The sequence below is a fragment of the Macaca nemestrina genome, chromosome 15, assembly GCF_043159975.1.
Source record: "Macaca nemestrina isolate mMacNem1 chromosome 15, mMacNem.hap1, whole genome shotgun sequence".
In the NCBI taxonomy this organism is placed as follows: Eukaryota; Metazoa; Chordata; class Mammalia; order Primates; family Cercopithecidae; genus Macaca; species Macaca nemestrina.
In genome coordinates this window covers 60535067-60607155 of record NC_092139.1, presented here as the reverse complement: position 1 = coordinate 60607155, position 72089 = coordinate 60535067, and the positions used below count along the sequence as shown (strand labels likewise).

The window sequence follows — 72089 nt, the reverse complement described above, 5'->3', positions numbered from 1 at the left end:
AAGTCCATATAGTTTTTTGGGGGTAAGCTTTCAAGAATTTTTATTTGTCTTCTGTTTTCAGAAATTTTTATATGACATGTTTTAATATGAGTTCTTTTAGGTTTATCTTATTTAGTATTTACTCAGCTACTTCATTCTCTAGGTTTGTGTCTTTGTCAAAATTAAGATGTTTTCAGATATCAATTTATTGACTCTTTTTCCAGCGCCACTATTTCTTTCCACTCTCTTTCTAGGTCTCTGATGATACATAGACTCAATATTATGATGCTGCCTGACAGGTCCCCAAGGGTGTTCTCTGTTGTTTCATTTTGTATCTGTTTTTGCTCTCTTGTTCAGAATAGAATCAGTAAATCCTACTGATTTGTCCTCAAGTTTACTGATTCTATCTTCTCTTTTCTCTTCTTTACTACTAAGCTTATCCAGTAAAGTTTTATTTCAGTTATCTTTTTTTTAATTCTTTAATTTCCATTTGGTTAATTCTTATAACTTTCATTTTTTGGTGGAGATTTTCAAGATTTACATTTGCTTCAAAAGAACTCCTAATTGCCTGCTGGTGCCACCTCACTCAGTCTCATTGCAGCTGTGTCAGTGTGGAGGTTTGGTTCACCCCAGGGTCCTACCGACACCAGAAGTGGGGTTGGGGGAAATTGGAGATGATGCCACCTTGTCAGTGTGGTGGCACTGGGTGCAGCAGAGGCTCAGCTTCCTTCTTGACTTCAGTGACAAGGGTTAGGAAGGTGACACTAGTGTACCTCACCCTGCCTCAGTCTCAATGTTGCTGCATGAATTTGAGGCTAAGCTTACCTCTGGCACCTCCAGACACTACTTTGGCAAGGGATTTGTAGAACTGTCTGCTTTTGCCAGACAGAAAATGGAAGAACAGCTTCTTTCTTGGTCTGTTGACATGACCTTGATAGAAATACCAGAATGCCACCTTCTTTTGCAATGTGGGAGAGAGAAGATTTATCTCCGTTCCTGTCCCCACTGACACCATCAGGCAAGGGAATCAGAGCACTGCTGCTTTCTTCCACTCCATGGAAGTGAAGTGGATCATCAGCTCCACACTGGACTCCACTGAACTATGATGTTTGGGGGTTTTTCCACTGATGTTTGGCTACAGTCAGGTGGGTATTCCCTGCTACGCCATTATTGTCCAGGTTCTTTGACTGAGAAAGCTGGTGTTTTGTTAGGATTGGTTTTGTTGGGTGTGGTTTCTGGTTGGCGGCTTCTGCAGCACTCTCTCCAGGGCAGATGAGAAATATAGGAGACACACACCACTGTGTAACTCCCCAGGGAGTCTGACTTCCTTATTATACTTTTCCAACACTTCACATGCTCATTTGTTGCTGTATGTGCAGACTTTCATTTAGAACACAAAGGATGTGATAGTAATGAGGCTTCTCCAACTGGGCTGAAAACAGGTGTGTTTTTGTCTTAAAATCATAAGAGCAAGTATTTAAAAAAATACTTGAATAGGTTGGTGAGAATCCTGGGGAGAACTAACACATGACTGGGGGAAAAAAAACACATTTTCAACACTACAAGAAGAAGTCATTTCATAACAGTAAAAATTCCAGTTCATGTTATCTACAACTTACTTACTCATTTATTCTAGCCTGGTGTCAGAATTATCATTTGTCCCTGTGATAAACAAAATTACTAGACAAAGTGGAGTGTTTCTATGCAGCTTGTTTGGTCTTAACCTTAGAGTAGCCAATCAAAATACAATTTTCCAAAGTGTCTTTGATCAGTTTCTTTTTCTTCCTGGAAACCTCAGACTTCCTAGTGGATTTTTTTTTTAATTTGCAGAAAATAAGGATGAGATCTTGTAGTGTAGGATTTAGTAGGTTTTGAGAAGCCCACAGAGACATGTGTCCATCATCCAGCACTACAGAGAACAGCTGAATCACCCTAAAATTCTCTGTGTGATGCCTTTGTGATCAACCCTTCCCTTTCTTCCAATTGTGGGAAACCTCTGATCTGTTTTTTTGACCTATAATTTTGCTTTCTCCAGAATGCTATACAAATGAAATCATACAATATGTAGACATTTGGGGCTGACTTCTTTCACATACATAATACATGTAAGTTCATCTCTACTAGTGTGTAAGGCAATAGTCTGTTCCTTTTTATTGTTCATGGTATTGACGCAATAGTCTCTCTATTCACCTGTAGAAAGATGTCTTGGTTAGGCTGGGTGCAGTGGCTGACATCTGTGATCCCGGCACTTTGGAAACTGAGACGGACAGATCATGAAGTCAGGAGTTTGAGACCAGCCTGGCCAACATAGTGAAACCCCGTCTCTATTAAAAATACAAAACAATTAGCTGGGTGTGGTGGTGGGTACCTGTATTCCCAGCTACTTGGGAAGCTGAGGCAGAATAATTCCTTGAACCTGGGAGGCAGAGGTTGCAGTGAGCCGAGATCGCGACATTGCACTCCTACACTCCAGCCCCGGTGACAGTGTGAGACTCCATTTCAAAAAAGAAAAAAATAATAAAAAATAAAGACGTCCTGGTTGTTTCCAGGTTTTAGAGATTATGAGTAAAGCTGCTAAAACATTTGCCCAGCCTACAGGCTTTTATGTGAATTTGTTTTCATTATACATTGATAAATATATAGGAATGGAATGGTTGAACCTCACACTGGACATATGTTTTACTTAATATAAAGTTGCTAAATTATCTCCTAAAGTGACCATGTCATTTTACATTCCCAACAGTAATGAAAGAGAATCTTTGTTGCTACACATCTTCAGGAGCATTTGATATTTCCATTTTTTATTTCCATTCTAATGGCAGGTAGTAGTATCCCATTGTAGTTACGATTTGCATTCCCCTATTAATTAATAACAATAAACATGTTTTCATATGTTTATTTGCCACATGTCTGTCTTCTTTTGAGATGTATGTGCTCAAAATTTTTGCTCATTTTAAATTGGACTGTTTGTTTTGTATTGTTGAGTTTTAAGGGTTCTTTATTTATTCTGGATAAAAGCTTGTACAAGATATGTGACTGATATGGTTTGGCGGTGTCCCTGCCCAAATCTCATTTTGAATTGTAGTTCTCATAATCCCTACGTGTTGTGGGAGGGACCCAGCAGAAGGTAATAGAATCATGGAGGCAAGTTACCCCGCTGCTGCTGTTCTCATGATAGTGAGTGGGTTCTCATAAAATCTGATGGTTTTATATAGGGCTTTTCTTCCTTTGCTTGGCACTTCTCTCTCCTGCCACCATGTGAAGAACAACATGTTTGCTTGCCTTCTGCCCTGATTGTAAGTTTCCTGAGGCCTCCCCCAGCCATCTGGAACTGTGAGTCAATTAAACCTCTTTCCTTTGTAAATTACCCAGTCTCAGGCAGTTCTTCATAGCAGCAGCTGAACAGACTAACACAGTGACTTAAAAATATTTTTCCCTGATTGCTTTAGCTTTTTGCTCTTGTAATGGTTCTTTCACAGAATGAGCATTTTCAAATATGATAAAGTGTATTTTTTCATTTTCTCTTTTATGGATCATGTGTAGGGTATTTTATCTAGAAACTCATCAATGACCCCAAAGTCATATCTAATATCCCCTGTTTTATGATAGTATTTTATTGCTGTATACTTTACACTTTTATATAGTCCACTTCAGTCCACATTTGTAAAAGTTGTAAAATATGCATTAAGGTTCCCCCCTTTTTTTTTTTAACATGGGGAAATCCCATTATTACATTCCCATTTAGAGAATAGATTATACTTTCCCCTTTTCCTCTGTGCCTTTTTCAAAATGCAATGGAATATATTTGTGTGGGTCTATTTCTGGGGTCTCTATTCATTCCATTGGTCTATGTGTCTAGTGTTTTAACAATATTTAAACAAAACCACAATATTTTGAGAACTGTAGCATAATAGTAAACCTTGTAATCAGTAGTGTATATCCTTTAACTTTGTTTTTTTTTCAGAAGTGCTTTGACTATTCTAGTTCTTTTGCTTTCCAACTACCAATAAAAAGCATGCAGAAATGTTCACTGTTAATGCAGGAACTCTACAAATAGAAATGGAAAAGACTGGCAGCTTAACTATATTGAGACTATGAATTCATAAATATTTAATTCCCCTCTTTTACTTAAATTTTCTCTTATTTATTGCATTTATATTTTATAATTTTCAGCATATAGATCCTGCACTTACATTGTTACATTAATACCTAAGTACTTAATTTTTGCTTCTATTTTAAACAGTAATTTAGTTTTTTCAACTGTTAATGCCTAACACATAGGAAAATTATTGACATTCTATATTGACCTTTGATAATAAAACACTATTCATTTCACGTATTTTTATAGAAGCTTTTTGTAAATACTGTAGGATTGTGTATATAAACATTTGTTTTATGAGCAAATAGAGGCAGTTTTACTTCTTCCTTTTCAATATGTATGTTATTAATTTCTTATTCTTGTCTTGTTGCACTTTGCAAATCTTGTAATACAATATTGAATAGGACTTGTTCCCACTCTTAAGGAAAAATCATTTCATAATCATCATACAGTGTACAGATTTAAACATATATCCTAAGTTCTTTTATTCCTAATTTTATGAAAGTTTTGGTCAGAAATAGATGCTAGATTTCATCGAATGCTCTTTCTGCATCTCTTGAGAAGAAATGTTTTAAAAATAGTCTTTGTATAGCAGATTACTTGGATTGGATTTTAATAGTGAATCAGCTTTGTTTTTACTGGACATAATGAATCATCCTACATGGGTAGATGTTCAATTTGATATCACAATATTTTGTTGTCATTTTTCATATATGTCCATGACTGATACTTGTCTATAGTTTTCTTTTCTCTCAATATCATTTTTTGGTTTTGGTGTTATTGTAATGCTGGCCTTATAAAATGAGTTGGGAGTGCTCCCATCTCATCTATTTTCTCTAAAAGTTTGTGTACTGTCAAAATCATGTACTCTTCAAATATTTGATAGAAATCAGTGAAAGAACATGTGAATAGATTTTTTGGTAGATTTTATTTACAAATGCAATTTCTTAATTAATACAGGACTATTTGTTACTGTTTCTTCTTCAGTGAGGTTTGGCAGTATGTGTTGTGTCTCTAGAGGAATTTCTCTTTTTCATCTCATCTATTATATTTGTGTGTGTAAAATTATTTGTAGCATTACTTATTTATGCTATAATGTGTATTGATAGCTTGTCTTTCAGTCCTGCTGTTAGTAATCTGTACTCTCGCTTCTCTTTCCCTTTCTCTCTCTTTGGTTTTCAATTTCACTTATTTCTGCCCTAATTGTTATTAGTTCCTTTCTTTAGTTTCTTAGATTTAAGCTGTTCTTCTTTCTCTACGTTCCTAAAGAAGAATCTTAGGCTACTGAGGTGAAATTATTATTCTTTTCAAAGAACCAACTTTTAGCTATGTTTATTTCTTCTACTGCTTTTCAACCTTCTACTTCACTGATTTATACTCTCATCTTTATTATTTCTCTACTTCCGCTAGCTTCATATTTTGTTTTCTCTGGCTTTTAAACTGCCTTTAGGTATAGAGTGAAGTTACTGATTTGCGATTTTTTTAATGTAGTTGTTTATATCTATACATTTTCCTTCAAACTCTACTTTCACTGCATTCATAAGTTTTGGTATGTTTTGTTTTTATTTTGTCTCAAAATATTTTCTAATTTCACTTGTGATTTATTCTTTCACTGGTAGTTTAAGAGTATATTGTTTAATTTCTGCTTATTTGTGAATTTTTCAGTTTTCACTTATCTGTTGTTTCCTCCATTGTGGTTGTAAATTATATTTTGTAAGATTTAGAACTTTTAAAAATGATTAGGACATATTTTTGTGGACAAAGATATGGCCTATCCCAGAGAAAGTGCCACATCCACTCAAAAAGAATGTATATTCTGCTGTTGTTGGGTGGACTGTTCTGTACATGCTCTAAATGGTTTATACTGTTGTTCAAGTCTTCTATTTCTCATGAAGTTTCTGTCTCGTTTTTCTGCCCATTAATTAAAATGAGGTATTGAAGTGTCCAACTACTATTATAGAACTGTGTGTTTATCCTTTCAATCCTGTTAATTTTTTTCAGCTTTACTGAGGTATATTTGAGAAATAAATATTGTACATATTCAAGTTTACAATCTGATGTGTCTATATGTATGCACATTCTGAAATGATTACCAAAATGAAGTCAATTAATATACTAATTACCTCATATAATAGTTACCTTTTTTGTGTGCATGCATGAGATAAGAATACTTACCCCATCCCTAGAGACCGCAGAGCGGCCATTCCAGCTGCTCCAGGCTCCCGCAGAGGAGGAGCGGGGTGGGTGGCACCGCCAGGGGGGGCCCTCAGGCCTGGCGGGCACGCATTCCAGAGGCTGCCCAGGCCAAGGTGCAGTTGTCCTCTGCCCTGTGTGTGCAGGCAGCAGCCGCCTGTCCTCTCCCAAGCCCGCTCGCGCCGCGGGCATCGCAGAGCCTGGGCCAGACATCCTGGAGGCTGCACAGGAACAAGAACTGAGAACCTGCTGCTCAAACCCATCCCAGGTGACTGCGGACTGCCCATGCCAGCGGCTCCTGTCTCCCTGAGGTGGAGGAGTCGAGCGGGATGCACGACTTGGGGGCCCTCAGGCTGGGCGCGCTGGCCATCCCCAGGCCTCCCAGGCCATGCCCCTCCAGCCCGCCTGGGCTCCCTAGCTGCAGCCACCCTCTGTGTGCAGGTAGCAGCCTATGGGAAACCTCTAAGCCAGCCTGCACTCTTAACACCTCAGAACCGGGGGCAGATGTCCCGGTGGCTGCAGCCAAGCCAGATGGTCTGCCCCATAGTGGCTGCACAGGAGCGGGAACCTGCCGCTCAATCCTATCCCCGGTGGCTGCAGAGGGCCCCTGGCCAGCGGTCCCGAGCTCTGGCAGAGGAGGGGGCAGGGCCTGGCGGGCTCTCAGGCTCGGTGCACTGGTGATCCAGAGGCCGCTCAGGCCATGCTCCCCCGCCTGGACGCCCAGGCTGCTGCCGCCCTCCGCCTGCGGGCAGCAGCTGTCTGGGAACTCCTAAGCTCGCTCGCGCTCCCTGGATCGCAGAAACCGGGCCAAATGTCACCGTGGCTGTGGGCAAGCCAGGTGGTCTGCCTGGCGGCGGCTGCAAAGGGGCGAGAACTGACAACTTGCCGCTCAGCCCCATCTCTGTTGGCCGCGGAGTGGGGGCTGGGCTCCCTTGGACAGCCTGGCCAGCGGTCCCGAGCTCCGGCAGAGAAGCCGAAGGGGAGGCCCGGCGAAGGGGACGGACTCTCAGGCCGCGCGCGCGCTCGCAATCCCACGGCCTCCTAGGCCATGCCCCGCCAGCCCTCCTGGTTGCCCAAGCTGCAGCCGCTTTTATTGTTTGTGTGTGTGCAGGCAGCAGCCGCCAGGCAACCTCCAAGCTCGCCAGCGACCCCAACCTCGCAGAACCTGGGCCAGATGCCGCCCTGACTGCGGCCAAGCCAGGCGGTCTGCCTGGCGGCGGCCGCACTACAAGCAAAAACTGACTCAGCCCCATCCCCGGTGGCTGCGGAGGGCCCCGGCCAGCTACCCTCCCTCTCTCTCCAGAGGAGCAGGGCGGCCAGCGCTGCCAGGCGGGCTGTGCGCCTGCTATCCTGGGGCATCCTGGGGGGGCCCAGAGAACCCGCGAGCCAGCGGCGCCTGAGCCCAAGCTGTAGCCGCCCCCTGCTGGCGCGCGCTGCCTGGGAGCGGCTTCCGGAGTCCCGGCGGGCTCTGAGCTGCAGGCCGGTGCCTAAAGGCTCTGCTTTAGAAAGAACTTCCTTAATTTTTTGAAGAGACTATTCTGTATCCATTTTATAATTTTGTGGCCACCCAGAAAGATATGTCCAATCATAGACACAGTGAATACAGAAAGTGGTAGTTTAAAGTGTTGACTTTTGGTCGGGTGCAGTGGCTCACACATGTAATCCCAGCAGTTTGGGAGCCCAAGGCGGGTGGATCACCTGAGGTCCGGAGTGCGACACCAGCCTGACCAATACGGTGAAACCCCCTCTGTACTAAAAATACAAAAATCATACAGGCGTGGAGGTGCATGTCTGTAATCCCAGCTACTTGGGAGGCTGAGGGAGGAGAATCGCTTGAACCCTTGCAGTGAGCCAAGATTGTGCCACTGCACTCCAGCCTGGGTGACACAGCGAAACTCCCTCTCAAAAATAAATAATAAAAAGAAATGTTGAATTTTTACGAGTCATTGTTTCCATTCTAATTTTTGAATGCAACCACAGCCTCTTACCAAACAGCCTTGTTAAACTAATTCCCTGATAATAAATTCTTGACTAAAAGGGGAATCGATCGAGCAGTTTCTGCCATAATTTGAATATTAATTAAAATCTTCTCTAGAACGTAGGAAGAGAAGATAGAAACACCATTTCCCTTTTGTCCAATATTTTTAGAACGGACAACAAATTATCTTGAAATTCTTAAGAACTAGCATACCTCTCAGCTAAGAAAAAAATAGAAAGAACTAGATGGAGCAAAGGAGCACTTTGCTCCATTTGAAAAAAGAATTTTGAGGGAAGACTGCTTATTTCAGGGAGTTGGCGATCTCCATGATTTTGTTTCCCAGCAACCTGGAGATCTGTCAATTGGATGGAGGCTGCAAATAAACCATTCCATCAGCCTTCAACCATCCACCACCAACACCTGCCCCCTCCAAATGACTCAGCCTTCCCTTAACTCCTGCCCACAGTGCAACATGTTTCTTCACTAATTCAAGGAGGCGAGTTGTGGGGGAAATATTAGGTCGGTGCAAAAGTTACTGCAGTCTTTGCCATTGAAAGTAATCGCAAAAGCCACAATTACTTTTGCACCAACCTAATACTTCCAGCCCACAATACATGGGAGTCCTTGAATACCATATTTACTTTTGAGTAAAGAACCAACCCAATTGAAAAATTGAACTAGGAAAAAAATCATAACAGGTTCCAACTATTATTTGTTTGTTCATTCATTTTTCCATGCAGGATTTTAGCTAGTGGCATTAAATTAACTGTTTCCTAGAAAATAAAACCACTACAAAGAAACACCATTGAGAGCATACTTTAAGTTTAAAATTTTCATTAATACCTGAGGACTATTTGAAATGTGAAGTCATGAACCAAAGAGAAGTGAAAGGACTTTTTAAAAAAAAGCTGATCAGAGACACTGTTTGAATCTTTGCCTGGTGATTGGGATAGGAGGTTAAAGATTTTAAAGGTTCTCAAACCCCTCCTCTTCCTCAGCCTAGTTCTAAGGGGAAAACGGAATTCCTAGGCAGCTTGGCATGAAACAATCACATTTCTTTTTTCCCCTGCTATGAAGATTATAAAGCCCTAAGAGATTAACAAAACTCTCTACTCAGATTAAAGATCAAAACTTGATACCCTGAACACCAGGGTGCGTGGAGTGGGACGCAAGGAGCAGTGTATTTCCTAATTTGGTAACATATAAACTGAGAAGGTTAGGATGGAACACAAGGGTCTTAAAATTCAATTCTAGTGGGTCCCATTCAGAGACAATATTTAATATATGGTATTGCACAGGCAGCAGCCCATCAGAAATAGCACTGGCCAGGGCACTAGGTCAGGACCTAGAGGCTCCCTGCTAAGCCATGCATTGACCTTTGGTTTCCAGATTATAAGCAGGGTAGTAGAACACTGAAAAAGCTCCAGTCATCAGATATTTACCACCAAGCAGTATTTTAACAATTTATACAGCTCTCCTGGAGCATACAAGCTGCATGTCAGCCCCAGTCTGACCTTTCCAGGCACTAATGATTAGCCAGGCCCATGACCGTTATGCCCCCAGCCTTGCTTTCCGACATCATCCAATTTCAGACAGTCACTTAGCTCTTGCCACTTTATACCAAGGGCCATCCAATTCTAGAGAAAGCATTCAGGAAGACAGAAATCCTCTTCCTAGACTATTCACCATAGTCACACTAGACACATGAGATGGGGAACAGGAGTTTTGATTTAGCATTTGGCATTCCCACATTCACTCAGGAGTAAACAGAAATATGAAGCAATAGGATTTGAAAGGAAATTCACAAAATTTAAATGTTTAATACCACTTTCATCATGTCCTTCTCTGACTACACCTTGGTCTCCCCTGGACAGGTAAATTAGATTGGAATATGTTCTATATCTTCAAGCTGCACATTTAAATCAGTGTCATTTTAATTCTTGTGAATATGTGTGAATAAGACTATAAAATTATTAAGAGGGAAAAATACTTAACCAAAAAGAAAAGTTCACTGGTGACATCAACCATAATGACCAGGATATAGGGGCTTAATTATTACTAGAAAAAGCAGATTATCTTTAATAGTGTTTCATATTTCATGTTTTCCAATATACAGTAAGTCCTTCTCCTTCTTTTTTCCTTATGGGCTTTGAGTTTTAATACAAGTCTTATTTGAAGATCTTGGAAAAGCAGAGCAGCTGAAGAAATGTGTTTTACTTCCTGTTCTATTATTAATATTATTAATGGGTCCATTCCTTATGTTACCCCCTTTGCTTTGTCTTAAATATCCTTTTTTTTCTGAATGAGTTTCTGTTCACTCATCTTTCTAAATTAAGGTAAAATTCACACTCATATAAAAACTCACACACTTATGTGAAATTCACTAAAGTGTTTAGTGAATTTAGAAAATGTTTTTAAAAGTCACATACACAGAGATAGAGAATAAAACTCTAGCTAAGGGGGTAGGAGGAGGAGATGTGAAGATGCAGGTCAGAGCACACAAAGTCACAAATATGTAAGATGAACAAGTCTAGAGACCTAACGTACAACATGAGGACTATAGTTAATAAAACATACTGTATTCTGGAAGTTTGCTAAATGAGTAAATTTTAATTGTTCCTGCAACACAAAAAACAAAACGGGTAACTATGTGACATGGTAGCTACTTTAATTTGCTTCACTATAGTAAGCATTTTACTATCTACATGTATCCCTTACCATCGTGTTGTATACCTGAAATATACATAAAATTTATTTTTAAAATGTACAATTCAGTGACATTTAGCAAATTTACTATGTGATGCAAACATCATCACTATCTAATTCCAAAACGTTTTTGTAACCACACAAAAAAATTCTGTGCCCATTAAGCAACCATTCCCTGTTTCCTCTCTCCCTCTCAGGCCCTAAAAACAACTAATCTCCTTTTTGCCTCTATAGATTTGCCTATTCTGGGTATTTCATGGAAATGAGCTTGATCAAGATGTGGCTTTATGTGTCTAGCTTATTTCACTTAGCATGTTTCCAAGGTCCATCTGTATAGAAGTACCTTTTATGACTGATTTATATTCCGTTGTATGGGCATACCATTGTTTTTTATCTATCAGTTGCTGGACATTTGGGTTGCTTTTGAATAATATTAATAATGCTATTATGAACACTCATATAGATGTTTCTGTTTGGACACCTGTTTTCAGTTCTCTTGTACATATCTAGAAGTGGAATTGCTAGATCATATGACGATTCTATTTTTAATTTTTGAGGAATGGCCAATTTTGTGCAGTTGCTGCATCATTTCACATTCACACCAGCAACATACAAGGGTTTCAAATTCTCAATATCCTCACCAACATTTGTTTTCCATTTTCTGTATTACAGCCATCATTGTAGGTATGAAGGGGAATTCATTGTAGTTTGATTTGCATTTCTCTAATGACTAATGATGCTGATCGACTTTTCATGTACTTATTAGTATACCTTCTTTGGAGAAATGTTTATTCAAATCTACTGTCCATCTTTCTCATTTGGTCCTTTGCCTTTCTATTGTTGAGTTGTACATTTCAACTTTATTTTAAGTTCAAATGTTTGGCATTGGCTTTTCGAACAAATGACAAAGTTGCAAAATGGACAAAGTGATAAAAATAAAGCAAACCTAGATCACTTGCCACACCTACTAAACAAACACATGCAGTAAATTTAGTTTTAGATTTTTGAGTTTCAATATTCCCAGCAAGACAACAGATAGGTAAGGTATTACTAGATTAAATGATTTTTTTTTTCAAATTGACAGAGGGGAAAATAATTTATTCATGTACATGCCTACTCAACAAATATTTATTGATCACTCTGTTAGGCATTAGGATGATTGAAAACATTGGTGAAACAGTGTTGGTGTTTATATTGTCCATCCATCCAGGAAGATGCATTATAAATGAAGTTTGTTTATAGAAAACATGTGAGGACAAGTAATTGTGGAAAATCTGAGTTTTAATTTACTCAGAGTTTAGAAAAATAATGAACTTTCCAAACAGCCTAGAGATAGATAATCCATTTTATCTTCCCTCAGAAAAGATACTATGTTAAAGAGGAACCACGGTCTCTCACACCATACACAGGGATGTATCACCCAAACTCATCAATACAATGCCTTTGAATAGGTAATTATTAATGAGGAGGTAGCAAATGTGTATTGTTCCTTTGGATTGTTAAGGATAGCTCAAGGAGGAGCTTGTGGAAACCTTGAATATCAAGGAAATTTTGAACTCAGATGAAAAAAAGATGATTCCAAGTTGGCATTTTTGGATGAAAGATTAAATAAAAAATCTATCAAGCAAAGCATGAATTTTAAATAGGTGAAAACTGTATATTTTGATTCTCAATGCCTGCATCTGTGGAAAACTGAGACATTGAATTACTGAAGTATACCAATGTCTGGAACTTCATAAACAAGATGTAGAATATAAACATAAAAATAGTATGGGCTGGGCACTATGGCTCACATCTGTGATTCCAGTGCATTGGTAGGCAGTGGCAGGATTGCTTGAGACCAGGAGTTTAAGACCAGTGAGATCCTGTTTCTACAAAAACAAAAACAATTTGAATTACTCTGGTGTGGTGGCATTCACCTGTAGTACCAGCTACTAGGGAGGATGAGGTGGGCAGATCACTTGAATCCAGGAGTTCAAGATTGCTGGTGAGCTATAATTGCACCACTGCACTCCAGCCTTGGCAACAGAGCAAGACCTGGTCTCTAAAAGACAATAATAAAATTAAATTTTAATTTTAAAGTAAAATTTATTAGCATGGAATATACAGGCTTTGAAATCAGACAAACCTAAATTTTAGAATCAACTTTGCGTTTTAAAGTATGTCACTCAGTGAAAATTATTTATAGTTCCTAACTCTTGATTTCCTGAATTGTAAAATAATGACTAAAATATCTCATTCGTTAATGCTTAGCACAATAACTGTAATACATTGATAATTTTTATAATTGTGTTGGAATATGACATAAATGGTGAATGGAGACAGAAGAATGCATAAATAGAGAGGAAAGGAAATCTGAACAAATTATTTTTAAATGGATTTGTTACAGATACAAACTCCATTTTCCAGGAGAAAAGATAATTTTTATAATTGCTACTCTCCATCATTTTTATAACCATTTATTCAGAATAATAGGTGTACAATCTCAACATTGACTCAAATGCAAACTCATTTACCTTGTTCAAGAATTATTAACTCAGCCAACTTTGGCCCATGACATATCTAATTATGCATGTTTAGTTAAAATATTTGAAAAATATAAATCAGTTTTTATTTTATATTAATTCTGTGAGATATGATTTGTATCAAGGTACTAGTGGGAAACTGCAACTGGAGGTCCATAGGTTAAAGAATCAGCTCTATAGAACATTGTAATGGGCTGAATGGTGGATTTTAGGAGCTGCTGATAATCCTGAAGGACACAATTCCCAAACACCATAATCTCAAATGTCAAAAATCTGAAAGATCACAAGTCCAAAAATATAATTCTGGGAAAATAATTTTAAAATTATTTAAAAGATATTTGCATTTTAAAGGGGATTTGAGAAACATATAAAAACATGACAAAACACTTCATAGATCACTTTACACAATAAAGTAGTCAAAATAACATACATATTTTTGCAAGCATAAGCACTCAGGTATACCAATGACAGTCACATGGGTATGACTGTTATGAGCAGGTGAACTGTACTCACAAAGAAATGAGTCAAAAATTGAAATGTATAAACACGTATCACTATAGTTGGTAGTGTGTATACCCAGCTTTAGAGTTACAGTCATCTGAAATACCATGACTAAAAACCCAAGTCTTCTGATCAGATGGAGTAAAAGTTGTGATGAATCACCGCCACATATGCAGTTGTCTGAAGAGCCAAGATTTTGAGAAATTGTATCTTACACAAATGCAGATGTATGGACATATCTTTATTGAGAAAGTTCCAACATTTTTACATACATACACAAAGCTTGCAAACAAAGTCACATTGTGATAAAGCACTTTCATGAAGTCAAATTTGCAAAAAAAAAAAAAAAATGCATAAAACAAATTAGAACTCTCTAAAAGTCCTTACATAATTTATATTTCCAGTATTGAAAATAATGCAAGATAAAATATGTAGCATAGCAAATTGTAAGATATATTTTGAAAATTTAAAATAGTGAGAAAAAGAAAAGGAAAAACTAAAAAGGAAATCTGACATATGAAATAGTGTATTACAGGGAAAAATTATGGGCAATTGCAGGGAGATAGTTCACTAAGGGATGGCTGGATTTCATGATCATTAAATATACATTGAAGTCTTGTATCACAATGAACAACTGCTTTTTTTCTTTTAGGACTTGGCCTTCCTCAGAGAATATTCATTTTCTACATGGTGCTGCTCTTTTCAAAATTCTTCTATGATTCCATATACACCAAAACAGGCATTCCCTATTAAATCTTCCTACCTTCAGTGTCATGCTTCTATGTTGTTTTGGGTATGTAGAAATCCATTCTACATGTGTTTATACATAGACCAATTTGGCAGAAATAATACTAGTGATCAAATAGTAACACCACTGTATAAGTGTCTTCTTATCCTACCATGCATATAATTATTTTTGAACCAGCCAGTAGCTTTGCTGGCTTCCTCAACAAATGTGGCTTTAATTTATTAAAAGTTCCTGAAATGTCATGTGCTGAAAGGAATGTCAATGCGGGCAAATGATGCATTTTTTTAAACTGAAGTTTTTGTCATTGCTGTACATCATGGTCAATCAACTCGTCTGAATTTTCTGCCAAATGCTTTGGGCTCAATGGAAAAAACACACCTTACTGGTAATACTTTCACATTCTCTTTTAGCAGCCTTGGTCATTCCTAGTTCCAAATCTGTCATTATGGCTTGGGGATTCAATTGAAATCTATTTTCTTCTGTGTAAGGACGGTAACAAGGTAATAGCTCCGCCTAACATGATGCAACTGTCTTGTGACTGTGATTATCAGGATTTTAGACACCAGGAATTTTAAACTTTAGAGATTTTGATCTTTGGGATTTCAACATTTGGGAATATAGCCTGTAGGACTGTGTCTTTCAATATTATGATCAATCTCAGGCTCTGTGAACCACCTTTCTGCTTTGCCCTCTGCTCCCCGTTAAATTCTGCCAGAGGAAAAGAAAGATGTTCACTGAGGTCTGTTTCCTTTCGGTTTCCGTTACTATAAGCATCATCTTAACAATGACTTCAGAAGCAGTTGTTGTTCCAGTAGCAGAATTTGAATTCAGTTAAATCTAGCTTGCAGTTAACTGCTTCAGTTCAATCAGAAGCAGTTGTTGTTCCAATAGCAGAATTTGAATTCAGTTAAATCTAGCTTGCATTCACTAAGGGGCATCAGCGCCAATTGTCTGTTTCCATCCCCTCAAGTTCATGGGTCCCAACCCCAGAGATACCCTCCTCCAAACTTCTAAATTGTGATAATTCCTTTATTTGCCTTTGTTTCTCAACCCAGGAGCTGGTAGTTAATTCCTGCTGTTGTACCCTTCTATAATACTTTAATTCTCTCTGTTTATCTTTCAATTATTCGATACCCTTTGGCAACTGTTTATATTAAATTCTTTCTGTTAAAATGATTGCAGTGGTTTCTGTTTCCTGCCTGGACCCTGACTGATACAGGTCCCAGGCTAGTTGGTTTCTGGTACTATTTCTCATCAATAAGACTGGGAGCTCCCAGAGCAGCTGCAAAGAAGCTCATTTCCATCACCAGGAAGCCAACAGCAATTACTGTGTCAGTACTACCAACAAATCTGGTCTCATGCATTCTTCCAACCAATGTGAATCCAAGTGAATAAAGCCTCCAGAAAAATTAACCTCTGAAAAAGGTAAATCTAAAAAGACATAAAATAGATTAGTGTTATCCTGGGGCTGGATGTGAGAACAGGTACTGACTGCAAATAGGTACAAGGAAGATTTTGGGAGTGGTAGAAATGTTCTAACACTGATTTCAATGATAGTTTTATAAATATGCTAAAAATAATTGAATCATTTTTTAAAGTGGGTAACTTTTGTGAAATAAATGATGCCTCGATAGAGGTATTTTTTAAAAAATCCACCTTTGACATGTAACAAAGGACCCTGTGATCAGGGCCTATCATGGAGAGTGCAAGAGTGTCAGTTAAGTCAGGATTCTCATGCAAATCTGGACTTCTAATGTTTTCTCCAAATGTGATGTAACATACATACACCAACAGGACTGAAAGAACATGTTCATCACCACTAATTGTTAAAACACAAACACAGATTTTGTAACCTGAGGCCTCTTCACCTCTGAGATATTTATCTTCACTATCCAGTACATACATATTAATAAAATAGGACTTCTCTCTTTAGCATCTCAGCTAATCTCCAAGGCCAAAGACAGAGGAGGAAGAGGAGAGTTCACACTTAACTAAGCAACTACTATGGAAGAGGCATCATCCTCTTGGCTTTATACCATCATTCAATCTCACTTTTATAATAGCCCTTAGTGATGGGCATTTCAACCCAAAATTCTACAGAGAAAAAAGGTGAAGCATTTAAAAGTAAAGTAACTTGCCCAATATCTTGTACTTAGTAAGTAGGATAGTTAGATTTAAAATTCAATTTTCTTACGGGAAATGGCATTTCCATTAAAACCTTGAAGTCTCTTCAGCGCGGCATTTCTAAGGGCCAAAAGAGAATTCAACAGGGCATCTTTGAATGAAAAAGGATAGCAGTCAAATCAATTTACGTAGCACATCAGTGTTTAATATCATATAAATTATGAAGGTGGAATCTTTAAGAACTCTCAAAGGGTAGGCATTCTCCACATTGTATTTTACATAAGCAGATATTTTCCCCCTGATTACTTTAGGTTATTTTTTATTGAAATACTTGGCAACATTTTGCTTTATGTTGTTTTAAAGCATTCTGTGCTGACAAGTGGTGAGCTCAGAAAATTCTGTCCATTTTTCCCAAACCTATAGAAGTAATATTGTGCATGATTACTTTGGTAGTCCCTATGATTTTGACCACACATTTAAAGTTGATGTTCCACTACGATTACCCAAACCAAGACAATTAACTTAAAACACACATCTGAAGATCGAAATGTATCTTCTCAATTGAGAAAAACAACAAAAAGAAATAGTATGTAAATTTGTTAAATCAATTTTTAAGTTATTAAGGGAAATCATCGGAATTGTATTGTCTTTTGCATGGAAATAAACTTTGTCATTGTTTAGAATAGAAGGACAAAAGTAGCTAAAATAATTTATGTTGCAAGTCTAACCATGCTAACATTTCAAACAGAAATTTGAATATCTAGGTCCCCAATTCCAATATCTTACTCATAATGGGAATTGTTTAAACATTTGAACGAAATAAGTGTCATTTGCCTTGCTGAGATAGATATTTCTAATATGATCGAAAACTGATGTTAAAATTACATCCCTATCCTGAGGCAATAGTGTAGAGACCAAGTCTACTTGGTGCTTTGGTTCATATAAAGGTCATTGTGATAAAAATCTCAATGACATGCAATTAAAAAATTCACATTGTCTATGTTGGGTGAGGAAAGTAAAGGCACAACTGTAGTTGTGAAGCTTAACTGAGGTTGGCGAGGACTATTTCCACTGAAACAAACAGCTTTTTATATAAAAATACTGTTAATGGTTACCGTAGATAATTTGATTAAGAAATTGGGGAGGTAGATAAATTTTTTCTTTTTATATTATATTATTCTGTGCTTAAACTTTAATGAAAGTGCTGGAACTTTTATCATGGGTATGCATTTCTTTGTTAATGGAAGAAGTAATTACTTAAAAATTATTTTAAAATAAGAAGGAAAAATGACTTCTAAAAAGTCACATAATTTTTAAAAATAATTTTCATTACAGAGAGGTAATCCAATGCCAGGACACACGTGCTCCCTGGGATAAAACTGAAATATCTACAAAAACAAAATAAGAAGAAGCCATTTTAATGCCTAGAGGAAGAAAATACAGAATATGTGGACTCTGTGTGACCTTTGAGTAAGCCAGTGATGCTCCAAGTACCCATTCACAATGAGATCAGGAACCTGTGATGGAATAGAAACTAACACACTACTTTCTTCTATGAGCAAGTCTTGCTATCAAAATAAATAAACAAATACATAAATCAGATGAATTGAAAAGCATGCTTAATGGCTAAATTAATTTACACCCTGATGCAAACTGGTTTCAAACAGTTGGCCAACCAGAGACCACACTATGGGTAGCACTGAAATTGGCATACACCAAAAATAAATGGAAGGAGGAAGGTTTACAGAGTGAGTCAGTCAGGGTTCAATGTAGGAAACAGAACTCACTGTAGACATTTAAAGCAGAAAAAGATTTAAAACAGAGAATTTAGTGCAGACAGAAATGGTGGAAGGAAGAATAATGTGCAACAAGTCCAGAAGCCGCCACTTAGCCAATTTGAAGAACTTCCATCATAACTACAATCCAGAGATCAGAGAGTTAGAATTGCTGTCACGACCACCACTACCTTTTAACATTTATGGATCTAGTGACTAGACAGAGGAACACTGAGTCTGGTCAATTCAATGGCTTCTAAATCTTCATGAGCTTGCTTGCCAGCTGAAAATGACCTCCACCTCTGCCTTCCCTATATGCCCATATTTGTTTGGTACATCTCCTTAAAGGGTATTCATTGGGATCCACACCTTTGGGTTGAAATAAGTTCTGCTTTGTGTATGTTCATTCTGGAGTCCAGAATGAAAAGGTGGTGGCTGTTCATGGAATGTCCGAGTCGTGGTGATGAAGCCAAACACAAGCACATATAAGGCTCCTGCTCACATCATATCTTCTAGCATCTCAATGTCCAATGCAAGTCACATGGCAAAGCCCATTTTCAAAGATCTACATTCTATCCCCAATAGAAAAGCACGATAATACTACACAGCAAATGGTATCAATATACTGTCACAGGAAATGAAGAATTGGTACCAATATCCCAATCTTCAACAACTTTCAAAGTCTTTTTCAATGCTACAGTTTCATATTCTATAATTCTCTGATACATATTCATAACAATGTATGAACTCCCTCAATACCTAGTTATCCACTTTCTGTCCTCCATCAACTCCCCCAAAAGACCATAGATAACCAATCTCTACCAAACTTATCCATTTTTAGCCCCTTCAATCTCAAAGGAAGTGCTGTTACTCTCTCTAACCATGGCCCATTCCCAGGCTGTGTTCTAAAATTTCCCCCAAAGTCTCAGAGACTTTAATTCTACTCTATTACTTCTTTTCTCCTAAATCGTCACCCTGGCTTCTTTCCCAATCAAACATCTATAACAAATGCTACAATCAAACATGTGACCTTTGATCTTAAAAATAAATGGTCTCCTATGACATTACATCTCCCTTAGCAAGCCTCTTCTTCCACATATGCATCTTTCACTAAAATACAAAATTAAGGTAAAATAAAAAAAAATCTTTGAAATAAATGAAAACAGAGACACAATATCCCAAAATCTCTAGGATGAAGCAAAGGCAGTATAAAGAGGAAAGTGTATACCACTAAACACTTACATCAAGAAGTTAGAAAGATTTCAAATTAGTGATCTAACCTCACACCTAAGCAAAAAACTAGGAAAACAAGAACAAACCAACAACCAACAAAGTCCAAAGCTAGCACAAGAAAAGAAGGAAAATCAGAGCAGAGCTAAATGAAACTGTAACCCAAAAATCCATACAAAGGATCAATAGAAACAAAAGTTAGTTCCTTTGAAAAGATAAACAAGATCAATAGAATGCTAGCTAGATTAACAAAGAAAAACAAAGAGAAAAGATCCAAATAAACATAAACAAAAATGACAAAAGTGGCATTATAACCAAACCCAAGAAAAACAAAACATCCGCAGAGACTATTATGAACACCTCCATGCACAAAAACTAGAAAACCTAGAGGAAATCAATAAATTCTGGGAAACAAACAACCTCCCACGATTAAATCAGAATGAACTTGAAATCCTGAACAGACAAATAACAAGTTCTAAAACTGAATCAGTAGTAAAAAACCTACCAATGAATAAGCCCTGGACCAGATGGATTCACAATGAATTCTACCAGATGTACAAGGAGCTGTAACAATTCTACTGAAACTATTCCAAAAAAATTGAAGAGGAGGGATACCTCCCTAACTCATTCTATGGAGCCAGCATCATCCTAATGCCAAAATCTAGCAAAGATACAACAACAAAAAAAGACAACTACAGACCAATATCTCTGATGAATATAGATGCAAAAATTCTCAACAAAATAATAGCAAACTGAATTCAGCAGCACATCAAAAAGTTCATTTACCACAATCAAGAAGGCTTCATTCCTGGGATTCAAAGTTGGTTCAACATGCAAATCAATATATATAATTGAACACATAAACAGAATTAAAAATGAAAATTATATGATAATTTCAGTCAATGCAGAAAAGGCTTTCAATAAAATCCAATCTTCCTTTATGATAAATACCCTCAACAAACTAAGCATCAAAGAGAATGTACCTCAAAATAATAAGAACCATCTATGACAAAACCACAGTTAACACAATACCGAATGGGCAAAAACTGGAAGCACTTCCCTTAAGAACAGGAACAAGATGAGGATTCTCTCTATATATACTTCTATTCAAGAGAGTACTGAAAGTTCTAGCCAAAGCAATCAGGCAAGAGAAAGAAATAAAAGGCTTCCAAATATGAAAAGAAATCGTCAAATTTCTCTCTTTGCTGGTAATATGGTTTTATAACTGGAAAACCCCATAGTTTCTTCCCAAAGACTCCCAGAACTCATAAATGAATTCAGTAAAGTTTCAGGATACAAAGTCAATGTACAAAAATTAGTAGTATTTCTATATACCAATACCATTCAAGCTGCTCTAGAGCTCTGCATGAAAGAACCCTCTAATCTTCAGAACCATCCTGTGAGGCAGGTGCTACTGTTACTCTGTTTTCACAAGTAAAGAAACGAAGCACAGCAGATCCAAAGCCATGGTGTAGGATGTTGTGTAGAATGGCTCCGGGGACACTGGGAAAGTTCTTCTGCATCCCAGTATCTTCTTAACTGGTTCATTAATGTCTGATATCCCTGCATGAGAAAGCACAGCATAGACAGAAAGCTTAATATGTATATACACGCACTGAGAGATAAGGCATTGATCTAACATCTCATTATAGGTATTAGAAATGCCATCTCAAGAGCAGGTTCTCATGGGGTGATAGGCAGGGTATTCTAGGGGAAGGAATAGCCCAAGAAAGGAAGCATTACAAAGGAAGAGGAGAAAGACAGTTGTAAATGAGGAGACACTGGTTTTCTTCCATTGCATATTTTCCCAAGGCTGGCCCCTTTTCTATCACATTCTTACCCAGTAACTCATACTTTCCCTAGAGCTCTTGCAAGCAAGAACTATTGAGAAAGTAGCCCATCTGAAAGTATATTTTCTGCTGTTTTTCTGCTTCTAGAACTGGCTGAAGTTTACTTTTGGTACTCCAGAGACCTAGCTTCTTCTTGCCTTCTTCCAATGTGGCCTATTTAATCTCCTGTCATGTGGGAAGTTACGTTCAAAATCTCCATGATCCTCAGTCTATAGTAAGTTAGGCATGTAGTGACAAGCACATGCCACTGCAATATGTTGCTGCTGGTTGTTGATCAAGATAGGCTGGAAGAAAAACATTATTTTCAGGTGTGAAAAACCGTCACCTTTATCAGTAATTCTTCTTGCATTTTTCCCAAGACATTGTAGCCTATTTAAACTTGGGAGGTTAAGTTTTGTAGCACTCATTATGACTGAAAATTTAGTTCATACCATCATGACGCTCTCTTTATTAGGTGTTACCATTAAACAATATTAAAATAAACACAATGTGGCTGGTCTTTTGAAAGTTACATGGCATGTTTACTTCTTTGTCTGGTTTCTTAATTACACTTCTTCATCTTTCTGAATACCAGTGTCGCTGTCACCCACAATATTTGCTGTTTTGAGTACGTGGTTTACATTTTGTTTTGCCCAATAATAGAATATGATGGGGACATATGGTGGCTCACACCTCTAAACCCATGAGGCTGAGGTGGGTGGATAACTTGAGGTCAGGAGTTCAAGATCAGCCTGGCCAACATGGCGAAACCCTGTCTCTACTGAAAATACAAAAATTAGCCGGGTATGGCGATGGAATCCTATAATCCTATCTACTCCGATAGCCGAGATTACACCAGCCTGGGCGATGGCCTGGGCAACAGACATACACATACAAAAAAAAAAGAAACTCAGGTTGTACCCTTGTACCCACTAGTTGCAGAGTGATTTTATTTTTATTTATTTATTTTGAGACGGAGTCTCTCTCTGTCACCCAGGCTGGAGTAGAGCGGCAGGATCTCAGCTCACTGCAACCTCCACCTCCCAGGTTCAAGCGATTCTCCTGCTTCAGCCTCCTGAGTACCTGGGATTACAGGTACTCACCACCATGCCCAGCTAATTTTTTGTGTTTTTAGTAGAGATGGGGTTTCATCATGTTGGCCAGGCTCGTCTCAAATTCTTGACCTCAGGTGATCCACCCGCTTTGGCCTCCCAAAGTGCTGGGATTACTGGTGTGAGCCACCACACCTGGCAGTGATTTTATATTTAAATGTGTATTTTATAGGATGCCTCATTTTCTGGTCACAGGGTCGCAACGAAGGAAGTAGTTTGTTGCCATGTTTCAATGGGAAAGCAGACATACACGAGGGCAAATGACTTCCCTTTGGTCATTCAGTCTGTAAGTGGGAATTGAGAGCGGGATCTTAGGTCCTCTGACCATCAGCCCTGTGTTCTGTCTTTCACTTAGCTTTCCATTTTCTTTAAGCCAAGTAATGGAAGTGATTTGAAAGCTGCATTCTCAGCCTATTGGAAAGTGATTCACCAGAGGTGTTTTTTCACCACTCTCAGTCTTTAATGTCAACTGACACCAAAGATCTCATGATGGGAAATACTGAATGTGGATTTGGCCAGTCTGCTGACACCATCCTGTCACGCATCCCAAAATTACCCAAGCTCAACCCTCTGATCGGAAGCATTTGGGTGGTGGAAGGTAGGGCCTTAGTGGATATCCCTACTACCCCCCATGCACTGAGGTATGGCTGGCCAGTGATCCTCATTGACATCTGGGGATTGTGTGTAGGATTATGAGCATCCGCTGTGAGTGCTGAGACCTGAGAAAATGCACCAAGTCAGGCAGAAGTGTGTTGCATCAGTGCCTTGACAACACAGTCTATTCTCACATGTTCAAGGCCTGAGCCACCACTGATCACCATCACGCTTATCCTAAGTGGCTGCGATTTCAGCAAGAGGGGAATGGCAGTCACCTATATGCTTCTTGACTGTATTCTGCTGGGCTTCCTAATAAAAGATGTTAATTCAGAGAGAAAGAGACAAGAGAGTGAGGTGGCACACAAACTGCTATCCCCAGACTTTGCCCAGATTTCAGAGTTAAGATCTTCTTTGAAGGCTCTGAAATCTGGGACAGTCCTTACCATGACTGAAACCTGGAGAAGAGATGTGGACAGAGGGTCATTTTTGTGTTGAGTCCATAGGTGGCCCTCTTTTCTTCTGTGTAACAATGTGTGTTGTGCCTGGGCCCTTGTTAAGTCCTCTTTGTATTATCTCTGGCTGTCACTAGCATAGCATGTGCTCTCCTCCCACTTTCAGCCTGGAAGATCCAACTTCTGAGCCCTGAGTGACAAATCAGCTTTGTAATGGGAAGCTGACACCAGGCTGTCTTCAAGGGTTATGACTGGGCAGTTGCAGAGAGCCCTGGTCTCAGAGGGGTTGTGCACTTGGTTTACAATGCTCTGCTGTTGCATCTTGAAATTCTTAATTTTTGAACAAGGAGCCATGTATTTTCATGTTTCACTAGGCCCATAATCTATGAAGCTCATGCTGCCAACATCATTGGCATTGTTGAGTATCAAAGTTCAGAAGAAACTTAAAGGCTACTGTCTGATTCGATCATTGGAGCTTACAAAACGGAATGTGGGGAGCAGTCACTGTGCGACTAGCCTGAGGTTACTCAGGAAGTTAGAGGCAGAGCTGCAGTCAGGGTAACCTCTCTTTACTGCTACCTGTGTGCTCTTTCTACTGCACCCTGACCATAAAATATCTCGCAACCCAGGAACAAGGGCTATCTCACAGGTGGGCACAGCAGCGTGATCATTCTCTCAGTCATCTGTACTCCTCCTTTGCTTTGACCAAAGAGACAGGAAGGAGCCTTTTGCCCTACATAAAATACCGCTCAAAGGCTAGGCAACAACAACAGATAAAAGAGAGTGTTGGCCTAAGACCAATGTTTCAACCATGATGTCAAAACAATATTTTGTTTCAACAAAGAAAAGCTGTGTCACAAGTAGATTCTTATTATTAATAATCAGACTGGGGTTCTTGCCAATGATTTGGTTTCATACTACACTCGGACAACTGTGCACACTGAGTATCACTGACCTTGTGAGAACATCATTCTCACTGAGATTATGTGCTTTCTTGTGTGAGAACTGTACATAATATTGTGTGTACCATTGGAAGGGTGTCCTGCCTGTGATGCTGTCTAAAAGGGGAAGAAGTGTGGTTAAGAACTGAGGATATATTAAATATTTACTCTATCAGATTTTTCAAGGTTTATGTTAAGCCAGACCAGAAGAAAGTCATCTATATGGACTGTATCACTCGAACCTGTTAAGTTGAACTGTCTATACAGAATTAAAATTTCACAGTATGTCCCGATTACTTACCGAGAGCCAATCTGAGACACCAACAAGACTAGTAAAACATCTTTGTGCTTTGGGTCGCATAGCTATCAAAGACCTTGTACATTATGTCATTCAAGAATCTTTATGTTAAGATTCTTATGGAAAATCCTTTCCAAAGTTTAACCCTATGATAAGCTTTTTTTTTTTTTTTGAGATGGAGTCTCGCTCTGTTGCCCAGTCTAGAGTGCAGTGGCATGATCTCAGCTCACTGCAACCTCCACCTCCCGGGTTCAAGCAATTCTCCCTGCCTCAGCCTCCGAGTAGCTGGGATCACAGGTGCCTGCCACCACATCTAGCTACATTTTTTTTTCTTTTTTGTAATACATTTTTTAAAACACATTTTTTAGCCAGGCATGGTGGCTCACACTTGTAATCCCAGCACTTGGGAGGCCAAGGCAGGTGGATCACCTGAGGGTGGGAGTTCAAGACCAGCTTTACCATCATGGAGAAACCCCATCTCTACTATAAATACAAAATTAGCCAGGCATGGTGGCACATGCCAGCAATCCCAGCTATTAGGGATTACATGCAGGTCCACTGCAGGGCCAGGGTTCAGACCAGGGCCAGAGCTGGGGCAGTGCCAGGGCCAGGACCAGGAAAGGGCAATGTCAAGACAAGGGCCATGGCAGGACCAGCAATGGGGCTAGGGCCAGGACAGGGCCAGGGCCAGGGCCAGAATAGCAGGGTCAGGGTAGGGCCAGGGCAAATTAGGGCCAAGACAGCATCAGGACCAGGGCTGGGCCAGGGTATGGCCTTAACTAGCAAAGGGCCAGGGCAAGGGCCAGGGTCCATGCCAGTGCCAGCGCCGGTCCAGGGCAGGGGCAGGGCCATGGCCAGGTCTAGGACAAGGCTGGGGCAGGGCCAAGGTCTGGGTCAGGGTCAGCACAGGACTAGGGCAGAGCCAGGGGAGGGACAGGGCCATGGTAGGGCTAGGGCGGGCACAGGCCAAGGCAGAGCCAGGATAAATCAGGGAGACCGAGGCAGGGGAACTGCTTGAACCTCAAAGGCAGATGTTGCAGTGAGCCAAGATCACGCCATTGCACTCTAGCCTGAACAACAAGAACTGTGTCTCAAAAAAAAAAAAAAAAAAAAACCCAAAAACAAGAAAAACTAAATCCAGAAAGATTAAAAAATCTAAATTTTAAAATCTAGAAAACATCAGACAAAAATTAAAAAGTATACTTCAAAAATCTTGGTACATGCCAGACAAAAGGCATGTGAATGTTTCCATTTATACGAAATGTCTAGTTGAGAGTAAGCAAATCCACAGAGACAAAAAATTACAATAGTGGTTGCCAAGGGCTGCGAGGGGAGAGGGACGGGGAGTGACTACTAACAGGTTTCTTTTTGGGAAGATGAAAATGTTCTGCACAGAATCAGTGGTGATTGATGATTGTACAGCTTTGTTAATCCAGGGCCTGGGCCAGGGAAAGGCCAGTGCAAGGGCAGGGCCAGGACAGGGCAGGGACAGGGTGACAGGGTAGCACAGGGCCAAGACAGAGCCAGGAGGGGGCCAGGGCAGGGCTGGGACAGGCCAGGTAGTGGTAGGGCAGGTCCAGGGCAGGGAGGGCAGGGCCAGGCCAAATGCCAAGGCCATGCCCAGAGCAGGGCCAAGGCAGAGGCAGGGCCATGGCATGGCAGGGCCAGGGTAGCACAAGGTCAAGGAAAGGCCAGGGAAAGTGGGAGCCTTGGCAGGGCCAGGGCCAAGGTAGTGCCAGGGCAGGGCCAGAAGCAGGGCAGGACCAGAGCCAGATGAGGACCAGGGCCAAGTCAGGGTCAGGGATATGGCAGGACCAGTGGCAGGGTAAGGACAATGGCAGGACCCGGGGCAGGGCCATGGGCATGGCTAAGTCAGGGCGCCGGCATGGGCAGCGTTGGGCAGGGCAGGGCCAAGGTAGTGCAGTGACCAGTCAGGGCTGGGCCAGGGCAGGACCAGAACTGGGACAGGGCCAGGACTAGGACAGAACGGGGACAGGGTCACGGCCAAAGAAAAACCAGGGGCAGGGTCACAGCCAGCGACAAGTCAGGACCAAGGCCAGGGACCAAAGCACAGCAGAACCAGGGCTGGGGCAGGGACATGGCAGGGCCAGGCCCACGGCAGGGCCAGGGCCAGCAGAGGGTCAGGGAAGGGCAAGGGTAGCACATGGCCAAGGCAGGCCAGGTTCAGTGTAGAGCAAGGAATGGGTCAGCGTATGGCAGGGCAGGGACAGGTAAGTCCAGGACCAGAGCCAGGTCTGGGACATGGACAGGGCAGGCCAGAAACACGGCAGGACCAGAAAGGGGCCAGGGCAAGGCCAGAGAAGGACCAGGGAAAAAACATGGCCAGGGAAGGTCCAGGGCAAGGGCAGGGCCAGGGCAGAACCAGAGCCAGGGCATGCCAAAGGCAAGGTCATGGCAGGGCAAGGCCAGGGTAGGGCAGGGTCAGGGTAGGGTGAGGGTAGGGCCAGGGCAGGACTAAGACAGCACAGGGCCAGGGCAGGACAAGGCCAGGGAACGGTAAGGCCAGGGTAGAAAAGGCCAGGGTGGAAAAGGCCAGGGTGGAAAAGGCCAGGGTGGAAAAGGCCAGGGTAGGGACAGGCCTGGATAAGAGGAGGCCAGGGTAGGGCCAGGGCCAACGCAGGGCAGGGGTACGGTAACACAGGGCATGGCCAAATACAGAGCAGGGCTATAGTAGTAGCAGTACTGGCAACAGGGCCAGGGCAAGGGCTGGACCAGAGCATGGTGGGGACAATACAGGACCAGGACAGAGAATGGCAAGGCAGGTCCAGGGCCATGTCATGGACATGGCAGGCCCAGGGTCAGGCCAGGGCAGGGCAAGGACAAGGCTGGGGAGAAGGCAGGGTCGGGGTCAAGGCAGTATCAGGGCTGAGCAGGACCAGTGCAGGGCCAGTGCAGGGTGAGGGCAAGGCCAGGACATGGAAGGGCAGAGCAGGACCAAGGAAGGGCCAGAAGAGGGCCAGGGCAGGGTCAGGGCGAGAACAAGGGTACAGCCAGGCCAGGAACACGGTAGGACCAGGGCTGGACCCAGGTTGGGACATGCAGGTCAGAGCATGTACAAGGCAGGGCCAGAGCCAGGCCATAGAGAGGAGAGGACCAGCGCCAAGGCAGAGTCAGGGTAGTTCCAGGGCTGAGCAGGGTCAGGGCAGGTCGAGGGTTGAGGCAGAGCTAGGGCCAAGGCAGGGCCACGGCAACACCAGGACAGGGGGCAAGGCGATGGCAGGACTGGGCCATGGCAACGCCTGGTCAACTCCAGGACAGGGCCAGAAGCAGGACAGGGCCAGGGCCAATGCTCAGGCCAGGGACAGGGCATGGCAGGAAGTGCCAGAGCAGGGCTGGGCCAACGTTGGGGCAGGGCAAATCAGGGCCAGGACACCTCCAAGTCTAGCTCTGGCCCTGCCTTGGCCCTGGCCCTTTCCTGGCCTGACCTTGTCCCCGGCCCTGCCCAAACCATGCCCTGTGTATTTGACCAGTGTTTTGTAACCAGAATGATACAAGAAACTTTAATAAGCGATTTTTGTGCATTTTTAGTAGAGATGGGGTTTCACAGTGTTGTCCAGGCTGGTCCCAATCTCCCGAGCTCAAGCCATCCCCCTGCCTTGGCCTCCCAAAGTGCTGGGAGTAATCTGGCCAAGTACTTAACCTCGTTAGGTCTGTTTCCTATGTTAGGAAAATGGGGATGCCATAAGTACCTAGCACAGAGAGTAATTGTGAGAATCGATGCCTCACAAATATACGTATTTATAAAATTATACTCATAGAACACTACCGAAAGCAAAGAAAGTATAAGTTAAAATTTAGTAATGATTTACTACAAATACTACTGCTATTACAAACAACATAATACAGATATTATTATTATACTATAGTTACCTTAAAAATATAAAACAAAATTTGTAAATAATAGCCTAATGTAATCTCACCTGCTCTGCCCTGGCACACCCCTAGCGCTGGCTCTGCCCCCAGTCTCACCATATCCCTGGCCCTGACCCTTCCCTGGCCCTGCCGCTGCCCTGGCCCTTCCCATCTTCAGGCCTTACCAAGGCCCTACCCTGGTCCTGACCTTGCCCCGGCCTGATCCTGACCCTGTCCCTACCCTAGAGAAGTGGAAGGGCAGAGCCAGAGAAGGGCCGGGGCAAATAAGGGACAGGACACATCCAAATCCAAGAAAACACCAGGGCCATGACAGAACCAGGACGAGTCCTTGGCAGGGCCAGGAAAGGGTAAAGACAGGGTCACTGTATGGCCAAGGTCCAGGTCAAAACCAGGGGAGTGGAAGGGTCAGGACTGTATAAGGGCAGGACCACGGCCAGGGATACGGCAGGGCCAGGGCCAGGGCTGTGCCAGGACAGAAAAAGAGCAGAGCAGGGCAGGACCAGAGCTAGGCATTAGAGAGAGTAGGGCAAATGCCAAGGCAAGGCCAGGGCAGTGACAGGGCTGAGTCAGTGCTAGAGCCAAGACAAGAGCAAAGGCCAGGGCAGATATAGGGCACAAGCAAGGCAGGCTAGGGCGGGGCAATAGCAAAACCAGGCCATGGCAGGGCCAGCCCAGGATAGAACAGGGTACAGGCAGGGCCGGGCCAGGGCCACAGCTGGAGCAGGACAAGGACCAGGATCAGAGTCCAGGCCAGGGCAACGGTACGGCCAGGGCAGAGGTAGGGCCAGATGCAGGCTCTAGGCAGGTAAAGGCAGGTCCATTGCAGGGTCAGGGTTCAGACCAGGGCCAGAGCAGGGACAGGGCAGGCCCAGGGCCAGGACCAGGAAAGGGCAATGTCAGGAACACAGCCAAGACAGGACAAGCAACTTGGTTAGAGCCAGGACAGAGACAGGGTCAGGGGTGGGGCCAGAATAGCATGCCAGGGTAGGGCCAGGGCAAATTAGGGCCAGGACAGGGTCAGGAGGAGGGCTGCGTCAGGGTATGGCCTTAAGTAGCCAAGAGCCAGGTCCAGGGTCCATGCCAGTGCCAGTGCCGGCCCAGGGCAGGGGCAGGGCCATGGCCAGGTCTGGGACAAGGCTGGGGCAGGGTCAAGTTCTCACTCAGGGTAAGGACAAGACCAGGGCAGAGCCAGGGAAGGGGCAGGGCCATGGTACGGCCAGGAGAGGGACGGGCGAAGGCAGAGGAAGATTAAATCAGGGACAGGATCCCTTCAAATCCACTTCAGGGCCAGGGTCAGGCCAGGGCCAGGGCCAGGACAGGGCCAAGACAGGCCCAGGGCCAGGACTGTCAGGATCATTGGCAGGGCCAGGGCCATGGCACGACCAGGGTCAGGAGCAGTGGTCAATGCCGGGCCAAGGCCAGAGCAAGGACCAGGTTTGCACTAGGGCCAGTGTGAGGGCCAAGGCGGGGTCAGGGCGGGGCCAAAGGCAGGGCAGAGCCAGGGCAGGGTGGAGCAGGTCCAGGGTAGCACTGGGTAAAGGCAGGGCATGACCAACCAGGGCAGGTCTATGGCTGTGGCAGGGCCAGGGCCAGGGCCAGGGCCAGGGCCAGGGCCAAGGCAGGGCCAAGACAGTGACAGCTCCAGGGCAGGGCCGGGGTTAGGACCACGGACATGTCCAAGGCCAGTGCCAGGGCAAGGGCAGGGGCAGGGCCAGGGTCATCTAAGAACCAAGGACAAAGCCAGGCCCAGAGCAGGGCCAGGACAGGTACCTGGCAGGGCTAGGATCTGGGACAGGGCCATGGCAGGGCCAGGGCCACAGCCAGGTCTGTGCTATGGCCAGGTCCAGCACAGTGCCCAGGCAAGGCTAGGGTGAAGGCCAAAGTAGGGCCAGCGCAGGGTCAAAGCTAGAGTACGGCCAAGGCAGTACCAGGGCAGGCAAGGCAGGGCCAGGAAAGCATAGGGCCAAGGCAGGGCAGGGCCGGGACAGTGCCAAGACCTGAGCAGGGCCAGGGAACAGCCAGGGCAGGGACAGGGCCATGGCCATGGCCTGGGCAGGACCAGGTTCGGGACAGGAGCAAAACAAGGGCAAAAGCAGCGCAGGTTCTTGGCACAGCCAGCGTCCAGGACAGTGTCAGGGCAGGGCCAAGGCAGGGTCTGGGCCATGGGAAGACGAGCAACAGGGCTGGGGCTTTTCCAGTGACAGGACCAGAGTCAGGGCAAGGGCCAGGGCAGTGCAAGGCCAGGGTAGGGCCAGGCATTTCACGGTCAGGGCCAGGGGAGAACCAGGGCAAGGTCTGAAGCAGGGCAGGGCCAGGGCCAGGACAGGTCCAGGGCAGGTCCATTACAGGGCCAGGGGCTGCGTAAGGGCAAGGGCAGGGCCAGAGAAAGGTAAGGGTCAGGGCCAAGGCCAGGATAGGGACAGGGCAAGAAATATGGCAGGACCAAGGGCAATGCCAAGGCCAGGGCTGAGTCAGGGCAGGGCAGGGCATGGAATGGCCAGCGCAGGACATGACAAAAGGCGGTCCATAGAAAGAGCAGGGCTGATGCCAGGAAAGGACCAGGCTAGTGCCAAGGCTGAGGTAGTGTCATGGCATGCACAGGGCGGGGCCAGGGCCGGAATCGAGCCAGGGCACAGCCAAGGCAGGGTAGGGCAGGGCAATGACACAGCCGGGTCAATACTAGGACAGGGCAGAACAGGGCAAGCTGATGGTAGGGGCAGGGCAAGGACAGGCCAAGGCAGAGCCAGGTCACTCCAGGGCCAGGACACCTCCAAGTCCATTTCAGGCCCAGGGCTATGAAGGACAAAGGCCAGGGCCAGGGTCAGAGCCAGGTCTGGGCTAAGGCCAGGTCCAGAGCAGGGCCTAGCGAAGACTAGGGTGAGGGACAAGGTAGGGCCAGGGCAGGCTGATGACACATCCAGTGCATGGCAAGGTAAGGTGGTGGCAAGACCAGGGGCAGACCACTGCCAACTCAGGGCCAAGGAAAGGCCATGGCCAGGGCACAGCCAGGAAAGGGTCTGGGTCAGGGCCAGGACCAAGGCAGAGCAGGGCCAGGGCCATGGCAGAGTCGGGGCAAGTCCTTGAAAGGACCAGGTTCCAGGCCAGGGCCAGGGCAGAGGCAGGGGCAGGGTCTGGATAAGGGCAAGGCCAGGGATACGGTAGGACCAGGGCTAGGGCCAGGGCCCGGGCTAAGCCAGAACAAGGGCAGGGCCAGGACATAGTGAGGACAGGGCAAAGGCCAAGGCAGGGTCAGAGCAGATCCAGGGAGAGGCCAGTGCCAGGCAGGGCCAGGGCACAACCAGGGCAGTGCAAGGCAGGTCAATGGCACCACTGTGTCATGACAGGGCAAAGTCAGTGCCAGGAGAGGGCACAACACGCAGGGCCACGGTGGGGCCAGGGCAGGGATGGGCCAAGGCAGGGCCAGAACAAATCTGGGCCAGGACACGTCCAAGGCTAGGTCAAGGCCAGAACAGGAGCAGGACCATGACCACTAGCAGGGCCAGTGCCATGACAGGACCAGGGTCAGGACAAGAGGCAGGGCCAGAGCCAAGGCCGGGCCAGCACAGGTTCAGGGAAAGGCCAGTGCAAAGGCAAAACCAGGATGGGCTCGGAGCAGGGCAGGGCCGAGACAGTCCAGGTAACAGTAGGGCAGGGCCAGGGCAAGGCAGGGCAGTACAGGGCCAGGTCCACGGCAGTGGCAGGGCAAAGCCAGGCCCATTGCCAATGCAACAGCCCACGCTACAAGGCTTCTACCACCTGGCCACTGCCGCAGCCCGGCCATCGCTGTAAGCCTCACCCCCAACCCTGGCTGCAGCCGCCTGACCTCCTAGCGTGGTCACTCTCCTACCGTTCCAGCACGCTGCAGTCTCCGTCACTGCCACCCACCCTCAGCGAGGCAAGCCGTGGTGTCTCAGGCTCCAGGTGTCTCCTCCTCCTCCTGGCACAGAGCAGCTGGGCGGGCAAAGCCACAAAAGCCTAGAGAAAGATGCGAGGGGTGGTAGCATTAAGAGCCTCAACTTAACACACTTCCCTGGCCCTGCCGCTGCCCTGGCCCTTCCCATCTTCAGGCCTTACCAAAGCCCTACCCTGGTCCTGACCCTGCCCTGGCCTGGTCCTGACCCTGTCCCCCTACCCCAGAGAAGTGGAAGGGCAGAGCCAGGGATGGGCTGGGGCAAATAAGGGACAGGACACATCCAAATCCAAGAAAACGCCAGGGCCATGACAGAGCCAGGGCGAGTCCTTGGCAGGGCCACGTTCCAGGCCAGGGCCAGGAAAGGGTCAAGGCAGGGTCACTGTATGGCCACGGTCCAGGTCAAAGCCAGAGCAGTGGCAGGGTCAGGCCTGCATAAGGGCAGGACCAGGGCCAGGGCCAGGGCTGTGCCAGGACAGAACAAGCGCAGAGCAAGGCAGGACCAGAGCCAGGCATTAGAGAGAGTAGGGCAAATGCCAAGGCAAGGCCAGGGCAGTGCCAGGGCTGAGGCAAGTCAGGGAAGGTCCAGGGCTGACTCAGTGCTAGAATCAAGACAAGAGCAAAGGCCGGGGCAGATCTAGGGCACAAGCAAGGCAGGCTAGGGCAGGGCAATAGCAAGACCAGACAACGGCAGGGCCAGCCCAGGATAGAACAGGGTACAGGCAGGGCAGGGCCAGGGCCACAGCTGGGGCAGGACAAGGACCAGGATCAGAGTCCAGGCCAGGGCAAGGGTATGGCCAGGGCAGAGGTAGGGCCAGAGGCAGGGTATAGGCAGGGCCAAGGCAGGTCCATTGCAGGGCCGGGGTTCAGACCAGGGCCGGGGCAGGGCCTGGGCACGGCCAGGGCCAGGGCCAGGACCAGGAAAGGGCAATGTCAGGAACACGGCCATAGCCAACTTAGCTAGAGCCAGGACAGAGACAGGGTCTGGGGTGGGGCCAGAATAGCATGCCAGGATAGGGCCAGGGCAAATTAGGGCCAGGACAGGGTCAGGAGGAGGGCTGGGCCAGGGTATGGCCTTAAGTAGCCAAGAGCCAGGTCCAGGGTCCATGCCAGTGCCAGCGCCGGCCCAGGGCAGGGGCAGGGCCATGGCCAGGTCTGGGACAAGGCTGGGGCAGGGTCAAGTTCTCGCTCAGGGTAAGCACAAGACCAGGGCAGAGCCAGGGAAGGGGCAGGGCCATGGTAGGGCCAGGAGAGGGACGGGCGAAGGCAGAGCAAGATTAAATCAGGGACAGGATCCCTTCAAATCCACTTCAGGGCCAGGGTCAGGCCAGGGCCAGGGCCAGGACAGGGCCAAGACAGGGCCAGGGCCAGGACTGTCGGGATCATTGGCAGGGCCAGGGCCATGGCACGACCAGGGTCAGGAGCAGTGGTCAATGCCGGGCCAAGGCCAGAGCAAGGACCAGGTTTGCACTAGGGCCAGTGTGAGGGCCAAGGCAGGGTCAGGGCGGGGCCAAATGCAGGGCAGAGCCAGGGCAGGGTGGAGCAGGTCCAGGGTAGCACTGGGTAAAGGCAGGGCACGACCAACCAGGGCAGGTCTATGGCTGTGGCAGGGCCAGGGCCAGGGCCAGGGCCAGGGCCAGGGCCAAGGCAGGGCCAAGACAGTGACAGCTCCAGGGCAGGGTCGGGGTTAGGACCACGGACATGTCCAAGGCCAGTGCCAGGGCAAGGGCAGGGGCAGGGCCAGGGTCATCTAAGAACCAAGGACAAAGCCAGGCCCAGAGCAGGGCCAGGACAGGTACCTGGCAGGGCTAGGGTCTGGGACAGGGCCATGGCCGGGCCAGGGCCACAGCCAGGTCTGTGCTATGGCCAGGTCCAGCACAGTGCCCAGGCAAGGCTAGGGTGAAGGCCAAGGTAGGGCCAGCGCAGGGTCAAAGCTAGAGTACGGCCAAGGCAGGACCAGGGCAGGCAAGGCAGGGCCAGGGCAGGCAAGGCAGGGCCAGGAAAGCATAGGGCCAAGGCAGGGCAGGGCCGGGACAGTGCCAAGACCTGAGCAGGGCCAGGGAACAGCCAGGGCAGGGACAGGGCCATGGCCATGGCCTGGGCAGGACCAGGTTCGGGACAGGAGCAAAACAAGGGCAACAACAGTGCAGGTTCTTGGCACAGCCAGCGTCCAGGACAGTGTCAGGGCAGGGCCAAGGCAGGGTCTGGGCCATGGGAAGACGAGCAACAGGGCTGGGGCTTTTCCAGTGACAGGACCAGAGTCAGGGCAAGGGCCAGGGCAGTGCAAGGCCAGGGTAGGGCCAGGCATTTCACGGTCAGGGCCAGGGGAGAACCAGGGCAAGGTCTGAAGCAGGGCAGGGCCAGGGCCAGGACAGGTCCAGGGCAGGTCCATGACAGGGCCAGGGGCTGCGTAAGGGCAAGGGCAGGGCCAGAGCAAAGTAAGGGTCAGGGCCAAGGCCAGGATAGGGACAGGGCAAGAAATATGGCAGGACCAAGGGCAATGCCAAGGCCAGGGCTGAGTCAGGGCAGGGCAGGGCATGGAATGGCCAGCGCAGGACACGACAAAAGGCGGTCCATAGAAAGAGCAGGGCTGATGCCAGGAAAGGACCAGGCTAGTGCCAAGGCTGAGGTAGTGTCATGGCATGCACAGGGCGGGGCCAGGGTCGGAATCGAGCCAGGGCACAGCCAAGGCAGGGTAGGGCAGGGCAATGACACAGCCGGGTCAGTACTAGGACAGGGCAGAACAGGGCAAGCTGATGGTAGGGGCAGGGCAAGAACAGGCCAAGGCAGAGCCAGGTCACTCCAGGGCCAGGACACCTCCAAGTCCATTTCAGGCCCAGGGCTATGAAGGACAAAGGCCAGGGCCAGGGTCAGGGCCAGGTCTGGGCTAGGGCCAGGTCCAGAGCAGGGCCCAGCGAAGACTAGGGTGAGGGACAAGGTAGGGCCAGGGCAGGCTGATGACACATCCAGTGCATGGCAGGGTAAGGTGGTGGCAAGACCAGGGGCAGACCACTGCCAACTCAGGGTCAAGGAAAGGCCATGGCCAGGGCACAGCCAGGAAAGGGTCTGGGTCAGGGCCAGGACCAAGGCAGAGCAGGGCCAGGGCCATGGCAGAGTTGGGGCAAGTCCTTGACAGGACCAAGTTCCGGCCAGGGCAGAAGCAGGGGCAGGGTCTGGATAAGGGCAAGGCCAGGGATACGGTAGGACCAGGGCTAGGGCCAGGGCCCGGGCTAAGCCAGAACAAGGCCAGGGCCAGGACATAGTGAGGACAGGGCAAAGGCCAAGGCAGGGTCAGAGCAGATCCAGGGAGAGGCCAGTGCCAGGCAGGGCCAGGGCACAACCAGGGCAGTGCAAGGCAGGTCAATGGCACCACTGTGCCATGACAGGGCAAAGTCAGTGCCAGAAGAGGGCACAACACGCAGGGCCACGGTGGGGCCAGGGCAGGGATGGGCCAAGGCAGGGCCAGAACAAATCTGGGCCAGGACACGTCCAAGGCCAGGTCAAGGCCAGAACAGGAGCAGGACCATGACCACTAGCAGGGCCAGTGCCATGACAGGACCAGGGTCAGGACAAGAGGCAGGGCCAGAGCCAAGGCCGGGCCAGCACAGGTTCAGGGAAAGGCCAGTGCAAAGGCAAAACCAGGATGGGCTCGGAGCAGGGCAGGGCCGAGACAGTCCAGGTAACAGTAGGGCAGGGCCAGGGCAAGGCAGGGCAGTACAGGGCCAGGTCCACGGCAGTGGCAGGGCAAAGCCAGGCCCATTGCCAATGCAACAGCCCACGCTACAAGGCTTCTACCACCTGGCCACTGCCGCAGCCCGGCCATCGCTGTAAGCCTCACCCCCAACCCTGGCTGCAGCCGCCTGACCTCCTAGCGTGGTCACTCTCCTACCGTTCCAGCACGCTGCAGTCTCTGTCACTGCCACCCACCCTCAGCGAGGCAAGCCGTGGTGTCTCAGGCTCCAGGTGTCTCCTCCTCCTCCTGGCACAGAGCAGCTGGGCGGGCAAAGCCACAAAAGCCTAGAGGAAGATGCGAGGGGTGGTAGCATTAAGAGCCTCAACTTAACACCCTTCCCTGGCCCTGCCGCTGCCCTGGCCCTTCCCATCTTCAGGCCTTACCAAAGCCTTACCCTGGTCCTGACCCTGCCCTGGCCTGGTCCTGACCCTGTCCCCCTACCCCAGAGAAGTGGAAGGGCAGAGCCAGGGAAGGGCTGGGGCAAATAAGGGACAGGACACATCCAAATCCAAGAAAACGCCAGGGCCATGACAGAGCCAGGGCGAGTCCTTGGCAGGGCCACGTTCCAGGCCAGGGCCAGGAAAGGGTCAAGGCAGGGTCACTGTATGGCCACGGTCCAGGTCAAAGCCAGAGCAGTGGCAGGGTCAGGCCTGCATAAGGGCAGGACCAGGGCCAGGGCCAGGGCTGTGCCAGGACAGAACAAGCGCAGAGCAAGGCAGTACCAGAGCCAGGCATTAGAGAGAGTAGGGCAAATGCCAAGGCAAGGCCAGGGCAGTGCCAGGGCTGAGGCAAGGTCAGGGAAGGTCCAGGGCTGACTCAGTGCTAGAACCAAGACAAGAGCAAAGGCCGGGGCAGATCTAGGGCACAAGCAAGGCAGGCTAGGGCAGGGCAATAGCAAGACCAGACAACGGCAGCGCCAGCCCAGGATAGAACAGGGTACAGGCAGGGCAGGGCCAGGGCCACAGCTGGGGCAGGACAAGGACCAGGATCAGAGTCCAGGCCAGGGCAAGGGTATGGCCAGGGCAGAGGTAGGGCCAGAGGCAGGGTATAGGCAGGGCCAAGGCAGATCCATTGCAGGGCCGGGGTTCAGACCAGGGCCGGGGCAGGGCCTGGGCACGGCCAGGGCCAGGGCCAGGACCAGGAAAGGGCAATGTCAGGAACACGGCCATAGCCAACTTAGCTAGAGCCAGGACAGAGACAGGGTCTGGGGTGGGGCCAGAATAGCATGCCAGGATAGGGCCAGGGCAAATTAGGGCCAGGACAGGGTCAGGAGGAGGGCTGGGCCAGGGTATGGCCTTAAGTAGCCAAGAGCCAGGTCCAGGGTCCATGCCAGTGCCAGCGCTGGCCCAGGGCAGGGGCAGGGCCATGGCCAGGTCTGGGACAAGGCTGGGGCAGGGTCAAGTTCTCGCTCAGGGTAAGCACAAGACCAGGGCAGAGCCCCGGAAGGGGCAGGGCCATGGTAGGGCCAGGAGAGAGACGGGCGAAGGCAGAGCAAGATTAAATCAGGGACAGGATCCCTTCAAATCCACTTCAGGGTCAGGGTGAGGCCAGGGCCAGGGCCAGGACAAGGCCAAGACAGGGCCAGGGCCAGGACTGTCAGGATCATTGGCAGGGCCAGGGCCATGGCACGACCAGGGTCAGGAGCAGTGGTCAATGCCGGGCCAAGGCCAGAGCAAGGACCAGGTTTGCACTAGGGCCAGTGTGAGGGCCAAGGCGGGGTCAGGGCGGGGCCAAAGGCAGGGCAGAGCCAGGGCAGGGTGGAGCAGGTCCAGGGTAGCACTGGGTAAAGGCAGGGCATGACCAACCAGGGCAGGTCTATGGCTGTGGCAGGGCCAGGGCCAGGGCCAGGGCCAAGGCAGGGCCAAGACAGTGACAGCTCCAGGGCAGGGCCAGGGTTAGGACCACGGACATGTCCAAGGCCAGTGCCAGGGCAAGGGCAGGGGCAGGGCCAGGGTCATCTAAGAACCAAGGACAAAGCCAGGCCCAGAGCAGGGCCAGGACAGGTACCTGGCAGGGCTAGGGTCTGGGACAGGGCCATGGCAGGGCCAGGGCCACAACCAGGTCTGTGCTATGGCCAGGTCCAGCACAGTGCCCAGGCAAGGCTAGGGTGAAGGCCAAGGTAGGGCCAGCGCAGGGTCAAAGCTAGAGTACGGCCAAGGCAGGACCAGGGCAGGCAAGGCAGGACCAGCGCAGGCAAGCCAGGGCCAGGAAAGCATAGGGCCAAGGCAGGGCAGGGCCGGGACAGTGCCAAGACCTGAGCAGGGCCAGGGAACAGCCAGGGCAGGGACAGGGCCATGGCCATGGCCTGGGCAGGACCAGGTTTGGGACAAGAGCAAAACAAGGGCAACAACAGTGCAGGTTCTTGGCACAGCCAGCGTCCAGGACAGTGTCAGGGCAGGGCCAAGGCAGGGTCTGGGCCATGGGAAGATGAGCAACAGGGCTGGGGCTTTTCCAGTGACAGGACCAGAGTCAGGGCAAGGGCCAGGGCAGTGCAAGGCCAGGGTAGGGCCAGGCATTTCACGGTCAGGGCCAGGGGAGAACCAGGGCAAGGTCTGAAGCAGGGCAGGGCCAGGGCCAGGACAGGTCCAGGGCAGGTCCATGACAGGGCCAGGGGCTGCGTAAGGGCAAGGGCAGGGCCAGAAAAAGGTAAGGGTCAGGGCCAAGGCCAGGATAGGGACAGGGCAAGAAATATGGCAGGACCAAGGGCAATGCCAAGGCCAGGGCTGAGTCAGGGCAGGGCAGGGCATGGAATGGCCAGCGCAGGACACGACAAAAGGCGGTCCATAGAAAGAGCAGGGCTGATGCCAGGAAAGGACCAGGCTGGTGCCAAGGCTGAGGTAGTGTCATGGCATGCACAGGGCGGGGCCAGGGCCAGAATCGAGCCAGGGCACAGCCAAGGCAGGGTAGGGCAGGGCAATGACACAGCCGGGTCAGTACTAGGACAGGGCAGAACAGGGCAAGCTGATGGTAGGGGCAGGGCAAGGACAGGCCAAGGCAGAGCCAGGTCACTCCAGGGCCAGGACACCTCCAAGTCCATTTCAGGCCCAGGGCTATGAAGGACAAAGGCCAGGGCCAGGGTCAGGGCCAGGTCTGGGCTAGGACCAGGTCCAGAGCAGGGCCTAGCGAAGACTAGGGTGAGGGACAAGGTAGGGCCAGGGCAGGCTGATGACACATCCAGTGCATGGCAGGGTAAGGTGGTGGCAAGACCAGGGGCAGACCACTGCCAACTCAGGGCCAAGGAAAGGCCATGGCCAGGGCACAGCCAGGAAAGGGTCTGGGTCAGGGCCAGGATCAAGGCAGAGCAGGGCCAGGGCCATGGCAGAGTCGGGGCAAGTCCTTGACAGGACCAGGTTCCAGGCCAGGGCCAGGGCAGAGGCAGGGCCAGGGTCTGGATAAGGGCAAGGCCAGGGATACGGTAGGACCAGGGCTAGGGCCAGGGCCCGGGCTCAGCCAGAACAAGCCAGGGCCAGGACATAGTGAGGACAGGGCAAAGGCCAAGGCAGGGTCAGAGCAGATCCAGGGAGAGGCCAGTGCCAGGCAGGGCCAGGGCACAACCAGGGCAGTGCAAGGCAGGTCAATGGCACCACTGTGCCATGACAGGGCAAAGTCAGTGCCAGGAGAGGGCACAACACGCAGGGCCACGGTGGGGCCAGGGCAGGGATGGGCCAAGGCAGGGCCAGAACAAATCTGGGCCAGGACACGTCCAAGGCCAGGTCAAGGCCAGAACAGGAGCAGGACCATGACCACTAGCAGGGCCAGTGCCATGACAGGACCAGGGTCAGGACAAGAGGCAGGGCCAGAGCCAAGGCCGGGCCAGCACAGGTTCAGGGAAAGGCCAGTGCAAAGGCAAAACCAGGATGGGATCGGAGCAGGGCAGGGCCGAGACAGTCCAGGTAACAGTAGGGCAGGGCCAGGGCAAGGCAGGGCAGTACAGGGCCAGGTCCACGGCAGTGGCAGGGCAAAACCAGGCCCATTGCCAATGCAACAGCCCACCCTACAAGGCTTCTACCACCTGGCCACTGCCGCAGCCCGGCCATCGCTGTAAGCCTCACCCCCAACCCTGGCTGCAGCCGCCTGACCTCCTAGCGTGGTCACTCTCCTACCGTTCCAGCACGCTGCAGTCTCCGTCACTGCCACCCACCCTCAGCGAGGCAAGCCGTGGTGTCTCAGGCTCCAGGTGTCTCCTCCTCCTCCTGGCACAGAGCAGCTGGGCGGGCAAAGCCACAAAAGCCTAGAGGAAGATGCGAGGGGTGGTAGCATTAAGAGCCTCAATTTAACACCCTTCCCTGGCCCTGCCGCTGCCCTGGCCCTTCCCATCTTCAGGCCTTACCAAAGCCCTACCCTGGTCCTGACCCTGCCCTGGCCTGGTCCTGACCCTGTCCCCCTACCCCAGAGAAGTGGAAGGGCAGAGCCAGGGAAGGGCTGGGGCAAATAAGGGACAGGACACATCCAAATCCAAGAAAACGCCAGGGCCATGACAGAGCCAGGGCGAGTCCTTGGCAGGGCCACGTTCCAGGCCAGGGCCAGGAAAGGGTCAAGGCAGGGTCACTGTATGGCCACGGTCCAGGTCAAAGCCAGAGTAGTGGCAGGATCAGGCCTGCATAAGGGCAGGACCAGGGCCAGGGCTGTGCCAGGACAGAACAAGCACAGAGCAAGGCAGTACCAGAGCCAGGCATTAGAGAGAGTAGGGCAAATGCCAAGGCAAGGCCAGGGCAGTGCCAGGGCTGAGGCAAGGTCAGGGAAGGTCCAGGGCTGACTCAGTGCTAGAACCAAGACAAGAGCAAAGGCCGGGGCAGATCTAGGGCACAAGCAAGGCAGGCTAGGGCAGGGCAATAGCAAGACCAGACAATGGCAGGGCCAGCCCAGGATAGAACAGGGTACAGGCAGGGCAGGGCCAGGGCCACAGCTGGGGCAGGACAAGGACCAGGATCAGAGTCCAGGCCAGGGCAAGGGTATGGCCAGGGCAGAGGTAGGGCCAGAGGCAGGGTATAGGCAGGGCCAAGGCAGGTCCATTGCAGGGCCGGGGTTCAGACCAGGGCCGGGGCAGGGCCGGGGCACGGCCAGGGCCAGGGCCAGGACCAGGAAAGGGCAATGTCAGGAACACGGCCATAGCCAACTTAGCTAGAGCCAGGACAGTGACAGGGTCTGGGGTGGGGCCAGAATAGCATGCCAGGATAGGGCCAGGGCAAATTAGGGCCAGGACAGGGTCAGGAGGAGGGCTGGGCCAGGGTATGGCCTTAAGTAGCCAAGAGCCAGGTCCAGGGTCCATGCCAGTGCCAGCGCCGGCCCAGGGCAGGGGCATGGCCATGGCCAGGTCTGGGACAAGGCTGGGGCAGGGTCAAGTTCTCGCTCAGGGTAAGCACAAGACCAGGGCAGAGCCAGGGAAGGGGCAGGGCCATGGTAGGGCCAGGAGAGGGACGGGCGAAGGCAGAGCAAGATTAAATCAGGGACAGGATCCCTTCAAATCCACTTCAGGGCCAGGGTCTTGCCCTGAAGTGGCACTGATGCATAATTAGATATATGGGGGAAAATTAGAAACTGAAATGCAAATGTAAATTGTGAGTATACTCAGTGATGTAGCTGAAACCTTAAATTATGTGGTAAAAGACTATATTTTTAATAAATTTAATGGGAAAATAAAATATTGGAAAATTTAAAAATAAGTATATATTCACAGTGTATACCTGGAGAAAAACCATTGAGAGATCTAAATGCAAATGATAAAACCACAAAATCCGTAGGAAAATCTCTCAGAGATCAAAAGGACTACATAGCAAAAAAAAAAAAAAAGAAAAGAAAAAAAGATATAACAATAATCAACAGACCGTGGGAAAATTATTTACCTATATCATAGAAATGGACAAATATTCTTATTGTATGTACAGGGCTACATAAATAAAAGAAATCGCCGGTTCTGAAAGGATCCCTCCGCGTCCAAAAGACCACAGGGTCGCGGTCAGGGGAGTTCTTCCAAGGATTCCGGGTCGCGCAGTCCCCTGTGGACGGCTTTGACCAACATTCTGGGGCGTGTACCTGGACGACTCGCCGAGTACTCTGGGGAGTGTAGTCCACTGCCAGGATGCGAAGCGGAGGGTCGCAGAGCCACGGGTCGCGCCGAGGATTCTGGGTAGCGTAATCCCGGCCGCGCAGAGGCTTCTGCGTAGCGTAGCCCGGGCGGCGCCGAGCGGTCCAGATCCCTGGGCGTCACCGAGCTGGGAGGTGGGTAGTCCACCGTCGGTGACCTCACCTTCTCCGTTCGCCGTCAGCCGCCTTGGTGAGTCGCGCTCCTGCGGGTCCCTCTCTCCAGCCCGCCCTTCCTGCGCAGGAAGAAGGGCCGGGAAGGCCTGGGACGCCAGGGCGCTGCTGGGGCCGTAGCGCGCCCTCCCTCAGGCCCGGCGTCTCCATGTTCTGGGGAGGGGCGGAGACCCAGGCCGCGCCTTGGAGTGGGCTGTGGTGCTGCGCGGCTCGCCGAGCGCCCCGGGTCTGGGCCGCTACTCAGTCTCCGTCCCCGGTTGCGTGTAGTGGTTAGGCGGTTAGGCAGCCAGGATTTCACAGGGGCGCCGAGCAACCCAGGTCTCCGTGTGCCAGGGTCGCCGCTCCTCGAGTGGGGACGGGCCAGCGGCCTAGGTAGCTGCCACGGGGGTCGTTTGGCTGGAGGTGGTGGGGGACTCGGCCACAGACTGGGTCCACCGGTTGGGTGGGGGTTACAGCCCAGAGACTGATGGACTAGGTCCGACTCGGGTTCCCTCCGACTCTTGATGCTCCAGACTTTGTTGTGGGAGGCGGGACCGGGGAGGACTTCGCCCGCGTGTTTTGGGGAAGGGTCGCTGCTTTGGGTTGGGGGCAGCCCGCCTTGGGACTATCTTCCTTGGGTGGGAGGGTAGGCCGGGACCAGATGTCCTGGCACGGGCATTTCTAGACGTGTGTGGGGGGCTCTGCGTGGGGCAGCGTCCGCGGGAGGTGAGGTAGCTGTGGGGACCCAGGTGGCCTCTTCCCTGGAGCCCTGCTAATGATGGCAAAATATATTTAAAGAGGTTTATTCTGAGTCAGTGTGAGTGACTGTGGCCCAGGTTATTCAGTCTCAAGAGGTCCTGAGAAAGTGCCCGAGGTGGTCGGCTTGCAGGTTAATCTTATACAATCCAGGGAGACAGGAATTTCAGGTAAAATCATAAATCAGCCTGAGCACTGTGGGAGGTCAGGAGTTCCAGAGCAGCCTGGGCGGCACAGCGAGACACCCTGTCTCTACGTGAAATTAGAAAAATAAAAAATTAGCAGAGCGTAGTGTCCCATGCCTGTGGTCTCAGCTACTTCTGTGGCCCAGTCAGTTGAGTCCGGGAGGTGGAGGCTGTAACGAGCTATGTTGGCTGCACTGCATGCCAGCCTGGGCAACACAGCGAGATCCTGCCTCAGAAAATCATAAATCAATGTGAGAAAGATACACATGGGTTCCTCCCAAAAATCCAGTATCTCCAAACGGGTTTACACCTCATGGGGGCACTTAGGTATTCTTTAGTGGACAATTGGTTGAGAGACTTAAGCTGTTGCCTAAAGACTGGAATCAGAAGTATGCCAGAGTTAAGGGGATTGCATAGATCAAAGTTCTTGTTATGTAGATGAAGCCTCTTAGTTGGCAGCACACAGAATAGATGGTAAATGTATGTTTTCAGTTATTTTTGTTTCTTTGTTTGTTTTTGTTTTTTTGAGAGAGAGTCTTGCTCTGTCGCCCAGGCTAGAGTGCAGTGGCGTGATCTCAGCTCACTGCCACTACCACCTCCCCGGTTTGAGCAGTTCTCCTGCCTCAGCCTCCTGAGTAGCTGGGACTACAGATGCCCACCACCACGCCTGGCTGATTTTTGTATTTTTAGTAGAGATGGGGTTTCACCATGTTGCTCAGGCTGGTCTTGACCTCGTGACCTCAGGTGATCCACCTGCCTCGGCCTCCCAGAGTGCTGGGATTGCAGGTGTGAGCCACCATGCGTCAAACTGGCTGTCTCTTCCAGCCTAGGAAAGGCTTAGAACGAAGGAGATCTGGCTACATTAGTGGAGATTTGCTACAGATGCAAATTTTCCCACTAAAGGCAGCTTTGCGGGGCTATCCATTTCAGTATGTTGCGCCTGTGGCAGCCACTTCAAAACTTGTCAAAGAAGTATATTTTGGGCTAAAATAAATTCCTTCAGCATCTGCTGTCATGTGATGCTGTACCAGAGTCAGGTTGGAAAGTGAGCCACATTATATAAGAGTAATAAAACTCATCTGATTAGATTTTATGGTTTCTAGGACAGGACTCCCCAAGCCCCATATATACGCATTTGGGCAAGGGAAAAAAGGTGAGTTTCATCCTCACCAGGTTGGTAGGGCTTCCTTGGTTAGTGGAGTGGGAGTAACAGCAACCATTGGGCCCAGCAGTTTTTTTAAATGCCTCTGGGGCTGTGGACTGGCCAAATAACTGATTTTAATCATTTCATTATGGAAAAATTGTAAGCAGAACCCCATGGTAGAGAGACCCATCAGTCAAGATATACCTCATGACCTTGCAAGCTAATCTAGCTTGACCCAGATCCCCTCCTAACCTGTGCAGATTCATTGAGAAATGTCAGAGCCCTGCCTACTGGTTAAGACATAACCCTTTACAGTGAGAACTGAAACCCAGGCTCTATCACTTTCTTGGCTGTGTTGCTTTGAGAAAGGTATTTAAATGTTTTGTGCCTGTTTCATCATCTGAAATTGGTGGGTAATAGTCACTTCATAGAACATTTGTGAAGATTGAATGCAGAAAAATTTGTGCCATGCCTGAAATCGTCCCTGGCATATATTAAATTCTCAATGTGTTAAATATTATAATGAATATCAACACTTCCTTATTCTGGAAGCACCGACAGGATAAGCTGTGTTTAGTGTAAGCATCGTTTCAGGACAGGCTCTGTTGTGATGCCCACACTCGGAATCTGTTCCCAGGAACCTGCCTACAATGGTTTTCTTCTCTGGAAGACTTTGGGTCCTTTTTTTTAACAAGAAGAGGCTCTACCCTGGTACTGAGGATTTCCAAGGCCACCTTTGAGGATCACAGAGCTAATTTTAGAACTATTTTAGTCCCCAGCTCCTCTTCCTCCACTCCCATGTTACCCATGAGAGGACTGCCTGCAGGGTAAGGGAGGACAGCCCAACCCCAGGTGGGGACTTCTTATGTATTGCCTTCCTGCAGTGCCTTCTCTGCCCTAAACCATCATGGGTTTCCTTTGCTAATGTCTGACATCTTGTGCCCTACACTGTCCCGTCTGAGGCTCAGAACCTCTCAGCTGGTTCTCCTCGTGGGGAAGGTTCCCCAGATCTGATGCCCTCATTCAGGGCACTTCCATCATTGTCCCTACATTTCTTCTCTCAGTGCTTTATTCAGGCTGCTGCATTCATGGTGCAGACCAGGTCTTGTAAAAAATTATTCTGTCAGCATGTGCTGAGCCATTGTCCTGTCCCAGGGACAGGGCTTTATAGTCATTGCCATATTCATCTCTTCAACCAGTGTGGAAGTTAAGAATTGGAATCCCCATTTCCCAGACTAAGAAGTAGTGTGTTAATCAGTTGAAATAATTTTCACGACTGAGCATGGTGGCTCACACCTGTAATCCCAGCACTTTGGGAGGCTAAGGTCGGCAGGTCACCTGAGCTCAGGAGTTCGAGACCTGCCTGGCCAACATGGTGAAACCTCGTCTCTACTAAAAATACAGAAATTAGCCAGGCATGGTGGCTCATGCCGGTAATCCCAACTACTCTGGAGGCTGAAGCAAGAGAATTGCTTGAATCCAGGAGATGGAGGTTGCAGTGAGCAGAGAACATGCCACTGCACTACAGCCTGGGGGACACTGAGACTCTGTCTCAAAAAATAATAATTTTTACTTTATGTAACATATCTGGGATCAAGTGGACTGGGTTGTGGAGCAAGCTGGGATTTTGGGGGTTTCTGTTAAGAATTAGCTTCACTGAGGTATAATTGAGACAAAATTTCTCACATTTTAAGTTCTAGTTAATGAGTTTTAAGAAATGTATATAGTGAAGTCTTAATCTTCAAATCAACATATGAACATTTTTCATCCCCAAAAATGTAGGAGCTGTTTTTTAATCTTAGGAAAATTTTAATGAAATGTATGTGGAGGAGCTAAATGTTTCAAGTTTGCCTTATGTTCATATCTAATTTATTGGTAACTAATTTAAACCACTTTCTTCTGGCTCTCAGTTTCTGTTCCTACTGCATATTAAGTCCCACAGATGTCAACAGATGGCAGGAGTGAGATCAAACAGTTTGCAGTGTTCTCCACTCACACCCTGGAAATGAAGGTTTCCTCTGTTTTTCCTCTCCAAATTATCTTGGAAGGGATATTCAATTTTTTTTTTCAAATTTACAATGAAAAATATTGAAGAAGGAACTAAAGTAGAGAGAATATATAACAAATCTCTCTGTTCCCTACTTGCACCTTAACACTTTGCTCTTCTTACTTCATCCAACCCCCTCCCCACCCCACGCTTTCTGTTTTCAGGATAGAGCATCTTGAAGCCAATCCAAGACACCATTTTATCTGTAAATTTACTGCAGCTGCTTCTCTGAGGACTATTTTTGTTGTTATTGTTTTGCTTTTTAACATAACTAGAGTACCAGAATCACACTCAACAAAATTAGCAATTTATTAATTTCACCCATTACCCAGTTTATGCGGAAATTGTCCAGGTCTCAAAAATTTCTCCTCACAATTCAGATTTCACACTCAGGTTCATTAAGATGGGAAGCATGAGAGAAGAAACATCTAGAAACCAGCTCAGTAGTGCCCCCTGTCTGTTTTACTTCTCTCTTTGTGATCTAGGTAAAGGAAGTTTCCCTACTTTGGCAAACTACCCATCTGCTTGCTTAGGTGCTGAGGCTTGTTCATGCTTTCCTTGTCATGGCTTTTTCCTCCGCTTCCTCCTTCTGCCTGCCAGGCTCATCTCCTAATTCTACTTCTCCACTGTCTTTTGCCTCTCTGCCCATGAGGACAAATAATGATCACAGCCACTTACCTAATTGCCTGGCCCTAGTTCTGGTCCCAACTATAATCAGAAATGTGGATTCTGAAATGGCAGTGAGGAGCTATGTGGACTATATCTCCAGTAAAACACCGTAACTTGTAATTTAGAAAACCAAAAACAACCATTTAAACTACACAGAATTTGTCTTAAGACCACTCAGGAATTTAGAGAAACATTTATTCAGAAAAATCAACCGAGCCTTTCTGAGAACAGTGAGAGTCTGTAACATTTGACACACAAACTGCTACCCTCCCCACCCCCATTTTGGTCCGCTCTGAGAGAAACTCCACTATGGGCTGTGAAAATGACGAGATGGAACCCTCTCCCTCTCCAGTTCTCAGTCTATTGTGACAGTTTATCCCTGAGAGAGGCATGATGCCACTATTCTTAACTTCTCTCCCCCCGCCAGTCCTGTGTTCCTGAAGCTGGTTTCATGTAAGCGTAGTTGTGAAGTGTGGGTAGGGACCTCCTTGAATTTATTCTTGGAGTTTGTTGAGTGTGCTGGCCTTGTAGATTCATGTCTGTCTTCAAATTTTGAAGTGTTGGCCATTATTTCTTCAGTAATCTATCAGCATCTTCTCCTAGACACCCATATATATGTCCAGTTAATGGTGCCTTATAACTCTCTTGGCTCTGTTTACTTTATGTCATTGTTTTCTCTTCCTGCTTCTCTGTCTCTGTAATTTCTTCCCTGTATGTTTACTGATTATTTTTTTTTGCCTGCTCATCTGCTGTTAAACCCCTCTACTGAATTTTTCAGTTACTATGTTTTCAGGTCCAGAATTTTCGTTTGCTTCCTTTTTGTAATCTCTGTTGATATTTTTATTTTGTTCATATATATTTTCCTGATTTCCTTTTCTCTATATGTGTTTACATGAGTTTTTGAGAATATTTTAGACAGTCTAAAATCTGTCTAGTATGCCTGAAGCTTATGTTTCTCCAGGGAAGGTTTGCATCACTTTATTTTCTTCCACTATTGGTCCATGTTTTCTGAGTTTTTGTTGTTGTTGTTGTTGTTAGAAATTAGGCATTGTGGGAAAAAACAACCTCCTTTTCCAATTTTTGCAGACTGACTCTTTTCCAGGGAGGATTTTTGCTATTACCTTGGCATTGGTTCTAAGCTTTGGGATCAGTCTGAGGAGAAGGTTTAAGATTTTCTCAGGCCTTTTTTGAGCATGGATCTTACCTTTGCTTGTGGCTTTTTCCATTTGCTCATAGGCAACTGCTTTTAAATACTTATTTGTCCCAAGAGTCTCTCCTCTGGGCCCTTGATGGTCTGTTGCATGTCTCTACCCATAATATCTTGCCCCAGGCATCTGCTTTTCAGTCTGTCTGCATCTTTGCCAAGCATGATCCAGTGCTTTTCCTCCCTAAGGTGTGAGATCCTCAAAACAGAGAGAGCAGTCCCTCAGGCAGCCTCCAACAGCTTAGAACCTTGTAAGAAAGGTCTACTCTGCTTTCTCGGATTTGAGGGAAGGAAGTGGAAACTGGGATGCTGCTTTAGAAGCTCTGTTGTATTCTGCACCTGTAATTTTTTGCCCCAGGGATCTATAGGCAAGTTCACCATGAGATTTTTCCGTTAGGCAGCACTTGGACAGGATAGAACACTGGGAATAAGGAGTATTGGGATGCAAATATGACTGTCTCCTGTTTTGTTTTTGTTGTTGTTGTTGTTGTTGTTGTTTTCCTGAGACTGTGTCTTGCTCTGTTGCCCAGGCTGGAGTGACAAAGCTCATTGCAGCCTCAACCTCTTGGGCTCAAGCCAGGAGTAGCTAGGACTACAGGCACGTGCCACCACACATGGCTAATATTTATATTTTTTGTAGAGACAAGCCTTTGCCATGTTGCCCAGGCTGGTCTTGAACTCCTGGGATCAAGCGATCCACATGCATCAGCCTCCCAAAGTGCTGGGATTACAGGAAAGCCACTGTGCCCAGCCAACTGCCTCCTGTTTCTAATGTGGCTTTTTCTTGATTGGGCAGTTTCTTGAATACTGGGGACTTTTGAGTATTTTCAAATGAAGTTTGTTCCTATAAGATTATTTTAGGCAATTTTTTGGTAAGCATAGAATTAGCAATATGATTAATGCTTTTTCTGTAAACTAGTATTATGAAAAATCTCAAATGGGTAGCAAAATTAGGAGAATGGTAATATGAATCCCCATGTTGCCTTCATCCAGATTCGATAAATTTTAAAATCATAGATAGTTTTGTTAGATTTATCCCTTCCCCCTGTTTATATGCCAAAGTATTTTAAACAAATCCAGATGTCTTGTTATTTTACCCATATATATTTGGTCTCTGAGAGGATTTTTAATCAATGTTGAGGTGTAACTTGGGTACCATAAGAAGCACTGCTTTTAACTGTATACTTTAATGAGTTTTGACACAGGTCACTTATCACCTCAATCAAGATACAGAACATTTCAACAGAGTTCTCATGTGCCTTTATATGTAATCACTCTAGAGGAAAATAGTCAAGAATTCTCACCAAAATATGGACAAGTAGCATCCAGCAATGCATGAAAAGGATGATATATTCTAGCCAAATGGAGTTTGTTCCTAAAAAACCAACGATAGGGTGAACATAGAGTAAGCTACCTGTGGAGATATTTAACTTTTTTTTTTTTTTTTTTTTTTGAGACGGAGTCTTGCTCTGTCCCCAGGCTGGAGTGCGGTGGCGTGATCTCCGCTCGCTGCAAGCTCCGCCTCGTGGGTTCACACCATTCTCCTGCCCCAGACTCCCGAGTAGCTGGGTCTACAGGCACCTGCCACCATGCCCTGCTAATTTTTTTTTTTTTTTCTTTGAGACTGAGTCTCTGTCGCCCAGGCTGGAGTGCAGTGGCACAATCTCTGCTGACTGCAAGCTCCGCCTCCCAGGTTCACACCATTCTCCTGCCTTAGCCTCCTGAGTAGCTGGGACTACAGGCGCCCTCCACCACTCCCGGCTATTTTTTTTTTTTTTTTTTTTTGAGACAGAGTCTCGCTCTGTCACCCAGGCTGGAGTGCAGTGGCGCGATCTCCGCTCACTGCAAGCTCCGCCTGCTCCTGGGTTCACGCCGTTCTCCTGCCTCAGCCTCCCTAGAAGCTGGGACTACAGGTGCCTGCCACCACGCCCAGCTAATTTTTTTGTATTTTTAGTAGAGAGGGGGTTTCACCGTGTTAGCCAGGATGGTCAGGATGGTGACCTCGTGATCCACCCGCCTCCGCCTCCCAAAGTTCTAGGATTATAGGCGTGAGCCACCGACCGCACTGAGCCCGGCGGAGATATTTTACCTTTTATCTGTGGTTCTCAGCTCAGGAAGGAAAGGAAAGGCAGCTTCTTGCATGAATCAGCTTTCAGCTTAATATTTTTCTTTTGGCAGAGTGGTTTGAGTTCCCACGTTTTTATTTTCCTTTCACTGCTTTCAGGGAGCAAAAGAGAAAAACCTACACGAGTATCTTAATGCAGAAAAATATTTGATAACATTTCACACCTATTCAGGGTAAAAATTCTCAGCAGATGAGGAATAGAAAGAATTTCCCTTAATAAAACAAAGGTTATGTGTGACAGCCTGGCTGCAATCATCATATTTAATGGTGAAGTGTGTTCACACTAAGATCAGGAACAAGCATTAATGTTGATTCTCATCACTCTTTAGCATTATCTTAGAATATCAAGGTAATTTGTTAAGGTATTAAAAAGGAATAAAAGGCATAAACGTTGAAATAGAACAAGAAAAACTTTTTATTCACAGATGTGAGTGTGTACATGGAAGAATCTGTAGTTAAACAACTAGATACTAGTAACACACAGTTTAGGAACTTGAGAAAATAAGGTCAGTATTTTTAAAGAGCACTTGTATTTCTGTAACCTAGCAGCAAACAGTTAAAAAATGAAATACATATTTATACTACCACCAAAAACAAAATGTTTAAACTTCTAAGACTGAATGTAGGAGAATATCTTTGTGACTTTGGAATAGGTAAAGATAGCACAGATGAGACATGCAAGGATGTAAACTATTTAAGTGTACAGAAACAACAAAAATAAATGTTATAAATCGCCTTTCAACTGCCATCAGAAGAAGAAATTTCACTGCTTTTCTTCTCTAACTGCGTGTAAACCAAAAAGTATCAGAATCAAGTACCAATTTAGATGTTTTTATTATTATTATTATTATACTTTAAGTTCTAGTGTACATGTGCATAATGTGCAGTTTTGTTACATATGTATACTTGTGCCATGTTGGTGTGCTGTACCCATCAACTCGTCATTTACATCAGGTATAACTCCCAATGCAATCCCTCCCCCCTCCCCATAATAGGCCCCTGTGTGTGATGTTCCCCTTCCCGAGTCCAAGTGATCTCATTGTTCAGTTCCCACCTATGAGTGAGAACATGCGGTGTTTGCTTTTCTGTTCTTGCAATAGTTTGCTGAGAATGATGGTTTCCAGCTGCATCCATGTCCCTACAAAGGACATGAACTCATCCTTTTTTATGGCTGCATAGTATTCCATGGTGTATATGTGCCACATTTTCTTCATCCAGTCTGTCACTGATGGACATTTGGGTTGATTCCAAGTCTTTGCTATTGTGAATAGTGCCACAATGAACATACGTGTGCATGTGTCTTTATAGCAGCATGATTTATAATCCTTTGGGTATATACCCAGTAATGAGATGGCTGGGTCATATGGTACTTCTAGTTCTAGAACCTTGAGGAATCACCATACTGTTTTCCATAATGGTTGAACTAGTTTACAATCCCACCAACAGTGTAAAAGTGTTCCTATTTCTCCACATCCTCTCCAGCACCTGTTGTTTCCTGACTTTTTAATGATTGCCATTCTAACTGGTGTGAGATGGTATCTCATTGTGGTTTTGATTTGCATTTCTCTGATGACCAGTGATGATGAGCATTTTTTCATGTGTCTGTTGGCTGTATGAATGTCTTCTTTTGAGAAATGTCTGTTCATATCCCTTGCCCACTTTTTGATGGGGTTGTTTGGTTTTTTCTTGTAAATTTGTTTGAGTTCTTTGTAGGTTCTGGATATTAGCCCTTTGACAGATGAGTAGATTACAAAAATTTTCTCCCATTCTGTAGGTTGCCTGTTCACTCTGATGGTAGCTTATTTTGCTGTGCAGAAGCTCTTTAGTTTAATATAGATCCCATTTGTCAATTTTGGCTTTTGTTGCCGTTGCTTTTGGTGTTTTAGACATGAAGTCCTTGCCCATGCCTATGTCCTGAATGGTACTACGTAGGTTTTCTTCTAGGGTTTTTATGGTATTAGGTCTAACATTTAAGTCTCTAATCCATTTTGAATTAATTTCGTATAAGGAGTAAGGAAAGGATCCAGTTTCAGCTTTCTACTTATGGCTAGCCAATTTTCCCAGCACTGTTTATTAAATAGGGAATCCTTTCCCCATTTCTTGTTTTTCTCGGGTTTGTCAAAGATCAGATGGCTGTAGATGTGTGGTATTATTTCTGAGGACTCTGTTGTGTTCAATTGGTCTATATCTCTGTTTTGGTACCAGTACCACGCTGTTTTGGTTACTGTAGACTTGTAGTATAGTTTGAAGTCAGGTAGCGTGATGCCTCCAGCTTTGTTCTTTTGACTTAGGATTGTCTTGGCAATGTGGGCTCTTTTTTGGTTCCATATGAACTTTAAAGCAGTTTTTTCCAATTCTGTGAAGAAAGTCATTGGTAGCTTAATGGGGATGGCATTGAATCTATAAATTACCTTGGGCAGTATGGCCATTTTCACAATATTGATTCTTCCTATCCATGAGCATGGTATGTTCTTCCATTTGTTTGTGTCCTCTTTTATTTCACTGAGCAGTGGTTTGTAGTTCTCCTTGAAGAGGTCCTTTACATCCCTTTTAAGTTGGATTCCTAGGTATTTTATTCTCTTCGAAGCAATTGTGAATGGAAGTTCATTCATGATTTGACTCTCTGTTTGTCTGTTACTGGTATATAAGAATGCTTGTGATTTTTGCACATTGATTTTGTATCCTGAGACTTTGCTGAAGTTGCTTATCAGCTTAAGGAGATTTTGGGCTGAGACGATGGGGTTTTCTAAATATACAATCATGTCATCTGCAAACAGGGATAATTTGACTTCTTCTTTTCCTAACTGAATACCCTTGATTTCTTTCTCTTGCCTGATTGCCCTAGCCAGAACTTCCAACACTATGTTGAATAGGAGTGGTGAGAGAGGGCATCCCTGTCTTGTGCCAGTTTTCAAAGGGAATGCTTCCAGTTTTTGCCCATTCAGTATGATATTGGCTGTGGGTTTGTCATAAATAGCTCTTATTATTTTGAGATACATTCCATCAATACCGAATTTATTGAGAGTTTTTAGCATGAGGGGATGTTGAATTTTGTCAAAGGCCTTTTCTACATCTATTGAGATAATCTTGTGGTTTTTTTCTTTGGTTCTGTTTATATGTTGGATTACATGTATTGATTTGCATATGTTGAACCAGCCTTGCATCTTAGGGATGAAGCCCACTTGATTATGGTGGATAAGCTTTTTGATGTGCTAATAGATGTTTATTTTGCCAAGGTTGAGCACATGCCCCAGAGAGAGGTCAGTGGCTTTCCCCAAAGATGAGTTTGAGAGCTTCATTGTTTAAAAGGGAAAAGTAGGCTGGAGGGGAAAGAGGGAGGGTATGGTAATCCACCTGTGGCAAGAGAAAAGGAGCAGGTAGGAGAATAATCAGTTATGTATTCATCTCACACTCAGTAAATCAGCACTTTATGTAAGATAAGGTGTGCATAGAGCAGCTACTATGGAGATACTTAACCTTTTACCTGTAGCTATCTCCTTTGGAACAAAAGAAAAGGCAGCTTCTTACATGCTTTCCTTTTGGCATAGTGGACTGGGGTCCCTAGTTTTATTTTCCTTTCATAACACCGTAGTATTTGTTCACTTCTTCTGTCTCAAAGTTGCTGGCCAGTGGATGTATGCTGTGTTCATCATAATCACCACGATAGCATCTTTGTTCCTTCACATTTCCTTCTTTTCACCCTTGTATGTCTGTTTTTACTTTGAATTTTTTTTTATCAAAACATTCACTTAAAAGTATAGTGAGTACTCTAATGAAATCATTGTACCCACCACTTTAATTTACAATTAATTCTTTTCCTGTATTTCTACTGGAATTATTTTCCAAAAATTCAGAGAAAATAGTACAATGAACCCAGTACACATTATTCAGTTCTAAAAATTATCAAGTGTGGCCAATAATGCTCAATTGACTTTTGAGGGTGAGAAGGGGTGTTTAAGCACATCCAGACATCATTTTCACTCATGAATGTTCTGAAAGTTTGTATACAAGGAAGGGCTCATGCTTTTAAAACCCAAAATATTTTTATAACAACAAAATCAATGTTTGATAATCTAATATCCAATTAGTGTTCAGATTTCACTGGCTGCTAAAACTCCTCACGTATTCTTTGTTGCAATCAGGATCCAAATTGCATTGGATCACTCACTGCCTTAGATTGACCACATGTCTGAGGACTTTTATTCTTGAAGGCTCACACTCCCCATGCTATTAATTTGTTACAGGCTTTGGTGTTGTACAGTACTTAATAACTGCCAATGCCATCTGCCTGTGGCCTTCTTATGTTTGTCTGCCCCTGTGATTATCTTGACTTTAAACCCAGGTAGACGGAGGCTAGAAGAGGCAGACAGCTTTTGTGTGTTCTGTCCAATGCAAAGAACACCTGCAACTCTGAGCCCTAACCTTAAACTCAAGACCTCATCTGCAGGTGTTGCACATCCTTTTAGCCCCTCAGTGATGTAAGCAACAAACCTCACCCAGCTCCTGGGACACAGGGTCTTCACTCCCAGATGAGCTTGTCCTGGATTTGCAGGGAGCCTGGCTCCCTAGACCTTTTGGCCAGACCCCCACAGGGGGATTGTGCAGATGTGCTCTCCCCAGATCCCCAGTTGGTATTGGAATCAGGCCTGTGTCACATGTGGGGAGGGCAGCTGCACCCAGCCACCCTTTGACTTCTCTCCTCCCACAGATCAGCCATCTGCAAGGTTCCCTTCTCCATGGAGAGCAGGAAGACAGTCATGGGACCCCAGGGAGCCAGGAGACAGGTGAGACTTCCCAGAACTGTCCTTCTTGCTGTCACAGGATAGGCTCGTTTCCTTCACTGGCCCTAGCAGTCACATTGTTAGCACAGGACCAAGGCCAGCACCGCTCCTGGGGAGTGATCTGTCTTTCTTGGCGTCCTCCAGCAAGTGACTGGCCTGTGGGTGTCACTTATCAAGTAGTGATCTGTGTACAACACCCAGGGAGCATTTACAGCCAAAGACAGGAATCTCCACACTCAGGTGTCCAGTGATGATGTTGGGTTGGTGTCAATGAAGGGTAGGGCAGAGAGGGAGGTCACAAAGGCCTCCAGTGGGAGGGGCTCCCTGGGCAGTTGCGAGAGATGTGGCAAGTACAGGAGATGGGGAAGAGGCAGAAGTGTGCTCAATCTCAGGCCGCCACTGGGCAGACTGCTCAACTGCAGGGACGAAGGGTTTTAGCAGTCAACGTTCTCACAGACGGCTGGTGGATGAATCCAGGTCCTAGGAGAAGCAGATCCCAAGATGCAATGAGATGGGCTGGGCTCATGTTAGAGGAAAGGCCTGCAAGAGAGAAAAGGGGATGACTGGAGCCTCATCAGACTCCAGTGAGGAGAGGAGGATAAAATTGCGTGGAAGTATCGGAGACCAAGTACAGCCTTGGGAGGCTCAGCCAGGCCAGCAGGTCTTCAAGCCATAGTGGGCCATCAGAGGAGCGCCTGGATCGGAAGGGGCTTGCCTTGATGTCCTTAAAATGCATGGCCACTGCCTGGAACAGCTGCGAGAAGCATGGCCTAGATGTGGGTGCAGGAGTGGACTGTGGTCCTTTAGGCTCCCAACTCAGAAGTCTGCCAGGTGCTGGCTTGGGGTGGCCACAGCTGATTTTCTGTGTGTTCTAGTGGAGGTGCAGAGTCACACAGGGCACCTGAATATCTCTGGTTTGGCAGACAGCATGTTGGATGGTTAGATGGGCTTTCAGCATTACCAAACTGGGAGATTGCACCTACAGCCCTGGATCGGCCACGTCTCTGAGGAGCAGTCACTGCCCTGTGCCGAGCCTGCATTGTCAGTTGGCCACAGATGCCCAAGCTCACCAGGGTCCTCACGGTTTGACAGTGTAGGATTGCCACCTCCCATAGCTCTGCCACTTCCTGCAGACTCCTCACAGCGTGGCCTAAACTGCTGAGATAGCTCCCACCTACCTCCCTCATTGGCCCCTGTCATCTGATTATTCCTAAAGACTGCTGGCTACCTCTGACCCTCCTGAGGACAGAGGCCTGGATGCCAGCCTGAGGAGCCCAACTTGGTCTTTAAGCTGTCTGGGGTTTTCTTGGTTTTTCTTTTGGGTTTTTTGGGGGGATGGTGGTCAGGGTCTCACTGTTGCCCAGGCTAAGTGCAGTGGCACAATAATAGCTCACTGCAGCCTTGACCTCCCAGGCTCAAACAGTGCTCACACCTCAGCCTCCCAACTAGCTGGGACTACAGGCACTTGCCACCATGCTCAACTAATTTTTTATTTTTGTGTATGTGGAGTTGGGGTCTCGCTATTTTGCCCAGGTTGGTCTCAAACTCCTGGATGCAAGCAATCCTGCATCAGCCTCCCAAAGTGCTAGGATTATAGGCATGAGCCAGCATGCCCAGCCTGCCTGGATTTTGAGGATCTTTACAGTAGGTGTGACATGATAGATCAGTGCTGGGGGAAATAGGGATTGACAGTTAAGGGTCAAAGGAGAGGCTTTCTGACTCATGAGTCTAGTAGTCTGATGAGCTTCACGAATTGATTATTTATTTATGAGACAGAGTCTTGCTCTGTCGCCTAGGCTGGAGTGGTGTGGCACAATCTCAGCTCACTGTAACCTCCTCCCAGGTTCAAGCGATTCTCCTGCCTCAGCCTCCCAAGCACCTGAGATTACAGCCATGCACCACCACACCTGGCTAATTTTTATATTTTTAGTAGAGACAGGGTTTCAGCGTGTTGGCCAGGCTGGTCTCAAACTCCTGGCCTCAAGTCATCCGCCCGCCTCAGCCTCTCAGAGTGCTGGGATTACAGGCACAAGCCACCGTGCCTGGCCACAAATGGAATTTAAATTCATCAGGCACCTACAGAGATGCCAAACTGGTCACGTGCATAGTTGCAGAACAGATGTACTGTGAGAAGGGCTCTTTCAAAAGTGCTCCATCCACTAATTCAGATGTGCTCAGACTGCCCTATACAGCACTGGATTTTTGGTAGAAATCAGATCTAACCTGGATCTGAATTCTGGGATCCTGCAGTGGAGATTTACATTTTCCAGCGCAGGTCCCAAATGATCGGTTGTCATTTTATCAGAAGATCCATGAGAGCTGTGTCTTGCTCATTTAGAAATTCATGGAGTATCTAACTCAGAACATGGCTCAGGGTACCGTAAAACTTTAGTAATGTGTTATTTACTGTTCATATGTTTGTAGGAAACACTGTTACTTAATTTTTTGAGTTTCCCTCTTCTCCCTGCCTAGGTTTAAAGCTCCATGCAGTTGAAACTCTCTGTGCTTCTAGGAAGCCCCATTAAGACTACCTAGCACCATAAATACTGGGGCCAGGCAGAGACGGAGGTCTTGGAACTCCAGGCACAGGTGGCAGAACCTGGAATCCTCCAACTGCCTGAGTGCAACACTGTCCCTGGTGAGCATGCCTGGGTTTTGTGTTACAGGCTTTCTTGGCATTTGAGGATGTCACTGTGGATTTCACCCAGAAGGATTGGAGGCTGCTGAATCCTGCTCAGAGAGCCCTGTACAGGGAGGTGACACTGGAGAACTACAGCCACCTGGTCTCACTAGGTAAGCGTGGCTTCCCTCGAGCCTAACATTTGACCTGTGGCGCCTCTGATGTTGCCATAGGGTTAGGTTCAGAGACAAGAATGTTGTTTTCTCTATTCCCCTGAGGAAGGTCTACCTTTGGTAAAGTTTCATACTGACTGCCACTGGGCACCTGCAGGCCTCTTTCCCCACCCTGCGGCTCCCCCTGGGGGTTTGTACTCTGAGCATGGTAGACAGGGTCCTCCTGAGCCTTCCCCCTCTGAGTCTCCCTCCCTTCCTGCCCTGGGTGGCTCCAGCAAATGGCCCCTGGAGCCTACAACCAGGAGTCACCTTATGGTTTTTTTCCCTGTGAGCAGGAATTCTCCATCCTAAACCAGAACTCATCAGGTGGCTAGGGCAAGGGGAAGCGCCCTGGGGAGAAGAGAGAAGATGCCGGCCAGGCCCCCGTGCAGGTGAGGGGATAGACAGGGCAGACAGAGCACAAGGCACTCAGCCTTTCAGGAGGGAGGAGGCTTCTCTGAGGCCAGGGGACCTGGAAGCTGTTCTGGCCTCCTTGGCTGCTCTTCAGACCACCTGGCCCTGCCTGCCTTTCAGTCCTTGCTGAGTGAGGGGTTCTCTTGGGGCCCCTGGACTCCTTCTCCCAGGAAGCCTCCTTTCCCCCTACCTGCTAGGCTTCTTTCTCCCACTCAGTCTCCTCATTTGTGACTTTCCTCGTGACTGCCCGACTGCAAGCCTAAGTCTGTCGCCCCTTCCTGATACTGTCAGGGTATTCCTATGTTAGCTTCTTTTTGTTTTGTTTTGTTTTTTATTTATTTTTCCGTATAAGTAAATATAAATTTTTTGACATAATTTGGATCTCATTCTTCTATATACTGATTTTCTTTTTTTTTTAAATTTAAGTTCTGGGGTACATGTGCACAACATGCAGGTTTCTTACATAGGTATACATGTGCCATATTGGTTTGCTACACCCATCAACTCATCATTTACATTAGGTATTTCTCCTAATGCTATCCCTCCCCCTGCCCCCCAACCCCCAACATTCCCCAGTGTATAATGTTCCCATCCCTGTGTCCATGTGTTCTCATGGTTCAACTCCTACTTATGAGTGGGAACATACAGTGTTTGATTTTTCACTTCTTATGTGACTCTGCTGAGAAAGATGGTTTCCAGTTTCATCCATGTTCCTGCAAAGGACATGAACTCATCCTTTTTTATAGCCACATAGTATTCCATGGTATATATGTGCCACATTTTCTTTATCTGGTCTATCATTGATAGGCATTTGGGTTAGTTCCAAGACTTTGCTATTGTGAACAGTGCTGCAATAAACATACATGTGCCTGTGTCTTTATACTAGAATGATTTATAATCCTTTGGGTATATACCCAGTAACGGGATTGCTGGGTCAAATGATATTTCTAGTTCTAGATCCTTGAGGAATCGCCACACTGTCTTCCACAATGGTTGAACTAATTTACACTCCCGCTGACAGTGTAAAAGCGTACCTATTTCTCCACATCCTCTCCATCACCTGTTGTTTCCTGACTTTTTAATGATTGCCATTCTAACTGGCATGAGATGGTATCTCATTATGGTTTTGATTTGCATTTCTCTAATGACAAGTGATGATGAGCATATTTTCTAAGTTTGTTGGCTGCATAAATGTCTTCTTTTGAGAAGTGTCTGTTCATATCCATTGCCCATTTTTTGATGGGGTTTTTTTTTTTTTTTTGTAAATTTGTTTAAGTTCTATTTTAGCTTCTTAAAACCTCTGTCCATTATTCTTCTTCAATTCCCATAGCTTTTTTCCTTGTCTTTTAATGTTTTAAGCAGTACTACTGTTGCCAGAGGTCACTTCACCTTCCTCCTTCCCCCATTTCCCCCAGAAGTACTGCCTGAGTGGGGCTGTGGTCTAGAATTGTGCACCCTCTTAAGTCCCCTTAGTCACTGCAGTGGTTCATCAGGACTCATGATGATGATGATGATGATCAGGACTCATGATGATGATGATGATCAGGACTCATGATGATGATGATCAGGACTCATGATGATGATGATGATGATGATGATGATCAGACTCATGATGATGATGATGATGATGCTCAGGACTCATGATGATGATGATGATCAGGACTCATGATGATGATGATGATGATCAGGACTCATGATGATGATGATCAGGACTCATGATGATGATGATGATGATGATGATCAGGACTCATGATGATGATGATGATGATGATCAGGACTCGATGATGATGATGATCAGGACTCAATGATGATGATGAGGACTCATGATGATGATGATGATCAGGACTCATGATGATTATGATGATCAGGACTCATGATGATGATGATGATCAGGACTCATAATGATGATGATCAGGACTCATGATGATGATGATGAGGACTCAAGATGATGATGATCAGGACTCATGATGATGATGATGATCAGGACTCGATGATGATGATGATGATGATGATGATCAGGACTCATGATGATGATGATGATCAGGACTCATGATGATGATGGTGATGATCAGGACTCGATGATGATGATGATCAGGACTCATGATGATGATCAGGACCCACGATGATGATGATGAGGAGGAGGAGGAGGACTCATGATGATGATGATTATCAGGACTCATGAGGATGATGATGATCAGGACTCGATGATGATGATGAGGACTCATGATGATGATGATGATCAGGACTCATGATGATTATGATGGTCAGGACTCATGATGATGATGATGATCAGGACTCATAATGATGATGATCAGGACTCATGATGATGATGATGAGGACTCAAGATGATGAGGATGATGATCAGGACACATGATGATGATGATCAGGAATCATGATGATGATTAGGACTCATGATGATGATGATGATCAGGACTCATGATGATGATGATGATGATGATGATCAGGACTCGATGATGATGATTAGGACTCATGATGATGATGATGATTATCAGGACTCATGAGTCCTGATCATGAGGATGATGATGATTATCAGTTCTGATGATGATGATGATGATCAGGACTCATGATGATGATGATGATGATGATCAGACTCATGATGATGATGATGATGATGCTCAGGACTCATGATGATGATGATGATCAGGACTCATGATGATGATGATGATGATCAGGACTCATGATGATGATGATCAGGACTCATGATGATGATGATGATGATGATCAGGACTCATGATGATTATGATGATGATGATCAGGACTCGATGATGATGATGATCAGGACTCAATGATGATGATGAGGACTCATGATGATGATGATGATCAGGACTCATGATGATTATGATGATCAGGACTCATGATGATGATGATGATGATCAGGACTCATAATGATGATGATCAGGACTCGATGATGATGAGGACTCAAGATGATGAGGATGATGATCAGGACACATGATGATGATCAGGAATCATGATGATAATGATGATGATCAGGACTCATGATGATGATGATCATGATCAGGACTCATGATGATGATGATGATGATGATCAGGACTCGATGATGATGATTAGGACTCATGATGATGATGATGATTATCAGGACTCATGAGTCCTGATCATGAGGATGATGATGATTATCAGTTATGATGATGATGATGATGATCAGGATTCATGATGATGATGATGATGATGATGATCAGGACTCATGATGATGATGATGATGATCAGGACTCGATGATCAGGACTCATGATGATGAGAAGCAGGACTCGATGATGATCATGACGATGATGATGATGATGAGGACTCGATGATGATGATGATGATCAGGACTCATGATGATGATCAACACATGATGATGATGATGATGATGATCAGGACTCATGATGATGATGATAAGCAGGACTCGATGATTTTGATCAGGACTCATGATGATGATGATGAGGATGATCAGGACTCATGATGATGTTGATGATGATCAGGACTCATGATGATGTTGATGATGATCAGGACTCATGATGATGATCAGGACTCGATGATGATGATCAGGACTTATGATGATGATGATGATCAGGACTCATGATGATGATGATGATGATGATCAGGACTCATAATGATGATGATCAGGACTCGATGATGATGAGGACTCAAGATGATGAGGATGATGATCAGGACACATGATGATGATGATCAGGAATCATGATGATAATGATGATGATCAGGACTCATGATGATGATGATCATGATCAGGACTCATGATGATGATGATGATGATGATCAGGACTCGATGATGATGATTAGGACTCATGATGATGATGATGATTATCAGGACTCATGAGTCCTGATCATGAGGATGATGATGATTATCAGTTATGATGATGATGATGATGATCAGGACTCATGATGATGATGATGATGATGATGATCAGGACTCATGATGATGATGATGATGATCAGGACTCGATGATCAGGACTCATGATGATGATGAGAAGCAGGACTCGATGATCATGACGATGATGATGATGATGAGGACTCGATGATGATGATGATCAGGACTCATGATGATGATCAACACATGATGATGATGATGATGATGATGATCAGGACTCATAATGATGATGATCAGGACTCGATGATGATGAGGACTCAAGATGATGAGGATGATGATCAGGACACATGATGATGATCAGGAATCATGATGATAATGATGATGATCAGGACTCATGATGATGATGATCAGGACTCATGATGATTATGATGAGGACTCAAGATGATGATGATCAGGACTCATGATGATGATGATGATCAGGACTCGATGATGATGATGATGATGATGATGATCAGGACTCATGATGATGATGATGATCAGGACTCATGATGATGATGGTGATGATCAGGACTCGATGATGATGATGATCAGGACTCATGATGATGATCAGGACCCACGATGATGATGATGAGGAGGAGGAGGAGGACTCATGATGATGATGATTATCAGGACTCATGAGGATGATGATGATCAGGACTCGATGATGATGATGAGGACTCATGATGATGATGATGATCAGGACTCATGATGATTATGATGGTCAGGACTCATGATGATGATGATGATGATCAGGACTCATAATGATGATCAGGACTCATGATGATGATGATGAGGACTCAAGATGATGAGGATGATGATCAGGACACATGATGATGATGATCAGGAATCATGATGATGATGATGATCAGGACTCATGATGATGATGATGATGATGATGATCAGGACTCGATGATGATGATTAGGACTCATGATGATGATGATGATTATCAGGACTCATGAGTCCTGATCATGAGGATGATGATGATTATCAGTTCTGATGATGATGATGATGATCAGGACTCATGATGATGATGATGATGATGATGATCAGACTCATGATGATGATGATGATGATGCTCAGGACTCATGATGATGATGATGATCAGGACTCATGATGATGATGATGATGATCAGGACTCATGATGATGATGATCAGGACTCATGATGATGATGATGATGATGATCAGGACTCATGATGATTATGATGATGATGATCAGGACTCAATGATGATGATGATCAGGACTCAATGATGATGATGAGGACTCATGATGATGATGATGATCAGGACTCATGATGATTATGATGATCAGGACTCATGATGATGATGATGATGATCAGGACTCATAATGATGATGATCAGGACTCGATGATGATGAGGACTCAAGATGATGAGGATGATGATCAGGACACATGATGATGATCAGGAATCATGATGATAATGATGATGATCAGGACTCATGATGATGATGATCATGATCAGGACTCATGATGATGATGATGATGATGATCAGGACTCGATGATGATGATTAGGACTCATGATGATGATGATGATTATCAGGACTCATGAGTCCTGATCATGAGGATGATGATGATTATCAGTTATGATGATGATGATGATGATCAGGACTCATGATGATGATGATGATGATGATGATCAGGACTCATGATGATGATGATGATGATCAGGACTCGATGATCAGGACTCATGATGATGATGAGAAGCAGGACTCGATGATGATCATGACGATGATGATGATGATGAGGACTCGATGATGATGATGATGATCAGGACTCATGATGATGATCAACACATGATGATGATGATGATGATGATCAGGACTCATGATGATGATGATAAGCAGGACTCGATGATTTTGATCAGGACTCATGATGATGATGATGAGGATGATCAGGACTCATGATGATGTTGATGATGATCAGGACTCATGATGATGTTGATGATGATCAGGACTCATGATGATGATCAGGACTCGATGATGATGATCAGGACTTATGATGATGATGATGATCAGGACTCATGATGATGATGATGATGATCAGGACTCATAATGATGATGATCAGGACTCGATGATGATGAGGACTCAAGATGATGAGGATGATGATCAGGACACATGATGATGATGATCAGGAATCATGATGATAATGATGATGATCAGGACTCATGATGATGATGATCATGATCAGGACTCATGATGATGATGATGATGATGATCAGGACTCGATGATGATGATTAGGACTCATGATGATGATGATGATTATCAGGACTCATGAGTCCTGATCATGAGGATGATGATGATTATCAGTTATGATGATGATGATGATGATCAGGACTCATGATGATGATGATGATGATGATGATCAGGACTCATGATGATGATGATGATGATCAGGACTCGATGATCAGGACTCATGATGATGATGAGAAGCAGGACTCGATGATGATCATGACGATGATGATGATGATGAGGACTCGATGATGATGATGATCAGGACTCATGATGATGATCAACACATGATGATGATGATGATGATGATCAGGACTCGATGATCAGGACTCATGATGATGATGAGAAGCAGGACTCGATGATGATCATGACGATGATGATGATGATGAGGACTCAAGATGATGATGATCAGGACTCATGATGATGATGATGATCAGGACTCGATGATGATGATGATGATGATGATGATCAGGACTCATGATGATGATGATGATCAGGACTCATGATGATGATGGTGATGATCAGGACTCGATGATGATGATGATCAGGACTCATGATGATGATCAGGACCCACGATGATGATGATGAGGAGGAGGAGGAGGACTCATGATGATGATGATTATCAGGACTCATGAGGATGATGATGATCAGGACTCGATGATGATGATGAGGACTCATGATGATGATGATGATCAGGACTCATGATGATTATGATGGTCAGGACTCATGATGATGATGATGATGATCAGGACTCATAATGATGATCAGGACTCATGATGATGATGATGAGGACTCAAGATGATGAGGATGATGATCAGGACACATGATGATGATGATCAGGAATCATGATGATGATGATGATCAGGACTCATGATGATGATGATGATGATGATGATCAGGACTCGATGATGATGATTAGGACTCATGATGATGATGATGATTATCAGGACTCATGAGTCCTGATCATGAGGATGATGATGATTATCAGTTCTGATGATGATGATGATGATCAGGACTCATGATGATGATGATGATGATGATGATCAGACTCATGATGATGATGATGATGATGCTCAGGACTCATGATGATGATGATGATCAGGACTCATGATGATGATGATGATGATCAGGACTCATGATGATGATGATCAGGACTCATGATGATGATGATGATGATGATCAGGACTCATGATGATTATGATGATGATGATCAGGACTCAATGATGATGATGATCAGGACTCAATGATGATGATGAGGACTCATGATGATGATGATGATCAGGACTCATGATGATTATGATGATCAGGACTCATGATGATGATGATGATGATCAGGACTCATAATGATGATGATCAGGACTCGATGATGATGAGGACTCAAGATGATGAGGATGATGATCAGGACACATGATGATGATGATCAGGAATCATGATGATAATGATGATGATCAGGACTCATGATGATGATGATCATGATCAGGACTCATGATGATGATGATGATGATGATCAGGACTCGATGATGATGATTAGGACTCATGATGATGATGATGATTATCAGGACTCATGAGTCCTGATCATGAGGATGATGATGATTATCAGTTATGATGATGATGATGATGATCAGGACTCATGATGATGATGATGATGATGATGATCAGGACTCATGATGATGATGATGATGATCAGGACTCGATGATCAGGACTCATGATGATGATGAGAAGCAGGACTGATGATGATCATGACGATGATGATGATGATGAGGACTCGATGATGATGATGATGATCAGGACTCATGATGATGATCAACACATGATGATGATGATGATGATGATCAGGACTCATGATGATGATGATAAGCAGGACTCGATGATTTTGATCAGGACTCATGATGATGATGATGAGGATGATCAGGACTCATGATGATGTTGATGATGATCAGGACTCATGATGATGTTGATGATGATCAGGACTCATGATGATGATCAGGACTCGATGATGATGATCAGGACTTATGATGATGATGATGATCAGGACTCATGATGATGATGATGATGATCAGGACTCATAATGATGATGATCAGGACTCGATGATGATGAGGACTCAAGATGATGAGGATGATGATCAGGACACATGATGATGATGATCAGGAATCATGATGATAATGATGATGATCAGGACTCATGATGATGATGATCATGATCAGGACTCATGATGATGATGATGATGATGATCAGGACTCGATGATGATGATTAGGACTCATGATGATGATGATGATTATCAGGACTCATGAGTCCTGATCATGAGGATGATGATGATTATCAGTTATGATGATGATGATGATGATCAGGACTCATGATGATGATGATGATGATGATGATCAGGACTCATGATGATGATGATGATGATCAGGACTCGATGATCAGGACTCATGATGATGATGAGAAGCAGGACTCGATGATGATCATGACGATGATGATGATGATGAGGACTCGATGATGATGATGATCAGGACTCATGATGATGATCAACACATGATGATGATGATGATGATGATCAGGACTCATGATGATGATGATAAGCAGGACTCGATTTTGATCAGGACTCATGATGATGATGATGAGGATGATCAGGACTCATGATGATGTTGATGATGATCAGGACTCATGATGATGTTGATGATGATCAGGACTCATGATGATGATCAGGACTCGATGATGATGATCAGGACTTATGATGATGATGATGATCAGGACTCATGATGATGATGATGATGATGATGATCAGGACTCATGATGATGATGATGATCAGGACTCATGATGATGATGGTGATGATCAGGACTCGATGATGATGATGATCAGGACTCATGATGATGATCAGGACCCACGATGATGATGATGAGGAGGAGGAGGAGGACTCATGATGATGATGATTATCAGGACTCATGAGGATGATGATGATCGGACTCGATGATGATGATGATGATGATCAGGACTCATGATGATGATGATGATGATCAGGAATTATGATGATGATGATGATCAGGACTGATGATGATGATGATCAGGTGTCATGATGATGATGATGATTAGGACTCATGATGATGATGATGATTATCAGGACTCATGAGTCCTGATCATGAGGATGATTATCAGTACTGATGATGATGATGATGATGATGATCTGCTGATGATGATGATCAGGACTCATGATGATGATGATGATGATGATGATCAGGACTCATGATGATGAGGATGATGATCAGGACTCAATGATGATGATGATCAGGACTCATGATGATGATGATAAGCAGGACTCGATGATGATGATGATCATGACTCATGATGATGATGATGAGGAGGACTCGATGATGATGATGATCAGGACTCATGATGATGATGATGATCAGAACTCGATGATGATGATCAGGACTCATGATGATGATGATGATCAGGACTGATGATGATGAGGACTCGATGATGATGATGATGATCAGGACTCATGATGATGATTAACATTGATGATGATGATGATCAGGACTCATGATGATGATGATCAGGACTCATGATGATGATGATGATCAGGACTCGAAGATGATGATCAGGACTCATGATGATGAAGATGATGATGATGACCAGTACTCCATGATGATCAGGACTCATGATGATGATGATGATGATGATAATGATCAGGACTCATGATGATGATGATGAGGACTCATGATGATGATGATCAGGACTCGATGATGATCAGGACTCATGATGATGATGATTATCAGGACTCATGATGATGATGCAGATGATGATCAGGACTCATGATGATGATGAAGATGATCAGGACTCATGATGATGATGATGATCAGGACATGATGATGATGATGATCAGGACTCGATGATGATGATGATCAGGACTCATGATGATGATGATGATAATCAGGACTAATGATGATGATGATGATCAGGACTTATTATGATGATGATGAGGACTCAAGATGATGAGGATGATGATCAGGACACATGATGATGATCAGGAATCATGATGATGATGATGATGATTAGGACTCATGATGATGATGACGATCAGGACTCATGATGATGATGACGATCAGGACTCATGATGATGAAGATGATCAGGACTCATGAAGATGATGATGCTCAGGACTCGTGATGATGATGATGATCAGGACTGATGATGATGATGCTCAGGACTCTTGATGATGATGATGATCAGGACTTATGATGATGATGATGATCAGGACTCATGATGATCCTGATGATCAGGACTCATGATGATCCTGATGATCAGGACTCATGATGATCCTGATGATCAGGACTCATGATGATCAGGACCCACGATGATGATGATGATGATGATGAGGAGGAGGACTCATGATGATGATGATGATTATCAGGACTCATGATGATGATGATCAGGACTCGATGATGATGATGATGATCAGGACTCATGATGATGATGATCAAGACTCATGATGATGATGATCAGGACTCATGTTGATGATGATGATGATCAGGACTCATGATGTTGATGATGATGATCACGACTGATAATGATGATGATCAGGACTCATGATGATGATGATGATTAGGACTCATGATGATGATGATGATGATTAGGACTCATGAGTCCTGATCATGAGGATGATGATGATTATCACTACTGATGATGATGATGATGATGATGATGATGATCAGGACTCGATGATGATGATCAGGACTCATGATGATGATGATAAGCAAGACTCGATGATGATGATCATGACTCATGATGATGAGTAGGAGGACTCGATGATGATGATGATCAGGACTCATGATGATGATGATGATCAGGACTCATGATGATGATGATGATCAGCACTCCATGATGATGATCAGGACTCATAATGATGATGATGATCAGGACTGATGATGATGAGGACTCATGATGATGATGATGATGATGATCAGGACTCATGATGATGATGATCAGGACTCATGATGATGATGATGATCAGGACTCGAAGATGATGATCAGGACTCATGATGATGATGATGATGATGATGACCAGTACTCCATGATGATCAGGACTCATGATGATGATGATGATAATGATCAGGACTCATGACGATGATGATGAGGACTCATGATGATGATGATCAGGACTCGATGATGATCAGGACTCATGATGATGATGATGATGATGACCAGTACTCCATGATGATCAGGACTCATGATGATGATGATGATGATAATGATCAGGACTCATGATGATGATGATGAGGACTCATGATGATGATGATCAGGACTCGATGATGATCAGGACTCGACGATGATGATGATCAAGACTCATGATGATGATGATGATCATCAGGACTCATGATGATGATCACGACTCGATGATGATCAGGACTCATGATGGTGATGATTATCAGGACTCATGATGATGATGCAGATGATGATCAGGACTCATGATGATGATGATGATGATGATCAGGACTCATGATGATGATTAGGACTCGATCAGGACTCATGATGATGATGATGATGATGATGATCAGGACTCATGCTGATGATGATCAGGACTCGATGATGATCAGGACTCATGATGATGAGGATGATGATGATCAGGACTGATGATGATGATGATCAGGACTCGATGATGATGATCAGGACTCATGATGATGATGATCAGGACTCATGATGATGATGATCAGGACTCGATGATGATCAGGACTCATGATGATGATGATCAGGACTCATGATGATGATCATCAGGACTCATGATGATGATGATGATGATGATCAGGACTCATGATGATGATGATGATGATCAGGACTCGATGATGATGATGGTCAGGACTCGATGATGATGATGATGCTCAGGACTCATGATGATGATGATGATGATCAGGACTCATGATGATGATGATGATCAGGACTCATGATGATGATGATCAGGACTCATGATGATGATCAGGACCCATGATGATGATGATGATGTTGAGGAGGAGGAGGACTCATGATGATGATTATCAGGACTCATGATGATGATGATCAGGACTCGATGATGATGATGATGATGATCAGTACTCATGATGATGATGATGATCAGGACTGATGATAATGATCAGGACTCATGATGATGATGATGATCAGGACTCATGATGATGATGATGATGATCAGGACTCGATGATGATGATCAGGACTGATGATGATGATGATCAGGACTCATGATGATGATAAGCAGGACTCGATGTTGATGATGATCAGGACTCATGATGATGATGATGATGATCAGGACTCATGATGATGATGATGATCAGTACTCATGATGATGATGATGATCAGGACTCATGATGATGATGGTGATGATCATCAGGACTCATGATGATGAAGACGATGAGGACTCATGATGATGAGGACTCATGATGATGATGATGATCAGGACTCATAATGATGATGAGGACTCATGATGATGATGATGATGATCAGGACTCATGATGATGATGATGAAGATCAGGACACGATGATGATGATGATCAGGACTCATGATGATGATGATGATGATGATCAGGACTCATGATGATGATGATGCTGATCAGGACTCATGATGATGATGATGCTCAGGACTCATGATGATGATGATGATGATCAGGACTGATGATGATGATGATCAGGACTCGATGATGATGATGATCAGGACTCATGATGATGATGATGATGTTCAGGACTCATGATGATGATGATGATGATCAGGACTCATGATGATGATGATGCTCAGGACTCTTGATGATGATGATGATCAGGACTCATGATGATGATGATGATCAGGACTCTATGATGATGATGATCAGGACTCATGATGATGATGATGATCAACACTCATGATGATGATGATGATCAGGACTCATGATGATGATGATCAGGACTCGATGAT

General features: G+C 45.9%; 1 pseudogene; it reads right to left on the bottom strand.

The window, feature by feature from the left end:
• Positions 1–27228: 27228 nt before the first annotated feature.
• On the bottom strand, positions 27229–45019 carry LOC139358360 (uncharacterized; annotated as a pseudogene).
• Between the last annotated feature and the right edge of the window lie 27070 nt (positions 45020–72089).